This window comes from Gossypium hirsutum, chromosome D04 (genome assembly GCF_007990345.1).
Source record: "Gossypium hirsutum isolate 1008001.06 chromosome D04, Gossypium_hirsutum_v2.1, whole genome shotgun sequence".
In the NCBI taxonomy this organism is placed as follows: Eukaryota; Viridiplantae; Streptophyta; class Magnoliopsida; order Malvales; family Malvaceae; genus Gossypium; species Gossypium hirsutum.
The window spans coordinates 56210804-56282892 of record NC_053440.1 but is presented as its reverse complement, the minus strand read 5'-3'; the positions used below and the strand labels follow the sequence as shown (position 1 = coordinate 56282892).

Here is a 72089-nt window from a genome sequence, read left to right as displayed (position 1 = left end):
TAGAGGGGCGATTGATTCAGTATGGTGTGTTTAAGTTATTTTTTGTTTCATACTACAATATTATTATAGTATTTAATTTTACCACCACTATTTTTACACTAATCGAAACATTGAGCGTGGAAAAGCATAACCACTATGCAGTACTGATAGGTGGCTTAAAGGGAAATAACGGTAACCATACGCACCGTTTCACTAATATCTTACCCTGGCCTACCCATCGTTTTGGTTTACAACGAAAATTAACAGAAACTAAAATTTGGTTTGACCCCAGCGTTGACTTCAAGCTCGTTTCATAACAATTGTTCCCTCTTACAATTCATCCTTGTCCTCAAGGATGAAAGGATGGAAATTTTTGCTGGAGCTCTTGCAGGTTCTCCCATGTCGCATCTTCTGGAAAGGTGTTTGCCCACTCAACTAATACCTCAATAGCAGCACAATTCCCTTTTCGAACCATCCTTCGATCCAGGACTCCCACTGGTTCTTTGCTGCAGGCGCCATCGGAACCAACCAAGGGTAGGTTAGGTGAAACAGGAGCTCGACCAATGTGTTTTTTGAGGTGTGATACGTGGAAAGTGTGATGGATTCAAGACCCTGTCGGCAGAACTAGCTTGTAGGCAATAACATCAATTTTTGCTTCCACTGGAAAGGGCCCAACATATTTTGGGGAGAGCTTTTGATTTCGTAGCTTCCTCATAGTATGCTGTCTGTAAGGCTGCAATTTAAGGTAAACCAAGTCCCCAACTGTAAACTCCCTCTCAAACCTTCTTCGATCCGCCATTTGCTTCACCCTCTCTTGAAATCTTTTGAGATGAAACTGCAGGAGCTTCCTAGCAGCTTCCCTGTTTCGAAGGCTTCGATCAACAACCACTGAAGAGGCCCCTGCTAGGTAAGGTAGATGGAGTGGGGGGCTTTGACCATAGAGCTCCTCATAAGGAGTAGTCTGAATGGATGAGTGGTGGGTAGTGTTGTACCACCACTCGGCCAAAGGTAACCACAGGAACCATGGCAGTTGCTTCACTAGTCCCTTAGTCCTTTTAACCGTATCAAGTCCTTATCATTTAAACAATTGTTATGTTGTAAAATTCAACCTTCGCAAAAAAAATGAACACTTTTAGGGACGGCTCACCTTTGCATACCACAGACTTAAAATATTCCTTGTTGCTTGCACATACAATTGGATCATCAATCATCTCCCTAAGTTGCATACACATCCTTTGCCCACCAGTCAGCCAGAAAACCATGGCAGCTCACTCCAAAATGATTTTCTCAAAGTTACTCACAGTTACTGACATCAACAAAAGGTTAGCAGTCCCGTCAGCAATCCTTCCCACCTTTCACTGGAGGCCATACCATCACATTTCGGTTTTTATACGGTACAAGACCCTGGCAAATTCGCTACACAATCCGAAGGAAGGGGTACAAGAAACCCCGGCCGTATTCTCAGGTAAACTATGGAGAAACTTTGTTATTTATAAAAACTTAAATGTTCGGGATAGATTCACTTTATACTTAGTGCAAGGCGAAGATGGTTGTTCCTACTATAGGGTAAAAGTGGGGAGAGAAGTCCATTTCTTTGGAATTCCCGATGATGGTGCAAATGCAATGGACTATGGCAATGGCACTGGTGATCATGAACATGCAGCTGCAGAAGCATATCCCCAGATTATTACTCGTAATCATCAAGGCCTTCTGCGACCCACTACTCCATATGGTGCTGAGTTAGCTTTGACGTTGGCCCCAACCAATGTTGAGCGAAACACCATGATAAGATCCATGGCCAGACTTTGAGTTTCGTGGACTCGTCAGGAATCAGGATGTTTCGCTTGTATATGTGTTCCTGCTTTTGTCTTGTTTTTTTTTATTTCTAAGTTCGCTTTGCTTGTTGTGGTACTGTTCTTTGCTTTGTTTTGTTTTGTTTTGTTAGTGGTTACAATGACTGGTTGGTATTTTAAGTTGACATAGACGAGAAAAGGGTGAGCCTTAGATATTTTTTTTTTGTCATTCTCAGGCTAAATGTCTTTAGTCCACACTCCACGGTACTTTGCTTTATCTTTAAGCTCAGCCATCATCTTCATCTCTTACTATCTCGTACATAATCAGATCCAACTCCAATACCCAGTTCCTCCCCCGGTGAAGCTTCAACCTTTTCAATAAGACAGCTAAGTATATCTGTCTGCTATATATAAATGTTTTTTTTAGAACTGTGATGTTTTCATGGAGAAATACATAGGTAATCAAGTTTCATAGTTGCTTGCTTCAAATATATTTGGGTTTTTATAGTCTCCTTTCTCCAGATCCTCAAGCACCCACCTATGTTACAAGTTATTTCAGGTTTTCCTGTTTACTTATCCCCTCATCTCTTTAATGATAAAAATCTTTTTATCTTTTTTTTTTTAATTTGGCCATATTCATTATTTTGTTTCTTATTTCACTAAGATCATCTACTATAATTTTAATTTTCGTTAAGAACTTGTAGTCATTGATCGCTCGAAAAGAAAAAGGTGGAGCATAGGTCAAGCTAAAACAAACGGTAGCATTGACTTATATATAATAAGATATATATTTGAAATTAAAATTATATTTTTGTTCATTATAAGAAATTTATAAATTCTTATAGTTTTTCTTTAATTTTAATTTTTTTATGAAAATGGTTTTATAAATTTTTGAGATATAATAAAAATTTAAAGTCGATAAATAAATAAAAAATTGTTGTGTATGGAAACATTTAAAATAGCATGATGCTTGTCGATTGAGTTTTAACTTGATTGACATGGAGGAGGACGTGAGATTGAGTGTGCTGAAGCGCATTATTCTCCTATTAAAAGATCGAGAAAAGGCTATAGGTAATTTTAGTCATTATCCTTATATTATCATCACTTTTGGCTATTTGGATATTTCATGATGAATGTTTTAAAAAATATAAAATATTAAATCATGTGTATGTATACAAGCCCTTTAGCTAGTGAGGCTATATATCCTCAAGTATTTTTAAAATCATATATTTATATATTTAAAATCAGTTTTAGAATCTTGGCAGTTAAGGCATCTTAATAGACCGGTAGACTTGAACATTGTTTTTATATGACCTGATCAATTCAATTAGGTACTCATTATCTATTTTCATTGTTCAACTCTTTGATAACACGAAAAATTCATTATTCAACTCTTTGACAATATGAAAAAAGTCAAAAGTTCTGCCCTCCCTCTCAATCTATCCATGGGATTAAAGGGCGGAGGCTTTTGGTGTCCCCTTCAAACAAGAATTGGGACTTCATAATCATTAGCCAATATACTTTTTCTTTTCTCACACTTTTTTCTTTGTTCATGGTTCGATATGTGTTTTTACAAATAAATTGTTAGAAAATTTGAAGTATTTCAAAAGAACTAAACCTCACATTCTTAACAAAAAAATTTCGAGACACTAATTTATAAATTGTTATACTTCATTGAAGTAATAAAAGAGAAGAGAGGGAGGTTGATTTAATGTACATTTTACCCTTTTGTTTTTGGACTTCTTTTTAAACCAAATTAAAAACAATTTAGTCCATTAAATCTATATTTAGCTGAGTCCATATTGTAACACCCCTTACCCGTATTCAACACCGGAATAGGGTACGAGATATTACTAGAATACATACATTTGTAAACGTATTTAACCGAGTTATAAAACTTCATCTAAATTAAAACTTTCAAATTATTAACATGCTTTTATAATTCTTTATAATATATCTTCAAAATATTATATTCATAATAAATAGGACCTACGAGACCCAATACATATTCATGCAATTCACAAGTCTTAATAATTCAATGTTTCATTTCCATTTCATTCAATTCACAAATTTCTCATGTTCACAATTCAAATCATTAAGTTCAATACTAATAAATATTTATCATTTAACTCAACGTTTATCGATTATACCATTCATTAACACATTTATGAAATTCTCAATTTTGCAATGAAAATATCAATTTATCTTAAATAACAACATCAATTCAACTCATCATCCTAGTATAAATTCAGTACCACTAATCCATTTACTATAATTCTTTTGGGCTCATTTGTCACTTACCATCCTTAGTCAAAGTAGGGAACGGTTACGGAAAATTGAGTATTTCACTTCCACTTTGTCATAGTATAACTATGGTCTTGCGTATGATCACATAGCACTTTCCGAAGCCATAGCCTTGCCATGGTCTTGCACGGATCACATTTATCACTTCTCACTGATCAGATAAGTGTAGCTAAAGCTACCACTTATCACTTGTCACTTGTCACTGATCAGATAAGTGTAGCATAAATGTAACACCCCTAACCCGTATCCGTCGTCGAATTAGGGTTACGAGGGATTACCGAATAAATACAACCATTTTTAAAACCAACTGATCACAAACATGAAAATTAAATCATTCTCGCATAGCTATTTATAATTTACAATCAACATCTAACCAACATCGTACTCAAACCTATACATGCCATAATATCAAGTTCAAATATTTAACAAAATACCAAAAGGGGTCGAAAGTGTGATAGACTATGCTGATGATCCTCGAGCTCGTAACGCGTCTCCAAAATCTATAAAAACAAATGAACAAAAACAATCAAAGTAAGCTTTTATAGCTTAGTAAGTCTATAGCATATCTAAAATACATATAAAAGAATCATATAATTCTTAAAATAAATTTATTGAAATCACAATTATCAATTATAATTACTAATCGAACATTGCTATATTAAGTCATCTTGTTTAAATCTAAAAGGATGTGTATTTATCTAATACACATGAACGGACAAATGTATATACATTATATGCATATAATCAATTTACTAACATAATCATTAACTGCATATACTGATTTCTATAGTACTTACTGTTCGCACTTCATCGGATCTATTTAAATATAATTGTTCAAATACATATACCAAAAGCATAATAATTTTATACTTGATCAACTATAAGTGCCGAATGCACATATACACCTATACCCACCTATGCCGAATGCATACATACACACACACACATATATATATATCCAACAATTTCATGACAACCGATATATATATACATACTCACTATTCACAAGGACTCGAACGATTATATACTCATCAACCACCTTGAAACAATGTTCATAAACTTATCCATTTCATATAAACAAAATCATATATATTTATACCCAATGCATAGAATCAGATTCACTGGCACTTCACCTGATAGGCTTATAGTTTAATTCAGTTCACCGGCACTTAGCCTGCTAGGCTTGTAGCCTGATTCAGTTCACCGGCACTTAGCATGCTAGACGTATAGTCCGATTCAATTCACCGGCACTTAGCCTGCTAGACGTATAGTCTGAATAATTTCACTGGCAATAAATCCGATAGTCGTTTCTCCGTTGGAATTGAATTATATTCAATTCTGCGTAACAAACACGCACTTAAAACATACTTGCATAATTCACAACAATAATTTCAGTTCAAAGAAGCTGTAATTCATATTCGAACTATATATGTATATAAATCCATACATAAAAATTCAGCTCAAAATTTATAACCTATATCTTTGAACCACATAGGTACATGAAATTCAAACACCAAAATCCAGCTCAATAACTTCATGATTCAACCTAACAAATTTATGTATATAACTTTATATCTAATTTCAATACAATAACTTATACATGTACGTATATACATATTCGAATCTAACATATACATATATAATTTCATACTTAAATATATTCAAGACTTATTCATGAGTATACATATATATTACAACTCACGTGTACATATATATACACATTCATACCTTTAACCAAGTCCAAGGCTTTATACATGTATATGCTTATATATATATTCGGACCTTATGTTTACATATATATTATATATATAAATACCTTTGATTAAAAACAAGTATTTATACATATATATATTTTCGAACATGATACATATATATATTTATATCATTCATACTTAAACAAAATTCAATCCATATACTTTCAATTTCAGCTCACTAAATTTACTATAGATATACATGCATATATACTGATTTAATAACCTCAAATTGCTAATAGACTTACCTCGGATATCAGCGGACACGATCGACTATTCGATTACTTTCGTTTTTCCCCGATCCAAATTCGTTTTCTTTGTTTCTTGATCTAAACATAATAAAATTTAACCTTTTTATTCAGCAAAACATTCAATTAAGTTCAAAAATACATAAATGGGAAAATTACCATTTTGGCCCTAACATTTTGCACTTTTTGCAATTTAGTCCTTTTTGCACAAAACACAAAATACACAAAATTTGCCCATACCACACAAGGGCCGAATATTCATGGTTCTCATACAAGTCCACACATTGCATTTATTTCACACTTTAGTCCCTCAAAAATTTATTTTCACAATTTAACCCTTAATACTCAAATTCATCAAAAATCCCAAGACAAAACATGTTAATCTAAGACATATCTTTCATTATTCATCATCAAACATCACAAAACACAAATATTCATCAATGGCATAACTCAAAATATTCATCAAAATCAGAAATTTAAGCATGGGTCGGGTAGTATTCAAAGCAACGATATCAAAAACGTAAAAATCATCAAAAACCGAAGCAAAAACATACCTTAATTAGACCTAGAGATAGCCGAACCTTGTTGTTCTCTTTTCTTTTCTTTTTCTTTTCTATATTCGGCCAAGATGAAGAACATGGCATTTTAAATTTGTTATATTAAACATATATTAGCCTTATTTTTAATTTACTATATTAACCTTTACATATATATATATATAACATATATAATAAGGTTACATTAGTCCTTTGCCACCCACTAACTTACATAGTGGACTAATTGCATAATAAAACCTCTAAATTATAAAGACAACAACAATTAGGTGCTTTTATAATTAACCCCTAAATTTTCATTTTACGCGATTAAGCCCTTTTATTAAATCGGATACTTAAACGACGAAATTAAAACACGAAAATTTCACACAATCAAATGCACACAAAATAAACACACAAAATAATATTAATAATATTTTTCTAATTTGGATTTGTGGTCCCGAAACCACTATTCCGATTAGGGTCAAAAACCGGGTTGTTACAATAAAGCTACCACTTATCACTTGTCACCTGTCATTGATTAGATAAGTGTAGCCTAAAGCTACCACTTATTACTTGTCATTGATCAGAAATACTCAAATCCGACGTTCCGCTCAATTTAATCATTTATTCGGTTTTCGCATTGTCATTTTATTCTCAATTCATCAACAATGTATCTCATCATACATTATATAATTCATGAAATTAACATTTAATCATTAAATTTCGGCCATATGAACTTACTATTTTATTACCTTTCCACACTCGTTTCCTAAGCACATCACACATGATATAAACATATCATTCAACCAAAGTCGCAAGCTAGTGTATTTAAACATAACTCTTTTTGGAACTAACCACATGATAAACCATTTCAATGCATAACTTATAAATTTAACGTGACATAATTCAACCACTACTTGGCCAAAGCCTAAGCATGTATACCAAATATGTTAGCCAAATACACATATAGCATAAGCATTATAAGCATGGATGAGCACAACATTTATTAATGTACCACACTTACCAACATGTGTTAATTCATAAACCATTCATGACATTACTTCATGCCCAATCATATACCAAATATACTATTCACACATACTATGAAACTTTATTTTCACACATGAGCTTAAACCATGTCCAATAATGCACAAATATAAGCATCATTTCTATTTTATCGTTTATCAATTATAATCAAGCATATGACCAATTATACACAAATCATTCATATATTTCCCAATTTTCCTCCTCCTCCTCTCCATTCCACATCCTTAATGTGTATAACACACTTAAACAACATTAACTATAATTTTACTATTTACTCACATGTATATTCAAAACTATTTATCCGAGTCAGAGTCACTAAATTATTTTTATCTGGAGCTACAGAGCTCCAAATTAAGAATCGTTAATTTTCTCTGAAACTAGACACACATATATTCTTACCATAAAATTTTCAAAATTTTTGGTTCAGTTAAATAGTACAGTTTATTCTTTAAAGTTTCCCCTGTTTTGCTGTTTGATAGTTCCGACCACTCTTCACTAAAAATGAATTATCTCATTATAAAGAATCTTGATGATGTTTCCGTTTGTTTCTTTTGAAAATAGACTCATTAAAGATTCTAAGCATATAAATTATAACTTATAGTTATTTTTTTTTACAATTTTTAACAATTTTACAAAGTCAGAATAGGGGATTACGAACTCATTCTGACTCTATTTAACTAAACTTCAAATATCTCAAAATTTACAATTTCATTACTTATATCGTTTCTTCTATGAGAAACTAGACTCAATAAGCTTTAATTTCATATTTTATTCATCCTCTAATTCAATTCCCACAATTTTTTTGATTTTTCAAATTTAAACCACTGCTTCTGTCCAAAACTGTCTTAGTGCAAAATGTTGATTTCCATTTTGCCCCAAATTTCACAGTTCATACAATTCAGTCCTTACTCAATTAACCCCTCAATTAAGATGATTTTTCTCAATTAGTACTTTACCTAGACATTATAAGTTATTTCACAACTATTGAAATTCAAAATTTCCACATAAAACCCTAACTTCAAACTCTTTTACTATTAGGTCCCAAACATTCACTTTCTATTCAATTCTTTCAATAAAATCAGCATATGAACAATTTAAAGCTCTAATTCCATGCTAAATCATCATATACTTCCAGCACATATTCATAGCAACTTTCAACTTCTTTCATAGAATCAAAAACTAATGAATTCAACAAGTGGGCCTAGTTGTAAAAGTCACAAAAATACAAAAATTTCAAGAAATAATCAAGAATTGAACTTACTTGCAGTAAAAATATGAAAAACTAGCTTAAGGAAACCCTTTTGTGGTGTTTTTGCTGATGAGAATGCAGAAAAATAAAGAGAAATCTATATAATTCCACTTTGATCCTAATTTTATCAAGTAAATTTTGCAATATTCCAATTTTGCCATAATTCTCCTTACTTTCTTGCTGATTTCATGCCTTTGCCGTCCAGCCCAAATAGACCTTGGGTCTATTTGCCTTTGAAGCCCTCTTCTTTTTATCATTTAAGCTATTTAATCATTTCCCAAAATTTTGTATTTGTTACAATTTAGTCCTTTTTATTCAATTAATTATCGGATCTTTAAAATTTCTTAACGAAACTTTAATACTAACTTTTTAACACTCCATAAATATTTATAAAACTCAGTTTAAAATCTCCGAGGTCTCGATACCTCGTTTTTTATTCTAATTTTTTTAATATTTATTTCTAGTGCACTATTCACTATTTCAAAATTTTCCTAACTCCACATTTAACTTATACTCACTAAAATTAATAATATTTTCTACTCATTTGTCCAATTTAGTGATCTCGAATCACCGTTCCGACACCTCTGAAAATTCAGGCCATTACATTTTTCCTCATCGGATTTGTGATCTCGAAATCACTGTTCCGACTAGACCCAAAATTGGGCTGTTACACATATTCATAATAAATATTTTGAAATATGTTGACACTCGTCGTCGTCATACTAAGTACTTATCATTTAATTAATAGTTTATACCGTAAAATTCAACCTTGATCGCCAAACCCAAAAATGAAATGATTAGGTAGATGATTTCTGCTCCCTTAGGGGCCTGTTCAACCAGACTTTAAGTTGAGTATAAATATGCCTTGCGGCTTGCACGTACAATTGGATCAACAATCATCTCCCTTAGCGTCTTGCATTGGATCATCAACCTTGCATAAACAGCATCAATCATGGCAGCTCAGTCCAAACATGTTTTCTCAAAGATACTCACAGTTACTGACATTAAAAAGAGGTTAGCAGTCCCGTCAGCAATCCAGCGTTCTTTGCCACCTTTCAATGGAGGTCATATAGTCACATTTCAGTTTTTACACGGCACAAGACCCTGGCCAATTCGCTACACAATCCGCAGGAAGGGGTACAAGAAATCCGTATTCTCAGGTCAACTATGGAAAAGCTTTGTTATTTATAACAGCTTAAATGTTGGGGATGGATTCATTTTATACATAGGGCAAGGCGAAGATGGTTCTTCCTACTATAGGGTTAAAGTGGGGAGAGAAATCCACTTCTTTGGCATCCCCCAGGGGGTGCAAATGCAATGGCCTATGGCAATGGCACTGGTGATCATGAACATGCAGCAGCAGAAGCATATCCCCAGATTATTACTCGTAGTCATCAAGGCCTTCTGCGACAGCCCACTACTCCATATGGTGCTGAGTTAGATTTGACTTTGGCGCTGGCGCCACCCAATGTGGAGGGAAACTCCATGATAGGATCCATGGCCAGACTTTGAGTTCCTGGACCCATCAGGAATCAGGATGTTTCGTTTGTATACGTGTTCCTGTTTTTTGGTTTTGTTTTGTTACAGTGTGATGGGCTTATATTTTAGTTGCAGAATAATATTCTCTTGTCTTAATTTTTTTTGTTTTATTATTATTATTTTCTTTTTCTGAGATGATTGGTTGGTATATTTTTAAGTTGATATAGAAGGGAAAGGGTAAGTCTTAGATTTTTTTGTCTTTCTTAGGCTAAAAGTCTTTAGTCAACGGTACTGGCTTGGTCTTTAAGCTCGCCCTTCTTCTTCATCTCTTACATCTCATACATAATCAGATCCAACTCCAATACCCAGTTCCTCCCCCGGTGAAGCTTCAACCTTTTCAACGATGCAGCTAAGTATCTCTCTCTGCTATATATAAATGTTTCATCTTTAATCCTTGAGCCCTTTACTCTTTTTTTTTCTTTCGAATTTTGGTGTTTTCATGGAGAAAAATACATATGTAATCAAGTTTTTTAGTTGCTTGATTCAAATTAAGTTTAAAAAAACTATATATATATATATTCGAGTTTTTAGTCTCGTTTGTCCACAGATATACTCAAGCACCCACCTATTTTACAAGTTATTTCATGTTTTTAAGTCATGTGTCACTGCGAAAGTTAATGAGTACGTACCATTGTTGCTTCTTGATGCTTATGGATTCAGATACGACATGGGGTTTTGAGATTTCTTTTTCTAAATTTAGGATTAAATTGATTAAGAGGGGCGTTCTTCTACATGGTTGAAGATTCTATTTTTATTCCTTCTGTTTTAGGCAAGTGTTTTGATTTTAGGGTACCTTTTTTTATGATTGATATCTTCTAATTTTGTAACTCTCTTTTGGGTTGTTTTAATCAATAAATTTTAATTGGATTAGGAAAAAACATTTTGATGAAAGATAGTGCCTGAGACTCGAGAGAAAAAAGGAATATTGATTCAATTTTTTACATTATTTTCAAAAATATATGGGTTGAACATGGGCGGAGACAAACTAGAGAGAATGGTGCAAAGGGCAGGGGATGAGGATTGTTGGCATGCCCATCGAAAGCAAGGTGGAGGGAGAGGAGAGAGGAGAGGGCGGTGGAGAGGTAAGAAGGGGCAGTTCAGGTTAAAGAAAAAAAAATGAAAGAAATTTAAGGTTATTTTAAATTAAATGTAGATTTCGATGGGCGGTCGGATATTGTCCGCAGACTGTTTAACTTACTTAAAATCATAAAAAAAAATCTTTACAATTCAAATTAAAGTTAACTAGCTATCTATATCTTATTTTTTTTATACAATGCTTATAATTATTCATAAATTTATCACACAACTTTTAAATAAGAAGAGAAACATGTTTCAGCGTGCTTAAACCAACGTCCTTTTATATTAATAATAATATTGATACCAATTAAACTAAAACTTAATCGACTCGCATATCTCAATTATTGAACTAACAATTAATTGAGACCCTAATTAAAAAATACATCTAATTGTGCACTTTAATCACATATGTGTTGTTATTATGATTAATTTCAAATATTATGTTTCATTGTTTATTATATGTTATTTTTAAATGCATACATATATTCTAAGTATGTGGTTTCCACATATATATACACACACGTGTGTGATAAAATATTTAACAATATATTAAAAATATATACTTATAATTAAAATAATCACCAAATAGGTTTTTTCTCGACATTTAAGTAATTACATTTTTTTTATTTTGAAGGAAATGAGACGGTGTTGTTTGAATTGCATATTTAAAAGGGAGAATATTTGATACATTGTCCATGGATAATAACATGACATCTCATCATTGAATAAAACAACAAAAATAAATGGACTTATAAATAAATATTGATAACTTCATTTAAATATAATTAAACAATAATTAATTATAAATAAATGCTAAGACCCTAAACTCTTAAATCCAATACCCTAAATTTGATAGTTATCAATATTTATTTATAATAGTTACAAGTATTGTTTAATTATGTTTACATAAAGTTATTAGTATTTCTTTACAAGCCCTCCATATTTTTTGTTTAATTCAGTGATGATGTGTAATGTTGTTATTTACTAACGATGCATGAGACTTATACACTAACGGTGCATTAAATATTATTCATTTCTACTAAAAGAAGTCCAATTTATGAGAGTAGTAAAAAGCATTGAGAGTTGAGACAAATATAAAGTTGATTGGTCGATAAATATTGGGTGTAGTAGTGAGGTACACTATTCGACCCACTATTATCGACTAGGGCCGACCCAATCCTCTTCATTTCAGTAGTGATAGTTTGTACATTATGATATTACACCTGATAGGTTTGCATTATCATGCAAGCGAAACCATATTTAGGAGACACATGTTAACCTTAAAATAATGTACGTATTGACATGTATGAAAATCTACTTAATACGTCACATCTAAAAACTGTACAATTTGAATAAAATAATTAATCACAAAAATACTATCACTGTTTTCGAAAAGTAAAATCAAATGAGTATTCTAACTTAAAAAAAAAAAACCATTGAAGAAAAATATTGTAATCATGGAGAGATACTAACTAGGAAAGTTCCTGTTGGCTTTATCTGCTTGCTAAATGCCAGGCATACAAAAGATATAATTAAAGTAATTTTATTAGAATTTATTTCAAAATTTCTTCAATACAATTTTAAAATTATTATTTTATATTATTTTAAATTTAAAAATAAATGAAAATTGAATAAAATATATATGTATTATAAATAATTTTTATTATTTTTATAAATATAACTTTTATATTATATAAATTACATAATATACAATGGCGGAGTGTAGTGGAGACCTGAAGGGTCATGCCCCCTAAAATGTTAAAATTTTTTAATTCAAACTTTTTATAATTTATAAAATTTTAAATTAGTAATGATAAAATTACACTTTGTCCTCCAAAAATGATAAAAAATTGATTTAACTCTTTAAAAATTATAAAGATATAGGTCATTCAAATGATGAAATTTTATTTTTACTATCATAAAAACATACAATTTAATTCCCCTCGAAAAAATAAATCTCAGGTTCCACTATTGATAATATGTAAAGTTAAAAACAATATATTACTATATTAAAAATAATTTGGGCACCAATCTTGAATGTTGAATTCCAAATTTGACTCATATTTTAAATGCATCAAATTTTATTACGAATTTTTCGAGCCTTATTTTTGTTCAAATCTTCTAAAATATTAAATCAAATTTTAGATTTGGAAAAGTAATCTATCATTGAAAAAAAAAAGGTTTTATAATTTTTTTTGAGTTTTCAAATTTTTTTAATTTTAGTATTTTTATAACTTTCATAAGAAAAAAATATTAGATTAAATTCGAAACTACGATGTCTCACCATTGTTGTGTTAAGTATGACCAACTTAATTAAATTTTTTGCTCACACTAACTAGAATTTAATGTATGGAATTAATTAACTGTTCCATTATTTCTTAAAAGTCTCTAAAGGTTGCTTGCTTAATGAGAACAGCTGTTTGATTGATGAGTCTGTGGTGCGACGTGCTACCACGCAATTTCTCAAATCGGGAAACGCTAATAGGAACGTGACTAGTAACAGGGAAACCCTAATCCTATAAACCCAACACGGAATCATACGTGAAACATGCATCTCTTTTGTGTGTGTGTGTGTGTGTGTGTGTGTGTGGGTGTATATATATTTATGTCAGTTGACTTGATACCCACCCAGTAACCATGGAATCTCGATCTAGAATGGTGTTCTCAAAGCCACTCACCGATACTGATATCAAACAGAGGTTGGCGATACCATCAAAAACCCTACCTTATTTACCAAATTTCGATGGAAGCAACGGTGTTAGAATTAACATAATGTACGGGACAAAGATCTGGCCAATTGATTGCACTGTGAGGAGAAAAGGGCATCAGAAAGCTATTTTCTCCGGTAGATTATGGAGAGCCTTTATTATGAGTAATGAACTCAAAGTTGGAGATAGAATCAGCTTGTACAAAGTGCAAGGTGAAGATGGTTGTTCTCACTTTAAGTTTGAAGCGGAGAAGCAGCCAGCATCGGCCAGCAACCAGTACGGAACGACTGTCAGGATTTTTGGTTTTAATATAAGTGATGAAGCCACCGAAATGAAGTTTATGAAAGAGCGAGAAATAGACTTCTTTAAGGGCGGTGCAATTGCAATGTCCGCCTATAGCAGTGGCACTACTACTAGAAGCCATGCTGGTGGAGATACACGTCACAAGATTATGACTGATCATCATCATGGCCTGAGCTTGGACTTGAATCTGAGACCACCCAGTAGGAACTGTCATGCTTGTTGAACTTGTTTTACTTTGTTTTAGTAGTTGCCTTCCATTGTCTTGTTCCTAGAGATAGACTGATACGAAGGGTATGAAATTAGAAATGCTTGGTGTGTTTTCTTTTCATCTCTTTCATGTGCCAAAACTCTTGGTTGACTTGTATTTGTTATACGTTGACTCTTCATCTCCTAAATGGATCCAACTGCGATACCAGTTCGCCGGACTGTAAAGTACGACCTTCTCAATAACATATGTGGAGCTAAGTATCTGTCTCTGCTAGCTATAATGTTTCATATTTAGTCACTGAGCTTTTTACATGTTCTTCAGCTAGCTATACATATTTTGGTATTATCCATGTCATGTCGGTTTTAGAATCTTGGTGTTTCCATAGGGAAAGCACCTGGTTGTCATTATTTGTAATTTTTTTTTCCAATGATTTTATTTTTGAGAAGGTGAACAGTCTATGCATAAGTTATATTTATTGAGTTATGCAGTTGACTATATTTTCTGATAAAAACTTGTTGAAGAGGTGAAATATAATTAAGGTATATCTTTTTAATAAAAGGTTAAATCGACCAGAAGAAGAATTAAACCAAAAATTAGGATACATTTTAGGGAAATAAAACTTCCATAAAAGAGAAGCTAATGAAAGGCTTTCATAAAAATTCTCGTAGAATCGAGAATGAAGTTTTCATTCTGTACATGCCAGCCAGATCATAAATTAGTAACTATATCTAATCTCTAAAAAGAATCTCATTTACAGAATCCCCATAAGTAGGATCAAACCTTATTCCATGGTATTTACATGAGATTCCTCTTTCTTGTTCTTAAGCAAGCCCCCAAGAGGGCTTAGTTGATCCATGATTTATATTTCAGCTTTCGTTTCCTTTTCGTTTGTTTTGAGAAATATATTGATCAATCCCGATTCTTTCTTTTTCTATTGATTCTTTTTTGATCGAGATGTATGGATCCAATAATGTGCTTCAGTGCACTTGAACCCACATTTTCCTGCATTAACAATAATGTCTATGCCAATCGAACTAAGACTCAATTCATGATTGCTCTTCTTAATAATATTGTTTCCTGAATTCTCTCTTCGAGAATAAAATATCTTTACTATTATATCCATTATTGCTTTCTTATTTATTTTTTCTCTTATCATATCCAAAATTTTGAATAATATAGAAAATGAATAAACATTACACTTTTAAAAAGAGAATTCATATTATTATTAAGAAAAAGGTCACAAACCTCGAAAGAATTAATCTCGATGAACTATGAGATAATTATAAAAAATGCTTTAATTCCTCCATTATAAAATTAAAAGAATATTAATATCAGCCTAAAAATAATTTATTGAAATAAGTAGGCAATTAGCTAGGTAAATGTATGTTAGGTTATTTTTTGTTGGCAATTTACTATGATTTTCATACATGCTTCGTGTTAGATTGATTATTTATTTTTTGACTATATTGTAGAGAAAAGAATTAAAAGTTACAATTTTCTCAAAGTTCTTGTACTGTTTGTGTTTTCGGAAGTTAATCTTTATACTTTTATTTCAAGGAATTAGTCCCTCTATTTTACAAAATTAGAAATTTAGGTTCATTTGTTAACATTGTTAAAATATTTTTGTTAATATTTTTGGTGTGACATTTTGAAACATAAAAAAAAACTCACTTGGCATCCATGTAACAAAAAAATAACATTGTAACGGACTTGAATTTAATAAAAAATTTTAACGATGCTAACAATTCTTAAAATTTATCATTATCATTTTAATTAGGATAAAGTACAATTGAAAAAGGATAATATAATTCTTGACCTGAAATAAAGCTCGTTTAAATTTGAAATTTAATCTATTTTAAATTTAATATTCTTATAATCTAAAAAATAACATTGTAATGGACCTGAATATAATAAAGAATTTTAATGATGCTAAAGTTTAGTTTTTTTTTTCATGAAATACCTTTCAATGTCATGAATCTACAAATGAAAATTTAAATAATTTTCTTATTCAATCTCCAATACTAACCACTAGAATGACTTAAAACTAAGGTATGTTCTTCTACTTGTCGATGGACAGATCTACTGTACCGATCATCGAATCGTCACTTGGAGTTTTACCAGCTGAACTTTTTAAAGGAAAAAGGTTAAAAACCCAATAGTTTAAATAAAAATTTTCGAATAATTTAATAATCATTTTGTAATTTTTTAAAGATGAGTACCTGAATATAAATTTATTAATAGTTTAATGACCTTAATAGAATTTAGCCTGAACCACCCATCGTCAAAAGTTTTGATTTGGGGCTTCTGGAAGACGCCTCCTTGGTCTTTCAAAACAAGGGGCGAGATGGATTTAAACAGCCTTTGGAGGATGCAACCCCCCCTTGATTCAAGAAGAGATGGGAGATAGGCTTCACATTAGGCTTCAATGCTAAACATATGCTTAAAGGAAACAATCACAGTTTAAACATGACGCCACCAAACTTTAGAATTCCACACAAATTATGAGTCAAATGGATTAGCTGTACCCCAACAACCATAGGAAATATGGCAGAAGCTCAACTTCATGGCCCCCTCAAGAAAACATCAGATAGACCCACATGATCCTTACAAGATATACAAGTTATTTATAGCAGTCATATCTCTAATTTAATGAATATTCTAATAATACTCTCATTAATTGATATCTACATTTTAAAACTACTTCGAAGAATTTAATGATTGAGAGCCCTCCATAAATATTTTTCTCCACCTCGGGGATGGACATATTCACAAAAACTTCAAAAAGTTAATTTAACTAATTAATTTAACTAATCTTTTGGTTAAACCCCAATTAATATTTATATTTTAGAACTACATCGAAGAATTTAATGATGTTTGCCCTCTATAAATACTTTTCTCCACCTCGGGGATAGACATATTCACAAAAAATTCAAAAAGTTAATTTGACTAATCTTTTGGTTAAACCCCAAATTGATTACAATGTTTGTGTGGACACAAAATTGATGTTACTTTTATTATTTGAACAGCAATAAACGCTTCTCTTTTAGAGTAACTCAATTATATCCCTGTTAGAGAAAGCGGAGGTTTATGTCCACACAGTCATTGAAATGTAATTCCTTGCTACCCACCCACCACCTTCATGCCTCAAGTCACAAACATGTTGAATTATGGACGAAATAAGAAAATATTTTAGAATTAAATTTTTACGATAATAAAAATATAATTTTATCATTTTAATATTTTATATCTTTATAATTTTTAAATGATTATATTATTTTTTTATGTTTTTAGGGGGCAATATGTAAATTTACCTTTATTAATTTAAAATTTTAAAAATTACTAAGGACCTAAATAGAAAAAAATTATTTTAGGGGAGTCGGGGCTCCTGCCAGCCCCCTAATTTTGCCTCTATTATTATATAGGTTATTTTTGAAATTTGATAATTTTTATAATTTTGATTTATGAATTTAGATTTTATTAATGTGTGGCCATAAAATATTTTAAAATTGTACCATATTATCATAAAAAATGTTTATATAAAATTTAAAAAAATATATAAAAAATTTGTAATTTTAAAAATTTTCAAACAATGACCCATCGTATCTTTAGGAAATCTAATTTCAAAAGAAAAAAAAAATCTCCAAGGACTGCTTTCCATTCCGAAATTGATTTGGGAATTAGATGGTTGGGTCCCGATTAGAGATGTTCATCAGCTGGGTTCGGTCAGGTTTAGGTTAGGTCTAAATATTATATTAATATATTTTATATTTGTCCAAGTCTAGTTTGGCGTGAAATTTGGACCTAAAATTTTGCTTAAACTTGTACATATTTGTAAAATATTAACCTAAACCCATTTTAAGCCCACCCACTTATTTTAAATTTTTTAAAAAAAATTTATCTATATTATTTTATTTTAATATTTGATAATTTGATAATTTTTTATTTATTGAAAATTTTTATATAGTCACCTTTAACATTTTTTAATGTTTACATCAGAGTAGAATTATATATTTAATATAAAAATTTTTTAATATGCTCTAAATTACATAATATATAAAAATAATATAATATAAAGTATTATAAATTTAAAACAAGTTGGGTCGGGTTAGGCCGAGCTCGACCTTAAATGTTTAAACCCAAGCCTGATCTATATTTTAAATGGGCCTAATTATTTTTTTTGTCCAAACCTAATTTTCAGGCCTAATATTCCAAACCTTTTCAAATTTCGAGCAGGCCTTCGAGCCTGGATGGGTAACCTGACCTATGAACAAGTCTAGTTCCGACTTTGTAGCTTGTTTAATTTATGTTTTATAAAAAAAATTATTTAAAGTTGGAATTTGAAATTTTTGTCTTCTAATTTTGATAAATAGTTTGATTTATGGTAAAAGATTTTTGTATTTTGTCTTTTTTCACTTAAAAAAAGGTTAAAATAGTCCATATAAATAAAATGTTTGCTCAGACAATAGCGCATGACGTACCACATATGTGTTGAAAAAAAACAAGTTTCAAAAATGCAACAAAAAATAAATTTAGAAAAAAATCAAAGTTTTAAAATTTTCCAAAACAAGAACTTTGTTGTGATGTCTAAAGTAATAAATACTTAATCAAAATTGTATCCTTTCGATCCGTCTAAGATGAACGCTTTGATTGAGTAGTCTTCTTTTCTATCCTCAATTTCATTGTGCATATATAATATAAAAGACAAAAATACAAAAATACAAAAGACATAATAGTAAAATATGAAATTAACTTTATTTATTTATTTATTTATCGTTTAAATAAATAGAAAACAGTTACATGTTTACTACAATATGGACACATTTCCCAGCAATATGCCTCATGCAAACGTGTAGATAGGGCTAACCTTAGGGGTTGTTTGAGATTGTAGCCGTCCAGGGCTCAAGGCTGGAAAGGACCCAAAAAAAATATTTTTTCAGCCTTTAATTTGAGAAAAAAATTTTCAGACTAAAATAAATTAATTAAATGTCTAGAGTTTTCAAATTTTCTTCATAAATGCTTCAACTCATACGGCCCAAATTTTTTTCCAGCTTTTATTGTATTATATTTTATATATCTTTTAAAAGGGGCTCAATTTATTGTTTCGCCTAGGGCTCCAAAATTGTTAAGAGCAGGCTTGCATGTAGAGACTAATTCAATTGGAATAGATGGAATTTTTAATAGACAATAAAATGAAAGAAAGGATTTTTTTTTATGTGAAGGGACTATTTCAAGCAACCAAATAGTGATAGATCATCACTTAACTGTAAAAATGGATGAAATTTTTGACATACTACCGGTTTGGTCTTTGATATAATGTATATAGACTAATTTGTAAAATGAGCAAAGTTCAACCTAACTTCTAATACAAGAATGTCAATAGTATTTCTACCTATTGCTATCTTAAGTTATCTTTTTACTAAAAATAATACTTTCTTTATTACAAACAGTACCAAATACCAATCAGCAACCAGGCATGTTCTTGACATTTTTAAACCCTAAGCGAAATAATAAATTGGGGTCCATTTTAGAAAAATTATAAAATGTAATATTAAAATAAAAAAATTGGAGCCCCTTTTATTTTCTTTTTCTTTTTATTTGTAATGAAATATCAATCAAAATACTTTTTGAGATGTCTCCAATCTTAGACCCTAAATCGCGGCACTCTCGAACAAATTCCAATGCTGCACCTATCAACAACTCTAGCTCATTTTACCTCCAACTTCACACAAATACTAACCTAGGGTGAATTTGGATGGGTGGTGCGTCTACCTGCGGTTAGTGTAAAAACAACAATAGCGGTAAAATTAAATATTGTAACAACACTGTAGAGTGATATAAAAAATAGGTTAAATATACTGCACCGCACTCAATTATATATCTAAACCCACCCCTAGTATGGACGGGGTTTGACAATTTCCATATGAACAGGTTGTCAAAAGTTCATTTTAATGGCCAAACCAATTAGCCCATCTTCTGTCTCCTCCATCAATAATTGTTGAGGAATAAGTTTTTTGTCCCCCCCGTCAATCTTTTTGTCAGTTTTGATTTAATATATACTTTTATTATGATATTTGATTTTGTATAATGTTATACATAAAATATAATTATTGATATAATATTATTTTATGTTTATAAATTATATATACAAATAACTATATTTATCTAATATAAAATTAAATTAATATATTTATTTTTGTTAAATGTGTATGATTGAATCAAAACTAAAATTCACATATACATTTACACCACAATCAAAATTTTATATGTATAATTACACTAAATCAAAATTAATATACCAAATCATTTTTCTTACGGGTGTCTCTCGAAAACTTATTCCACCAGCAATGAGGAGACAAAAAGTAGACTAATTGAATTGGTATTTTTTTTATTAAAGAAGTTTGTTAAGGTTTTTTGAGAAAAAAAAGGATGAGTTGAAAAATTTTAATAGCTTGGAAAAATTTAGGAGAAAGAGTAAAAAACACGTGAATATAAATTTTTTTGTAATTTTTATTTGTATAGATTTTTTTAAAATATTTTTTTCTTAATTTATTATTTTAATAAATTTTCTTAATTATTTTAAATTTTAATTACTTTATTAATATACATATAAGATAAAATGGCTTACTTGTACTTCACTTCTAAATTTTAAATGATTTTTATAGTATATTAATTTTTACATAATTAAATCAAGTATATATTATAAAAAGTAAGAAATTATAATAAAATATATAATTAATATATATGTTACAAATTACCCTAAAATTAAGAAATTATAATTAAAAATATTTTACTAAGTATACTATTACAAAACCCAAGTGAACATTACTAACGATTAATTGCTAAATTCAAGTACTAAAGTAGATAAAAAAAGTATAAATATTAAAGTGGACTTAGTTGCTAAGTTCATGTGACAGGTTATATTGTACTGATTATTTTTGTCTAAACCTTCTTAAATATGGGATAAATATTGATACTTCACGTAAACTTTGTTTTAATTTGCAATGTTATACGTGAACTTTGATTTTGTACAACTTTATATATAAAATTTTACTTTGATTCAATTTTTATAAATCACTAGCAACATGATCGACATAGCACCATTTTATGTTTATAAATTGCACACAAAAATAATTATATTAATCTAATATAAAATATTTATTTAAATGGGTATAATTGAATCAAAATTAAAATTTAATATAGATATTTGAGCCACAATCAAAGTTTCATATACATAATTGCACCAAATCAAAATTTATGTATCGAACTGCACAATTTCATATGTACATATGAACCACAACTAAAATTTATGTATCAAATTGTACATTAAAACAAAATTTATATAAATATAATATTAAACTTTAGATTTGGAAAGGTAAATAAAAGTGGATTTCATCCCAAACTGAGGACAACAGTTGGATTGATCCACGCAAATTCTGAAATATACCAATAGGGAAACCCTAAACTCTAAACCCTAAAACCTAAAAGTTTAGAATACTTATTTTTTTCTTGAATAGAAAATGATGAATATTTAAATTAATTAACAGTTTAATACTAAAATAAAAAAAATTAGGGTAAATTACCAAAATAGTCACTTTTGTTTACCTTAGGTTACATTTTAGTCACTTATGTTTGAAATGTTACATTTTAGTCACTTACGTTATCGTGTTGTAACATTTTAGTCACTGAGTCGTTAATTGTCGACAATGGTGTAACGGTAAGTTGATGTGGCACGTTAAATCATCATTTCAAACGAAAATTTTAGGTTAAATTCTACAATTGATCCCTATATTTTTTCATTTTCAACAATATATAAATATTCTTTTATGTTCTTCTAACTTTTTTTTTCCATCCTCTTATGCTTCTTCCACTATTTTCCTCCATTCTTCATTTATTTTAACATAGTTTTTCTATGCTTTCCATTTGGAACTAGTCCACAAGCTCGCCTCACTCAAAAAAAATTTAATTATTCAAAAAAAAAATAAAACATAGAAAAACTACGTTGAAAAGAAAAACTACGTTGAAAGAAATGGAGAATGGAGAAAAATAAAGGAAGAAGCATAAGAGAATGGAAAAGAAAGAAAGTTAAAAAAACATAAAAGAAAAAAATTAAATTGCTCCGAACGAAAAAATATGGGGACCGATTGTATAAATTAACCTAGAATTTTTGTTTGAAATGATTATTTAACGTGCCACATCAGTTTACTGTTACACAATTAACAGAAACTAACGGCTCAGTGACTAAAATGTTACAACGTGATAACATAAGTGACTAAAACGTAACATTTTAAACATAAGTGACTAAAATGTAACCTGAGCCAAACAAAAATGACTATTTTAGTAGTTTACCCAAAAAATTAATACATTTAAAATTTGGAGTCATTATTATTAGCAAAATTTTATCTAAATATCACCTCTGATCTTAATAAAATTAATATCAAACCTTAAAACGGACAAGGACATGCATATATTAAGTTTAACATTTGAAACTTCTTTTCCAGCCGTAGTTCACATTAACACTGAAACCTGTACAGGAGAGTCCTGCAATCAAGAAAAGAATCTAAGCTGTCTTGCACCAATGGCGCTATCTAATGGCCTGGAGATTAAGAAAGGATTTCCCCGTCACGTTTTTGTTTTTTTAATTTCGTGGTCTTCTAAACCCACCCAACCAATGAGTTTTTACAGTGCTATGTTTTTCCTTTCTACAGTCATGATTGTATGAACAATACATTTACAACTATCAGTTTTTGTACCCTTTACAGGCTTACTCGGATGTCTTTTCAAGTTTCACCGCGTTTACATTGTCTTATCTACGTATAATGACCGTGTTTTTGTTTTTTCCTTTACTCCGGGAACTCATCTTTACTAACACAGCAAAGCAGCCTCATTGTCTATATTTTTCCTGCTCTTTTGCTTAGTTATATATGTGCAGCTGATTACAAGCACATACAAATAATTGGACCATCCCCTCTTTGCATATACAACTTTTTACCCACCTTCCATGGCAACTCTATCCAAATGGTATTCTCAAAGTCACTCACAGGTACTGAAATCAAAAAGAGGTTGTCAATCAAATATCCGGCCTTCTTTGCCAAGTTTCAATAGAAGCCATGCTGTCATAATTAAGCTAATGTACGGGACAGAGATCTGGCCAATTGTCTGCACTATCCGCAAGAAAGGGTACAAGAAGCCTGTTTTCTCCGGTCCATTATGGAGAAATTTTGTTATTAGTAAGAAGCTTAGAATTGGAGATAGAATCCGCATATACAAAGTGCACGATGGTTGTTCTGACTGTAGGCTCGAAGTGGAGAAACCAACAGCAACCAGCAACATGGAGCTTGCCATGGGTGCAAGTGCAAATGAAAGTTTGGTTGAGCATCATGTCATTGCCGCCTGTCTGGCTATTTGGTACTAATCTTAGCGATATGAAGCCGCCGAAATGAAGTGCCATGTGGCAAAAGAAGTTAGAATCTTGTGAATTTGTTTTCATTTCAACAGTAGTTTTTTTGAGTAAACATCACTCAACTTTGATGCCGTTGACAAAACAGTTACTTTAGTTTCAATTCAGTAACTTAACTTTTGAAAAATAACAAATCAATTCTTCTAGCTATTTTTTGTTACAGACGTAACGGAAAAAGAAAAAGAAGAAGCAAAGAAGAAGAAGAAAAAGAGAAACATTCTAGAGGGGTTCAACAGCAACATGAGGTTATGAATCGTGGCGATGGTGGTGGGGCAAGCTTCACAAAGAACAGTTCCGGTGACGAGAACGGTCTAGAGCTTTTCTTTGTTGTATCCAGACAAATGTACCATCTCATCTCTACTTAAAGACTTGTATAGTGTTGGCTTATTCTTTTTGCGTTGAGGAAATGAGAAGAATTGCGAGAAGAGGAGAAAAATAAGAAGAGAAAACAAAGGCGGGAGGCAGAGCAGAGGCAATAGGGGGTGATGTCTATTGCAATGGCAAGGGTTAGCGACCTTAAAAATGTCATAACTTTTGTTTGGCATCTCCATATCTTCTTCTTCTATTTCTTTTACTGTTAACTATCCATGATAGATGCTTTGGAAATAAAATCTGCCATAGTTTAGGGATAAAATGGTATGGTTGTTGCTGTCACAGTCGAGTTCAAGTTCAAACCAATGGTCCCCAAAGTTGGGAGGTTAGGTTGATAATCTAAAAGGGTAGCTTATTGTGACATTTCCACAATCAGTTGAGTTCCAATATTTGTTTCTGGTTTTGACATTGATTGGAAGGTAAAAAAGTTGTGGTTTCCACTATGCTTTGGGTTTGGGTTATGGTTAATTGGGTTTCCACGTTAGTCAATTTGGTTTCCATCATGGCTAGTTAGCTGGTCATATCAAGTAGTTAACTGGCCACGTCAGTTAGTTAACTAGCCATGTCAACTGTCCCATTTAGCTCGTGACGAAAAATGTTAATTGATGATTGATTTGTCACTTTTCGATAACGTTAGTGATTGATTTGTTATTTTTTGAAAGTTAAGTGACTGAATTGAAACCAGAATGACACTTTTGTCAGTTGTATTAAAGTTGAATAACTTTTGGTGTAATTTACCCTAGTTTTTCCCCTAAAACCAAGCAAGTTTTAGGTATGCAATCCCTTGCGTACCTAGAAATATGAGATAGTTTTAATACAAAGTTTTGTGTTATTTTCGATATTACAGCTCAAAATTTAAGAATGTTTGAATAAAATTATTAATTAAAATATGGATTTTGATAAATAGATTTAGGCAAATTTAAAATATGAATTGAGTTCAAATATAAACATTTAAAGTTCGAGTCCGACTTTTTTTTAAGTTTATAATGTTATGTTTTTTTATATAATATAATTATAACACACAAAAATCAAATCTATCATAGTATATAATATTAATATAATTTAAACAGTAAAATTGTTAATAAAATTATATATAATTTTAATAAATAAATATATATAAGTTTACTAATATAAAAAGTCTTCTAAAAATGGCGAGTAACCAGCAAATTAAATGGCGAGTAACCAGCAAATTAAGTAGTTGCACATATAAAGATGTATTCATCTACTCTTTTGAGTCGCAACACTTTTGTATGAATTTAAGGTGGGTTTGAATGTAGGATTGGATGCGATACAGTGCGTTACGTTTAGTTTACTTTTTGTCTATCGTTATAGTATCTAATCTTATCGTTACCGTTATTTTTACACTAATTGCAGGCAATCGCACCGTCAATCCAAACCCACCTTTAGTCTCTCTATTTTTCAGCCTTCAAATTTCAAGTCTAATTGTTAACAGTGAGGTTTTATTCGAAGCCAATTTTCGTAATAAATAAAAATCTAATTACTCAAACAAACATATAATGTTCACTTTTATATATTAAAAATATACAAATTATTATTAAAAAAAGATACACTAGTCAAACCAATCTTAGGATGGATTTGGATGGGTAGTATATCTATATGCAATTAGTGTAAAAAAGTAATAGCTATGAGATTAAATACTATAACGATACTATAGTGTGAAACAGAAAGTAAACTAGACGCATCACACCACCATCTAAACCAATCATCCTTATTACTTTCAACACAAATCTATCGTAATACACAATTCTAATAATTCTACTAAAATAAACATGCACTACCAAACCTATCTTAATAAACATACACTACAAAAAAAAACATACGCTACAAAATTGGCATACACAATTCTAATTTTTCAAAAAAAAAATACAAATATCAAAACTAATACAATTCTAATTATTTTCAAAGTTAACATATTATTACAAAACAAAAAAAAATAAACTTTTGACACAATTCTAAAAATTATAAAATACATACTTTTTTTTTGGGGACCTTTGGTTGTGGGGAGGGAGAGAGGGAGCATATAAGTGTTTGTAATGTAAATATATATATAACTAATTATACTACTAAAGAAAATACAATGTCATTTCTTCTTGATTTTCCCAGGAAACCTTCAGCTAGGTTTGGGGAACAAACCAACCCCTTTTATAATAATGAAAATAATATAATTTTAATATTAATATTTTAAACAATAGATAAAAAACCTTAAATTTTGGGTATTAAAATTCAAACTCATGACGGACGAGTCACATGCCGCTTGACGGCCTGCCACTAATGTGACCCGTCAGTCACAGGTCCGGGTTCCAATACCTAATTATTTAATATTTTTTCAGTTTAATAAAAAAATATATGTTAAAATATTTGAGTGCCATCTGACATGTTGGCTGTACTATTAAATTTTTTTTATGGTTTAACCGTATAAAATATCATGTATTTTTCGAGTATCTAATATTAGTCTTGTCGATTGTCCAGGCTCAAGATATAATCGAACTACTCAAGCTCAATTAAATTCATTTAACAATTTTAGCCTCATGTTCAAACTCAACTTACTAATTAGGCTTAAAGTAATTAATATATAAAGCTAATAACATAATTTAATAATTCGATAAGACTCACAAACTATTTGACTCATATAGTATTAAGTTTAAATTTAGCTTATTCAATAGCTTGAGCTTGATTCGTTAATTATTGAATCAAATTTAAAGTTTTTTTCAAGTCAAACTCGAATAACTCGTACAAGCTTTTTATACGAGGCCTATCTGTGTTCCCTGCTTAGGTTTCCACATTGTCGAATGTTTTTAACGTTTACTCGTTTTAAAATCGAACGCCATTGTTGAATTGAATTTAGAAAAGAAAAAACAATATACTTAGGACCAGCAATGGCATCCAAAGAGAGAAGAGTATGGAAACTATGAACTATACAGCAGGATTTTCACTATTCATACAAGCCTAACAACAACAAATGCTATATTTGGTAACTATTTTGTTAAATCTTAAAATATTGCATTGGAATCATAAAAGTTGAACGGCGGCAATGGCCGGAATTTTCTCTCGCAATTTTTGCGTTACGGCTACTCTAACAGTCATGACCCCTGCTGCAGGACCTGTGATTCTAACTTTCACGATCGGCTCCTCAATGGCAACTAATTCAAGAGATCCACCCGCTGCACCAACCAGATAGGGCCTAATCTCTTCAAGTACCTACATAGTATAAAAAGTTCATAATAAGTTGACATTTATGCCTAATTTCATTTATGCATATGTAAGAGTACCATAGAAACCCCTAAAATAGGAGTTGGATTCAATTTGCCCTTTATACTAAAAAGTATACACATTAGTCCCTATACATTAGATCGAAGAGTAAATTGATCCTCCTGTCAAAAATTTCATTCATTTCTAGTGTTAAAAACTGATTCTTGTATGTTAACATAAGGTACAAGTGGCATGTCATGTGACATTGTTTGATTATTTCATCACTCACATCAGTTTTTAACCGTACAAATGGATAGAAATTTTAAGAGCAACGACCAATTTGCTCTTTGATCTACTATACGGGAACTAATTTACCCATTTTTTAATAGAAGAGGACAAAATACAATTTGACTCCTAATACAGGAGCCTACATAGTACTTTACCGCATCTGCAATGTTTGTGAGAGAGAACAAATTGCCCATAAATAGATGCCAAAAAAGGCCAATCAACCATCAAAACAATGTGATAACTTTGACCAAGGATTTAAGCCAATCTTAAGAAACAATAAGTCGAGAATAGTAAACAAAGAAGGCGAAGAAGTCACATATGTATTATCATGTCCGCATGATATTTCTATTCATTCAATTTCCATATCGTTCTTGCATATCTCCCATCACATCAAAGTAAAGGTGCCAACGCATGCGCCGTGCACCTTAGCATTATACAACAAAAAGTGCCTCAAACTTGTTCAAGCAAGGCCCATTTGATCAGGCACACGCCTGGTGTTTCATTTTTTTTTACTGATAAACCTTTACTAATAAGGAAGGGATAACATCAAACTCTATACTTTCCGATATTTGAGCATTCAACAACAATCCTTGACCATAAGGAAATCATGCATATTGACAAATAAAAAAAGCAGGTTTTGTAGATAAACTAGACCACACTTTACATCTATACATAGAAAGAGAGATATGTACACATGCAAAAACTAACACATTTGAATCTTGCACTTTATTTCACTAAGGTTAGCTCTCTTTTGAGCCTTGCTCGTGAGGCAATACAAGGGTTCTAGCACCTAGAGAGCACGTTGCGCCTATATAATGATTAAATTTGAAATGCTAAAATAATATGCTATGGAGAAAAGGAGAACAGTTACAAGCTAATAAACCAATGAAGTAATTACCTTCTCAATGTTCTCTTCATTCATCTCAAGGCCAGTTTCTTCATCAGTCACTGGTTCTACAGCCACAATTTCAGGTATCTTTTCCATTAGACGTCTCTCAATACCCATCTTCATAGTCATAACCGAACTCGGACATGAGCCACATGCCCCTTGTAGCTTCAACCGCACAACATTACCATCAATCTCGTGTAATGCTACATTTCCCCCATCTGCAATGAGGTACGGTCGAACTTCATCCAAGACGTTCTCAACGTTCTCTGCCGTCAGCGGCAACTCCAGGGCTGAATTTGGAGTGGCCACAGCCCTTACAACTTCAATAGATTCAAAACACTTAATAAAGATTTCAACAATCCAGAATTTTAGTGAATCATTTTTCTATTACTAAAGATTTTGAAAAGTAACAAACTACAAAAGGATTAATTCCATCAGATGTCCTCAAACTGAAACTATAACCCAAACTTTAAATTGGTCCTCAAAATTCAAAACGATCTAATCGAATCCTTAGGTTTTCAGTATCATATCAATTAAACCCTTTCATCAACCTTGCTAATAGCTGTTGGTCAAATTGTCTTGGATCCAACCTATTAAAAAAAATAGTCTCTCCAAATTTTAGATATTATTTGTCTTTTTAACATGTCATGTCCAAACTATTCATACAATACAATAGATACAAACCTGTTTACAATTTCATCCACATGTTCTAATGATACTCCAAGCCATAACCGAACTATCATTTAACATCTAAACTGACTGTTAGACTAACATAAGTACCTGGTTAACATGAAAGAATGAGGGACCAATTTAAAATTTAAACGATAGTTTGGTGACGTTTAACACAATTAACCCTACTTCAAAATTAACCTAAAATTGTAACAAAACAAATCTAAAAAGAAAAAGGAACTTACTCAGCCTGCGCGTAAGAGCAGGAGATCGAACCCGAAGACAACGCCATGTGCAGCGCCTCGACGGATTACGCCCTTTCGCGACCGAGACGCGGGCGCCAAATAAGCTCGATGATGGCTGGGCAAATTCGAAAATCATAATCAGAACCTTGAAAAACCGAATTAAAATATCCAGAAACATAAAAAAAAATCAGAGAGAAAAGAAAAACGAACCTTGGAAGGATTAGGACGAGAAGAGAAGCGTTCTAGGGTTTGATAATGGGTGCTGCAACAATATGTTGGGGTAATAACAACGGATTGCATCTCCAAATCAGTTGATTTGGACGAATTAGAGATTAAAAAAAACAGCCTTTTCTTTATGAACTTGAATCAAGTTCTTTCCTTTTTTTTTTCTCTGGTAGATTTGAAAGTGGAGCTTGAACGTGTGAGTGTGCTAGGCGAATGTGTTTGGCTTTTAATCGAAATTTGTGAGGTGGGGATATTTCATATTTGTTTTATAGTTTAATTTTCCTTTTTTTATATATATTTATTTAAAAAATGATTTCAAATATATAAAAATAAAAAATTAGGATAAAAATTAATAGTTTAAGAGGTTGAATCGGTTGATTTTATTTTAAAAAGTTATGAACTTTTAATTAATTATTTTATTATTATTGATCTGGTAGTTGAATTGATCAAATCAATTGATTCAGATATTGATGTTTAACTGTTTTAATCATTGGTTTAGTTATTAGAGTATTATATCTAACACTTTGAGATTATAGTATATTATTACCTGAAATTTTATATAAAATTTCTAATTTGCAAGTGATAAGGTGACATAATCTCATATTATTATAGGTACGGGTTACTTAAGTCCGAGATTTGAGTTTCTCATGTTGAGTCATTATAGGTTCTAATTATTTTGAATTTTAATCATATCAATTTTAGAATAATTTTGAATTACTTATTTATGTTCATTCGAGTTTAAATTCATTTTAATTTCGGATTCAAATCAATTTGATTTTGGATTGAAAAAAAAGTTTAAATTATTAACTTTTGAACAAATTACATAAAATTCAAATAACGATTGTATAATTTTTTATCATAAATCTAAAATATATTTTTCTAGTAATGTAATAATCCAAGAATTTAGTGGTAAAGAGATAAAAGAGGCTTTCTGTACAGTTGAAATATAGGTACCTCTCAAGTCTCAACCTTTTCCCAAGCTTTCATCAAATGGATTTTAGTTAAATCTCTCTGGATTAAAATCAACAAGTTCCATAATTGAGAACAGAAATCAAGTTCTAACGAAGAAGGAACATCCCCGAATTCCAAAATGAAGAGACCTAAATCCATTTCTTCCTTCAACTTGCTTCTTCTCCTTTCTGTATTAATAACCCATCTCTGTTTCTCTCTTGTTTTCGCCGATTCTCACTTCGAAGGATTCGATTCTGAAGACGACGACACTGTTGAAGAAGAACCCTTTGATCCCCACTCTGTTAAATCACCTCCTTTAACTCAGTCCGAGTCACAGCCTTCTCTTGATCCTGATCTGAACACTGTTCCTACTTCGGATCCTTCGTCTCAATCGGATCTTCAAAAGCCATCGACCACCACATTTGAGTATTGGGATGAGGATGAATTTGAAGGTTTACCCATCGAGCAACCACAACCGGAGCCTTCGAAAGCGACGGAAAACGCTTCTCCAAATGACCCAGATCCTAAAACAGCTTCACGACCTGGGAATGTTTCGGGTTCTAAAAAGTCCTTTACGGTGGAGATTATTTGTGGGGTTTTCTTGATTGCTTTTATGATCAATTATTTCATCGGTAAACGTGAAAACGAAAACATTGCGTTGGCATGGGCAGCGAAATTCGCTACCAAAGGTTCAATCTTTGAGAAAAATTTCAGTCTTTTGGGTATCGGAGAAGGTGAGGGCTCGCCGTTGTTGTTAAAAGAAGGGCAAAACGTGTTCAAATTCTACGCCAGTGGACGAAGGTATTGTCAGGGATTGTTGGCGACGATGGAGTTGAAAAGCAGGCATGATTTGATATCGAGATTGTTTAACTTAGTGGTTCCTTGTAAAGACGAGATTACTTTTGAGGTTTATATGAATGAAGAAGCCATGGATCAAGTGGTTTTTGCATTAGCAAAGAAGAAAGCTGCTAAAGGGATGCAAAAAGAAGTTAGAGATCTACAGAGATTTGCTGGGTTGGTGGCTAATCCTAGTGGAAGGAAATGGGTGGTGGATGAACTATCTGTTATCTCTGAATCTAAGGAAGTTGCTGGGGATTTGATTACAGAGACCGTGCTCGAACAGGTCGGTTTTCGAGTTATTGATTTATGTTATGAACTGGATATCGATTTGATTTAATGGAATGCTTTATTTGCTTTCAATGTGTTTAGGATTGTTGTAGGTGCTAGCGTGTGCATTATATCGTTGAATATCTAGATTTCTCAATTTTGTTGTTCTTAGGATCATGAATCCATTACGTTTACATTTGAATTTATGATTGTTGTTGTCTTTCCGGTAATGGATTGGGTTTAGGCGGATGTACTGCGATTTGATGTTCCTGTAAGTTAGCTAGGCATGTCGGAGTGGTGTAGTCAAAATAAGGAAGCGAGACAATTCAGGCAAATAGTGAAGCCGAGAGTGTAAAAAGTAGGAAAGAAGGTCATATCTGGGTGTTTATACTTGGTTTATTGGTCGCTTGGACATTGGTCGTCCATTTGGCCCTATTGACGTGCTCGTGTGTCTGGCGACCAGCGTGTTGGTCTTGCAACATTGGTCGCTTAGTATCATTTTTGACTAACCAGCTGATTCTAGGTAGTTACTTGTTGTCCCAAGTTGCTGGCTCTTTGGTCAACAACTGCACGAGCTAAGTGCTTGGAGTTTTATGAGCTTGAGTTTTGTTTGGTTTCTGACCTTCTTTGGCATTGGGTTGCTTTGCCTATATGCCAGTATAAGATTATGTTTTCTTAGGATTCATTCATCCATTATGTTCACATTCAAGTTTTCTGAAGATGATATTATGACAACGGTATCTTGTTCATTTTGTGGTTTTCTTGTATGGCTTCCCTTGTTCATACTATATTCTTATATGGGATTCATTGCATTTAACCTTTTTATTGTTCCAAAATTGCCTGGTAGCTCTGTGAATTGCTTTAACATGGGTGAAATCGATTGTGATTCATATATTGTAGGTTTTTGGTGACAAATCTTTTGAGAAATATGGAAAAGATTTCATCTGGATGCATTTTTCGGATCAACATCCCGACAAGCACAAGAAAATGCTTTTGTTTAAGTTTTCCCTTCCTGATGCCAACCACATGGCAGACATGACTCGCTTGGTGGCTCTTGTACCATACTACATCGATTTAATCGGGCGTTACAAGCTCAGCTCTCAGGTGTTTCATCTTGAAATTACTTTATGCATCGAATACTCGATGCATCCATTCGGTAACATTCTTACTTCTTTTTTTGCCTATCGCAGGCTCGATCCAAAACCGAAGCTGCAAGAGTGAAGGCAGCACAAGAGGCATACAAAGAACTTCAAAATGCTAGGCTAGAAGCTTTGCAGAAAAAGAAAGCCGAGAGGAAAAAGATGTTAGAGGAGGCTGAAGCAAAGCTCAGTGCGGAAGCAGTTCGCAAGAAAGAAGCAAAAGAGCGTGCACGGCAGATGAAGAAGGCAATACCGAAAATGAAGATGACTCGTGCTTAGATGTTTTTGGATCATTAATACACACTCTCGACGCCATTAACCGTAGTAGTTCAGGGTTGTTCTTAGCATCTGCAGGTAAATTGGTATCTTTCCTGAGAATTTATACTAGTTTTCAGTTACCTTTAAACAATGCTTTTTGTGGGTTTTGAGTGTACCACAGGAGAATGCATTGCTTGAGAAACTTGATAATTTTTTCTTCAATTGATAGACATTTCAGAGAATTGTTTAGAAAAACCCCTAAGTAATAAATATGATTATGTTCTGATTATTTCCTTAAAGAACAGAGCCAGCAACCATATTGAATGTACTTGCCTAGTTTATGTTTTTAATGCTTTAATTTATTACAATAATCTTAGTACCCTTTGGATGGGCGGTAACTATGGTATGGTGAAATCTTTTACCTCATAGTTACACTAACTAATTTCACTGTCACCGTAATTTTTAACTATACCGAAAGTAAACGTACCGTCAATTCTCCTCTTGTTATGACTTTTTTCTTTAAATCTTGGCATAGTAAAGAAAATGCTTTATGATGATCAGTTCAATATTTCAATGTGCATATGTATATATATTATATTTGCCAATTCGATTTTCTTTTTACTTTATTTTTACAAATTAAAAAATTGTAGTGAATTGAATTTTGTTAAATTTATAATTAATTTTAATTTTTATGATGTAAAAATAAATATTTTTTTATTTAAATAGTGAAAATAACTTCAAAAATATTATCTAACAAATTTAATTTTCTAAAAATACTATATAAGTGATATTGATTATTTTATTTATTTGAAAAAAAAATTCTTTCTAGAAATATTATGAATAAAATTTACAATTTTATCAAATAATATCCAAAAGCAATAAAAAGAGAGCAGATTTTATCAAAATAAAATCCAAAAACAAAAACCCAAAATTAATATGAAAAATTCAAAAACAAAACCAAACATATTTATCATGAAGAATTTGTAAAAACTCTAAAAATCTAATCAAACCGAACTCTGTTTTTTTAGTCGAAAATGGAATTAAATTAATAAAATAAAAACTAGAGTACAACTGGATTCAAACTATTAGGGGGAGTACCATAAATATTAAGTAAATTTGGAAATTTTAAAAACATCCAAGAAAGAAGGGAGTTGAAAATTACTCCTTAATTGATCTTACTCATCCACACATTTATTTTGTGAAACATTTATTATTTTCACGAAAGACATGCTTCAAAGAATTGTCAGTCATGGAACATCCTACCCTCTTCAATAAGATTAAAATTATTATCATTGGACAAAAGCTGAATAATAGTGCATCAACTTCAAAATCAAAGTTAACAAAGTTAAGATCTTTGGCAAGCTGATTGTTCAGCCTAAACGTTAGTGGCATTAGGAATGTGCTGGAACAGTCCAATGATCACGTATCATGGCTCCCACTCTTGCCTTGGATTTCCCAAGGGATACCCATCGACATTAAATATTAAATTTAGTTGAAAAGGAGAGAGAGATACTTAGCTTATCTCCATAGATAGTGGAAAAGTTCCAACTTTAAGAAACACGACAACTTTAAAAAACAACTATTAGAAGCATGTTCAAATTAAAATGTGCAAGGTCCATGAAAAGTTCAAACAACCCATCTGGCCAAGACCCTCACTTATCTATCCTACCATGGCTTTCGAGTGAGCAAATAATGGTGTTACCTCATCTACACTCCCTCCATATTGGGCGGTGCCAAAGTCAAGTCCAAGCTGAGCCTTAGATCAGTAATAATGTTGCAACAACATGCTTCTCCACTATAGGCCATTACATTTGCACCACCCTCGGTGATGCCAAATAAGTTGGTTTCTCTTTCTCCTTTGGCCATATAGGGCGAAAGGAGTGGTGGTTCACCCATGTCGGTATCTTTGGCATCGCCCAAGCACTTCATTTCATCAGTCGTATTAGTACCAAATATCCTGACGGGTGGTTTGGCAATAACATGATCAACGAAGGTGTCATTTGCAACATTAGGAAGCTCCATGATAGGGATAACTCCCTCCTGTTTGATCGGTGCATCAGACTCCTTATGTATTTGAAGATCCCCGTATTGGTTACTGTCAGCTAGCTTCTCCACTTCAGCCCTATAGAGGCAAGAACCATCTTGATATTGCACTTTGAACATGGTGATTCTATCACCAACATTGAAGCTATTACAAATAACAAAGTTTCTCCATCCACCGGAGAAAACAGGTTTCTTGTACCCTTGTTTGCGAACAGTGCAAACAATTGGCCAGATCCTTGTGCCATACATAAGTTGAATTCGAACTGCATGGCTTCCATTGAAACCTGGCAAAGAAGGCAGGATCTTTACCGGGATAGCCAACCTCTTCTTGATGTCGGTTTCAGTGAGTAACTTTGACAACGTCTTTGTGGCTACCATGGTTGCTGGTTGTGGGTAAAGATTGCCTGCAAAGAGGATGATCCAATTGTATGTGCAATGGAAAATATACTTTGATATCAGCTCGTAATATACACGCCCCCCCCCCCCAAAAAAAAAAAAAAACAAAAGGGCATGTTCTCCTCTAGATGTGGCTTTTAGCTTTTGGAGCTTCTTCCGGAGTGATTTAGAATAAAATTTGGATGAGGGCGGTTTGGACATGTTTTACTAGGGAATAAATTGAGAACAAGTCTACTCGTCTTGTATTCAACCAGTCTACTCTTGTATAGCAACCATCAATCCTCACGTCAAAGCATTCCTATTAGATGCAACATATTGTCAATGCGACAAATGTATTTTACATTTTGAGTCATTTATTATGATTCAAGTTTGTACACAATGCTAAAAATAAAAATTAAACCATTAGTAATTAAATTATAGATAAATTTTCGTTTTAGTCACTTAATTAAAATAAAATATAATTTGATCACTGAATTATTCAAATGTTTTTATTTAAGTCAGTGACGATAAAAATCAACACTATCTTGCTTTCTCTGTTCGTATTGCTTTCACCAATCGAAAGCTCTCTTTTCCCTTCTGTTTTACAGTTCAACTTTTTTCCATGAAACAACTTTGGACGTCAGAGATCTTCAAACCAAAATTCAAAACTTTTTTCTTCAATCTCCGACACTGACTGTTAAGTCGACTTGGATCTAAGGTATGTTCTTCTACTCATTGATGGATATTGATCCACTGTACTGATAGTCGAATAGTCGTTTTGAGCTCACTGGTGGAACTAAGGTACTGAGCAATTTAACACATAACTGAATAGTTGTTTGGATATTGATCTAAGGTATGTTCTTCCCTTGACAAAACACATAAAAATATTTAGGTAAAAATATATCTTTGGTTGTTCTCAATTTTCATATTGAACAATTTAATCCCTATCAATTTCGAAAGTAAGCAATTAAGGATAATTAATTGTAACGTTAATATTTTTCGTTAATTGTGCATAATTTTAATTAATATAATAATAAATTTAACCCCGATATATTTTATATAAATGTTAATAAAATATATAAATATTGTAAAGTAATTTTATTAAATGAAGATGGAACTCAAAGATTATAAGAAGCTATATTATTATGCCCAATAAAAATGATCTATAATTGCCATCATTGTGGGCCTTAATTTACGGTTGTGAATGTGAATTTTGTGAAAAATATGACAAATTTGTAAATTATAATTAATTTATGATTTTCATGTTGGTGAAATATTTAAACACTAATGGGTTGACTTTTATCCACAGCTTAGCCGACCTAATTGTTGGAAGTTTTGGGGGCAAAATTTATACATTTACATTCAAGTACTCGTCACTTTCTCACACAAGTCCCCCGAGACTCTATCAATTTTTTGAAAATAATTGAATCGATTTGTCAAATGGATTAAATTAAAAATTATGAATAATCAAATTAAAATAATACTTTTAATTATTCTTGTATTGACGGTTAAATCAGTTCAATTATTTTTTTATCTCGATTCGTATCAATTTATGAAGAAATCGATTTAATCTCTCGCTCTTCAAATATAATTTCTGATTCAACTGACTACTCTAGTTCTGAAAACAATATCGTTATTCAGTGGCGGAGCTTAATAACCCTATATTAGTAATAGTAAAATTACACATTGACCGTCTAAAATAATAAAAAATTAATTTAACACTTTAAAAATTATAAAGATATAAACTATTAAAATCATAAAATTATATTTTTACTATCATAAAAATATATACAATTTAAAACGTTGCAGGTTACCATCTCTAATTTGGTCATTAGTGAACGGCTACATGGCTAGTCGCGAGTTGCATGTGTATTGACGAGCTCCATCGCGCGATTAAGGCACGCATATAATTTTAATTAAGTAAAGGTTGCCTTTGTTTTGGGAGTGGTCCCAATATCCTGACTTGCCACATTACATTCTCCTTTATTAAAGAATGGCTGTATGTAGGTTGAATATAATTCCATAAATTTCTATAAAAATTTTCCGACTATTATTATCTAAATTTGAATTTGAAACATTTGAATTCGTAAAATAAATTGATTTCAAATTTTCAATTATTTCTTGAATATTCAAATTCGCAAAGTCTGAATTTAAAAATTCTTTTTATTCATATATAAAAGTTAAATTATAAGATGAATTTAAATATTTGAATTTGACTCTGCATTTGTCTATTTGCAAAATTTAAATTCGCAAAAGGTAGTTACCTATTAATAAAATATGTATTTTATATTTTAGACTAAAAGTTAACAAAGTAATGATAGTTTAAAACAATAAAAAATGAATAGTAAAAATTATGGATATATCAAGATGTTTTTTTTATTTAAATTTCACTAATACAAGATAATATAAGTACAAGACAAGGTGTAATTTGTAAGCACAAGTACAAATATATGTCCAACAAATTTTAATGGTATAATATTGAATTTATCAATACAATCCATAGATGGAAAATGAGAGAAACCCTACGCAAAGCATACGTACATAGTGGTAGAAAGACCCACATATCCAAATAAAACTTTTTAAAATTTACATTGAATCAAGTTGCAGTTTATTAGTCAGATATGCACTAAGGGTCACGCTATGACAATTGATGGTTGTGATTCCAAATGCATTAAACCCAAGAAAACAACAATTTTGGTGGTCTCAATTCATTATCCCACCGACTTGTATCATAAAAAAAGCATCCCATAATCCTTCTCGTCACATTCGACAATGAAATGTTGATCCAATCCACTTGGAGCTTAATTACATTTTTATCCCTATTAATATCAACCAATAAGTTGTTTATTCTCATGGTAATAAAGGGAAACAAATATCTTTGGAAAAGTGTTCGTCGACCAAAATATCCATGTCTAAAGGGTTTACTAAATGAATTCCTTCTAGAAAAAGTGCCCCCTTTTGAGATTTAAGTCATTATTATTTTTAAATACATTGATTAAAGACCATATATGTGGTTAAGATTCAATGATGACGTATATGTGTTATATTTTTTTTAATAATAGAATGGAGCTTACCCATACACAACACGACACCTTATAAATGAAACATGTGTTATGTCCTATTATTGCAGAAAGCTCACCATGGCAGTTCAAGCCACAATGATGTTCTCTAAAAAACTTACATATACCGACATCAACAAGAGGTTGGCGATCCCGACAAAGATCTTGCCTTCATTGCCTGGTTTCAATCGAAGCCATGCAGTCAAGATTCAGTTAATGTATGGGACAAAGATCTGGCCAATTGACTGCACTGTCCGTAAACAAGGGTACACGAAACCTGTTTTCTCCCGTGGATGGAGAAAATTTGTTGTTCATAACAAACTCAAAATTGGTGATAGAGTCACTATATACAAAGTGCAACATCAAGATGGTTCTTCACACTATAGGGTTGAAGTGGAGAAGCCAGCTGCCGGCACCCATGAAGTCGATGAAACCACCGTCACACGGCACCGGCGAGAGCAACTGCCTAATGCACCGATGATCAGCATGCTTGCCAGTGTTCCAATTAACACATTGGTTGATGATCATGTTATTATTACCAAACCACCTGTCTGCAGGATATTTGGTACTAATATAAGTGGTGAAGCATGTTGCAAGATAAGTACTGGTGAAAGGCTTAGCCTGGATTTGGTTCTTAGTCAACCCACTATTTGCTAATTCAAAAGCTAGCTTGGCGAGCTTGGAGTTGGCCAGGATGGGGTTGTTTTGCCTATGGTGTTTTTTTTTTTTCTTTTTTGGGTTTGTTTTACCTATGATGATGCAGATAGTGTTTTTGTTTTGTCGGCATCTTTCATGTTTGTTTTACTACACATATTCTGGTTGTTTTGGTTTGTTTTTCCCTATGATGATGCTGATAATAGTTTTTTCTAATCGGCATTTTTCATATTTGTTTTATTATCTATATTTGAGTTGCTTTGGTTTGTTTTTTTAGGATGCCATTGATAATGTTTTTCTTTTATCGGCATCTTTCATGTCAGTTTTATTGTTCATGTTCAAATGGTTTTAGTTTGTTTTAGCTATGATGTTGAGTAAATTTCTTTTATCGACATCTTTCATGTTTGGTTTATTATCAATAGTTGGATTGTTTTGGTTTGTTTTATCTACGATGTTGACATTTTTTTTCGGCTTCTCAAATATTTATTAGAATTAGTAATTAATCATTCTGTAGATCCAGTAAAGGTCATACCGGGATTGTTATAAAATATTATGATAATAATTATATTAGAAGTTTCCTTTTTTACTTAAATACGAAAAAAATATTGTTAAAATAATTAAAAAAGTTTACCAAAAAAATAATTAAGTTCTTAATTCAAAACTTTAATCTAAAATTTGCAACCAATTCAACCTTTAATTTTTATAATATTTATTTATAAATAATTTATGTATTTGTAATTTTATTTTTAAATTATTTCTAATAATTTGTAAAAACTTTTTAATAAAAATTTATACTTAAATGCTCTACATCAAATTATAGTCTATCCTTATCAATTTCCCTCGTATCAGTTCTCCTCAATTAAAATCATTACTCATCGCTTATCACTAAGCATTAAACTCATTGTTACTCAAATTCCTCACTCAACAATCACCATCCTATATATATAAGTCCGTTCGCCATCACTCTTCATAAAATATTTAGCTAAGCCTTTGATGATCAGTAATAATCTTGCAGCATGCTTCTCCAACAGCATCACTATAGGCGGTTGCATTTGCATCACCCTCAACGATATAAGGTGAAAGGAGTGGTGGTTTACCCTCCCTATTCGTAATGCCTAAGCACTTCATTTCAATGGCTTCATCACTTATATTAGTACCAAATATCCTGACGGGTGGTTTGACAATAACATGATCATCATCAACCAAGATGCAGTTCCACTTGCACCATTGAATAGTCCAGAATATCACACCAGATGGCTACGACAACAAAGCCATCACAGTCACAATGCCCTAACAAACTAGCAAACACTCCCAAGAGATGAGTTTAATGTACTAACTAGGGCTAATGAAAGTATTAGACATGGACTTTTTTTAATCTTATCATCCCACATTCATTTGAAGAACGTGTGATATTTTTTATGCTGAAATGCATTTGAAGAAAGTTTTATGATACTCAATCAAGGCATTTGAAGAAGGTTATATGATATTTTTTATGGTGACAACGTGGGACCAATCACCGGCCCATGAGATCATCCTCGTATTGTCTTATTTGTGACGGCACCGCGCGTAATGATGAACCACAGTTTACAATCTGATTTGTTTATACTGTTAACTTAAAACCTTTTTATTTTATTTTTTTACACCATACTTAAAATTTTCTATAGCCACTCTTCTATCCATAAATATAAAGATAATACATTTTAACGCTTTCAAACTTACATCCTCTTATATTGACAATAATACCCATATCAATTGAGAATTTGTTTTAAAATTAGCTTGTTTGGTTTAGCTTAGTAGTAGTATATCAGCGGGCATTTTTTAAAATACTATTTCAATTGCACTTTAACAATAATGTTCCTCTACAAACTGATAAATACTATCGTGTTGAAACTAGGTGTAAGCTATCAATTAAGCACACTAACCTAATCTTCCTGTACACGATGTAAACAATTAAGGCGATGGTTGATTGGTCCACTAATCACTAAGTGAATAAATATAATTTGATTATACTGTTTGTTATTCCTATAATTAAGAATTTCCTCTTGATCTCATCTTAAGCTAGAAATTACCACCTAATGTCTCCTCTCGGTCTCACTACTTGGCCCAATCGTATCAAAATTCTACATGATAAACTCTTATCTCAGTCTTATTTATCTAGATATTTCACTAGAGGCGTCAATTCTAGTATATTAAACATTTTGATACAATTAAGGTCTTAGGCATGTGTCTTTTTACATTTATTGGATTCAAATCTAAAAGTTTCCAGAAAACAACCCTTCCTCTATGACCAAACTATCAACCTAGTCATAATGTTACTTTTTAAGGTAAACTAGTCTAAAACACTTAAAAATTCATAAAAAGAATTCCCTAAAATTTAAAATTCAATAAATACATTATTGGGTTCATACATCACTTGCCTTAAATGATTTAAAAGCTTATACAAACTCAAAAACACGTCATTATTGACGCAAGCAAATGTAGAAAATACAATTTTCATTAAAATAGTTATAATTTAAACTCCAAAAGTTGAAATAAGATGATTCAAAATGCATTTCGAAAATAAGAGATAACTCTTTTAATAAAAACATCTCAATTTAAAAATATTTGAATCCATAAAAAAATGTATTGTAAATCTATTGATCTTCCAGACTTACAAAAAATGACAGCTTTAATAAACTTATTTGAATAAGTTTCAACTCATATGTACATACATTACTCATCAAAATTTTGACAAAAAACAAAACTAAAACTACTTGTCTTTTGTTGAAAAACTAATCAAGAATTTATTGATGAATGAAAACTAACAATACATTCAGTGAGTAAAACTACCAGTCTATCTTTACTCAAAAACTCATTAGTTTTTATAGATTATCTGCTAACTAACTAACAGACTAACTTATGCATACTAAGCTTAACTACCCAGCTAATTGTTTGCTTTCTTCTCAACACCCCCTCAAGTTAAGGTTGGTACAAATCTTTAACCCCTAATTTGGACACCAAATATTCATGCTGCTTGATTCCAAGAGTTTTAGTCATCAAATCTACAAGCTATTTAGTCGTCCCAATATGTTGCATTTAAATCAAGCATTCTCTAATTTTATCTTGTACAAAATGACAATCAATTTCTATATGTTTAGTGCGTTCATGAAAAACAGGGTTTGCTACAATCTGTAGTGCTGCTCGGCTATCTGAAAAAAGTATAGACTTGTCAAGCTGACTAAGAAAGACCTCTTTTAACAAGCCATCCAGCCAAATAACCTCTGCTACTACTGCTGCCATGCTTCTATATTCAGCCTTTGCTAACGATCGAGAAACAACAGTTTATTTATTTTTATTTCCATGAAATGAGAGAATCTCCAAGTTTAACACAAAAACTAGTGACGGATCGTTTGGACATGGGACATGAAGCTCAATTAGAATCACAAAAGGCAATAAGTTGTGGTTTACTAGATGCAGCCAACAGGATACCCTGACCAGGATTTTTTTTATGTATCGAACCACACGAAAAATAGCCTCCAAATGAGATTTTTTGGGTTTGTGCATGAACTGGCTTAAGTGTTGAACTGCAAACATTATGTCTGGTCGTGTATTGGTCAAGTATAGTAACCTTCCCAAAAGTCATTGATATACTGCAACATCAGTTATCAATTCATCCCCATCAGCTCTTATTTGTACATATTCATCATACTCAATCGAAGTGAGTTTCTGATTTTATTCAAGAGGCGTACTCGTTGGTTTTGCTTCTTCTAACCCCACATCAACTATCAAATCCAACGTTTACTTCCATTGATTCAACACAATCCTTTCACTTGATCTCATAACCTCTATTCCAAGAAAATACTTCCATGCACCTAAGTTTTTCATCTTGAAGTTTTGGTGTAAGACCTTTTTTAGCTCATTTATCATACCAATGTCACTTCCTGTGATTAGCAGATCATCAACATAGATAAGTAGGATGACTATGTTTCCCCTTCGTCTTTTGAAAAACAAAGAATAGTCATATTTGCTTTGTGTGTAACCTTATTGCAGCAATGCCTCAGTAAGTTTTAAATTCCATTGTCAATAAGCTTGTTTCAAACTGTACAATGATTTGAGTAGACGACACACCTTGTGCTCCCCCTGTGTGCGAAAACCATCCAGAATGTCCATTTGGAAAAGGGGCCATTCATGCATGGCAGCCAAACTAACAACAGTCTGAACAGTGACATGCTTAACCACAAGGGAAAAAGTCTCCTGAAAATCAATACCAGCCTGCTATTATATCCTTTCCCTACCACTCGAGCTTTAAACCGTTCAACGGAGCCATCAGAGTTATACTTGATCTTACAAACCCATTTTCACCTGATAGGAACCGCACTAGTAGGTAAAGAAACAACCTCCCACGTACCATTAGCTTCCAAAGAAAAAAATTTCTTGTTGCATAGCATTGACCCATCTTGGATCTGAGATGGCCTCAGCATATGTTTGAGGTTCAGTTAAAGAAGAAATAGTAGCTGCAAATAGCTGAGTGTGAACAGTTAAATGCAACGAGGAATAACATGAGAAATAGGATATGAACCTGCAGCAAGGGAAATGAAAGATTGGTTGGAACAAACGTAATCTCTCATCCAGGTAGGTGGCTTGACAGACCATGTGGTGCGTCGTAAGGGGGAAGAGAAATTGGTTCAGTAGCAGTTGGTAATGTTTGAGAAGAAGAAGGTGCTGGCAAAATAAGTGATGGGGAATGGATAGGAGTAAAAGACAAAGGCTCTAGATGAAGAAAAGTAGAGTTATCAGTTGTAGGAAAAATAAAAAAATGTTTTGTAAGAAAGGAAAAATGAAACACGGTCTCATGAAATAAAACATCACGATTAACAAAAAAAATTTTGGTTTTAAGCTTCAATAACAAGTAACCTTTCTGAATATAAGAATATCCCATAAACATAGAAGGAATAGCCTTAGGAGAAAATTTATCATGATAATTAGGTGTGGTAGTATAACAAAGACATCCAAACACTTTTAAACTGGAAAGATCTGGAGGTTTACGATATAAAAGTTCAAAAGGACTCTTCTAATGTAAAAGAGAAGTAGGTATTCGATTTATCAAAAACATGCAGTTAACATACACTCAACCCAAAATTTACTAGGCATATGAGACTGAAATTTAAGTGACCTAGCAACGTTAAGCAAATGTCTATATTTTCGTTTAGCAACTCTATTTTACTAAAGAGTATGAACACACAAGCTTTGATGTACAATGCCTAACAAAGTAAAAAATTCGTTGCACTCAATCTTAAAAAATCCATACCCATTATCACTACGAACAACTTTGATGCTAGTGGAAAATTGATTCTTAACCAAGGCAAAAAATTGTTTGAGATATACAAGAGCATCACTTTTATATCATAACATATGCACCTATGTCATCCTAGAGTAATCATCAACAATGGTTAAAAAAAATACCTATGGCCACTATGAGTAGAAACTCGATAGGGCCCTCACAAATCTATATGAAAAAGGGAAAAACCAATATCAACACGAGACGTACTTATGGGAAATGAAAGTCTAGTTTGTTTAGCAAGAGGACACATAGGACATTGTTGTATGCTATCACTATTCAAAACTGTGCAGGGAAGATTAAGCATCTTATTCAATCTTGAAATAGAAGTATGGCCAAGTCTAGTGTGCCAAAAAAAGATGGTCCAACGAATGTAACAGATGCAACAGACGGAGTCAAAGCCACACTAGTCTGTCAAGACGGTTCAAGGATATAAAAACCACCTTGCTCCCTACCAATCTCCCTCATCTTTCCACTTGAGAGATCCTGTATAAGGCAAAAATGAGGGAAAACGAAACAACACAATTGAGATCATTAGTAAGTTTAGAAATAGAAAAAATGTTATAATAGAAATTTGGAACATAGAGAACTTTGGTAAGCTGAAGACCAAGTTGAATAGTATAGATGCCAACATGAGTAATTGAAACAGAAGAGCCATTTGGGAGTTGAATACAGGGTGAATGCAATACACATGCAATAGGAGATTCTAAGAATTGGAAATTAGAAAGCATGTGGCCAGTAGCTCCAGTATCCATAATCCAATTTTGACCAACATCAACCATACCTGTTAGGCTTGTAGTAGGTTCAATTGTAGGCTCCTTGTTCAACAAACTCAAGATTTGTTGATACTGTGCCTAAGTAAATATAGGTGTTTGTGGACTAGATATACCAACATCACCAGTCATTTCATTGCCACTTGCAGGATCATTAATAGAAACATTGTTCACTACAGATCTAGAAACATTGTTTGCCTTCTTATTAGTGAACTTAAAATCTGCAGGGTAACCAATTATCCTATAATAATTTTCCCTTTTATACCCTTTAATCTTGCAATGATCACAGGTTCTAGTAAAACGTTTCTTTTGCACCATGTGTGTTGAGTGAAAAGAGACAGGATCAGACCCAACAGTACTGGAGCTATGTTACCTTTATGACTCCTCTTGCACAAGCATAAAGTATACGTGATTGACAGATGGTAATGGGTTCATTAACAAAATTTGACTACTCACTGCATTATATGTTTCATTCAATCCCATTAGAAACTGGAATAGACGCTGCTGTAAAATATGCTCAATATTCTGTCTTGATTGAACACATCTACATGAAGGAAAAGGCATAAGAGCATCGTATTCATCCCAGAACAGTTGCAACTTAGTAAAATACACAGAGATGGAAGCAGTACCTTGAAGATGCGAGGTGATTTCACGATGCAAAAAAAATAGATTCTAGAACGGTTCCACATCGCTACTGCGCTGGATGCAAAAATGATCATCGCTGAGAGCTCCCTGCTAACTGTATTCAAAATCCAAGATAAGATAATGGCATTACACCGCTCTCATTGATAGCCCATCTCATCTGGTAACGAATCCTTAGAACAAGTACCATCTACAAACCCCAATTTGTTTTTGGCCAACATCACGATTTTTATGGTCTGGCTCCAAACATTATAATTCTCAACTCCAAGCAACTGGTGAGACACCAACAGGGTACCTGAAGTATTAGAAGGATGCAGGTAAAGGGGATGATTAAAATCAATAATTGATTCAGAGCGAGTCACCATGATTCAAAACCTCCGATGGTGAAAATAGAAAACGACGAGCAAGAACAAGAAGAAACACCACAGATAAAGAGTGCCCTAGATTAAAAACCGTATTTGGGCCAGTAGAAACCAACAAAAATGGGCTTTGTCAACCAACTTGTAGAACCCAAAACAAACCAAGACCAACTAGCAATATGGAGTAAACTGGAATGACCAGAAGCAGTACCGAATAACCATGAATGACTGAAAAGACGACAATCGTGAACAATCGGAAAAACAATGATCACCGGAGCTTTGATACCATGTTGAAAAAATTGATCAAGAATTTATTGATGAATGAAGACTAACAGTATATTAAGTGAGTAAAACTACTAGTCTATCTTTACTCATAAACTCATTAGTTTTTATAGATTATCTATTAACTAACTAACAGACTAACTTATGCATATTAAGTCTAACTACCCAGCTAACTGTTTACTTTCTTCTCAACATCTTTACACCCCACTTGTTTGCATCTTGTCTATTGCATCATATCTATGTTTCTATATATAAGTATATTTATATATATTCCTTTAAAAAAGTATATTTATATATATTTAATCACTAGTGTATATATGTCATTCGAATGGAAGTATATATGTCATATTATGTACTTTTAAAAAAAAATTTCATAGGAATAATTACAAATTTAAAATATAAAGGAGTTTTTAAAAATAACATTTAATAAATAATAAATCGTATCATTTAAAATTAATTAATAATATATGAAAAAATTCAGCATGTGTTATATTTTTTTAATAATAGAATGGAGCTTACCCATACACAACACGACACCTTATAAATGAAACATGTGTTCTGTCCTATCATTGCAGAAAGCTCACCATGGCAGTTCAAGCCACAATCATGTTCTCTAAAAAACTTACATATACCGACATCAACAAGAGGTTGGCGATCCCGAAAAAGATCTTGCCTTCATTGCCTCGTTTCAATCGAAGCCATGCGGTCAAGATTCAGCTAATGTATGGGACAAAGATCTGGTCAATTGACTGTACTGTCCGTAAACAATGGTACACAAAACCTGTTTTCTCCCGTGGATGGAGAAAATTTGTTGTTCATAACGAACTCAAAATTGGTGATAAAGTCACTATATACAGAGTGCAACATCAAGATGGTTCTTCACACTATAGGGTTGAAGTGGAGAAGCCAGCTGCCGGCAACCATGAAGCCGATGAAACCACCGTCACACGGCACCGGCGAGAGCAACTGCCTAATGCACCGATGATCAACATGCTCGCCAATGTTGCAGTTACCACATTGGTTGATGATCATGTTATTGCGAAACCTCTTGCCAAGTTTTTTGGTACTAATAACTGATGAAGCATGTGTTGTTCTAATAGGGTCGGAAGCGTGTAAATTATTGTACTAAAAATTACACAAAGTCCAATTCCCAGGGAAGAGAGGTGGATCACAAGGATCTCTTAAATACCAAGTCTTTCCTTAGTCAGAATATTCTTTCTAACGTAATTTAATAGCACAATTAAATACTACTATTATACCCTCAAATATTGAAAGAAAAATAGGACAAAAAGAACACAAGAGTTTTAACGAGGTTCGGTAAATTATACCTACGTCCTCGGGCTACTAAAACCAGATGATAACTTTACTATCTCCAAAATATTACAAACAAATAGAATTCCTTAAGAATTCTCTAATGGGAGAAGAGAGAAAACTAAGAGAGAAAGATTGGTTGGGATGAATTGAAATGAGAAATGAGAAGGCCTATTTATAGTTGAGGTTCAAGGACCAAACAATAAATAGCCCATTATCTCAAGGACCAAAAAAAAAATTATCCCATGCCACTTTTCCAAAGTTGGTGGTTGTCATTATTGATTGTCTCCCATTAATGTTAATGGCAACCATTATTAATTGTCTTCCATTAATGTTAACAATCTCCACATTGAAGATTTGATTAGGATAATCACATCTTCACACACTTCCTTCAACTCCCCAAATTCGATAAAGCTATCTTTTGTAGTGCCTACAAATGCGCTCTCGAGCGCCATACACCTGAAGGTACTCAAATTCTCATGATGTTAATCAAGTTCAAACAATGATTAAACTTGATTGTTGTTACCACCTTGGTCATCATATCTGCGGGATTATCTACTGTCGGAATCTTCTGAAGTAGAATTTTTCCTTTTTCAAAGACTTCCCGCACAAAGTGATATCTTACGTCGATATGCTTGGTTCTTGAATGATAGACTTGATTTTTCGCTAAATGAATAGCGCTCTGACTGTCACAATATAAACTTATGTGACTTTGAACAACTCCTAAGTCTTTCAACAATCCATTAAGCTAAATAGCCTCCTTAACAGCTTCTGTAACTGCCATATATTCTGCCTCTATAGTAGACACAGCTACTGTAGACTGTAAGGTAGACTTCCAACTCACTGGGGCTTTCACAAGAGTAAACAAATACCCCGTAGTTGAAAGACGTTTATCTAAATCACCAGCAAAGTCGGAATCAACATATCCAACTACAAACTGACCAAGTGCTTCATCCTGTTCAAAAATTAAACCAACATCTACGGTTTTTCGAAGATACCGTAGAATCCATTTCACAGCTTGCCAATGTCCTTTTCCAGGATCATGCATATACCTGCTCACAACTCCAACAACTTGTGAAATGTCAGGCCGCGTACACACCATCGCATACATCAAACTCCCAACTGCATTAGCATATGGGACTTTTGCCATATATTCTCTTTCTTCTTCAGTTTTCGGAGATAATTGAGCACTAAGTTTCAAATGAGAAGCAAGTGGGGTACTTACATGTTTTATGTTTTCATTTACACCAAAACATTGTAATACCTTTTTCAGATATTGCTTCTGATTCAAACAAAGCTTGCCTCTCTGTCTATCTCTACTTATCTCCATGCCGAGAATCTTCTTGGCCTCACCTAGATCTTTCATCTCGAATTCTTGATTCAACTGAGCCTTCAGCTTATCTATCTCTTTTTGGCTCTTCGAAACGATTAACATATCATCAACATACAAGAGTAGATAAATGAAAGATCCGTCATGCAGCTTCTGCAAATACACACAATTGTCATATTTGCTTCTTGTGTACTTCTGCCTTCTCATAAAGCTATCAAATCGCTTGTACCACTGCCTCGGGGATTGCTTCAATCCATATAGCGATTTGTTCAGCTTACAAACCCAATTTCTACCACCAGCATCTGTGTATCCTTCAGGCTGAGTCATATAGATCTCCTCTTCTAACTCACCATGCAAGAAAGCTGTCTTAACATCAAGTTGAGCTAGCTCCAAATTCAACTGTGCTACCAAGGCCAACAAAATTCTAATGGAGGAATGCTTCACAACAGGGGAAAATACATCATTGTAGTCAATTCCCTCCTTCTGAGCGTAGCCTTTAGCTACCAATCTTGCCTTGTAGCTAATATCCTTCTTGCTAGGAGATCCATCTTTCTTTGCGAATACCCACTTGCATCTGATTGCCCTTTTACCTTTCGGTAATTGCGCCAACTCCCAAGTATTGTTCTTCCGGAGAGACTGCATTTCTTCATCCATGGCGCTTTTCCATTTATCACTTTCTAAGCTTTGCATTGCTTCTTGATAAGTGATAGGAATATCATCAACAACGGGAAGGGCGTAGGCCATCATATCAGTAAATCGAGCAGGTTTACGAATTTCTCTCCGTGGCCTTGCAACTGCAACTGGTTCTGGTGTACTTAGTGGTTCTTGGGTCAGAACCTCTTCAACCTCTAATTCCTCCATTGTGGCTGGAGAATTAGACTTATTAACTGGGCAAATCCCCATCTGCTCAAACTCCACCTGTTTTGGAGTACACTCCACCTGCTGTGGAGTATTGCTCGTCTGAATATCTTTATCTGCTACCTTTTTCAATGTGGCAGATTCATCAAAGGTAACATCTCTGCTACAGATTATTTTCTTTGTGCTTAAGCACCAAAGACGAAAGCCCTTCACTCCAGAAGTGATTCCCATAAAGAGAGCTTTCATTGCCCTCGGATCTAACTTTGACTCCTTCACATGGTAATATGCAGTGGTTCCAAACACATGTAAAGAATCATAATCTGTAGCCAGTTTTCCAGACCATACCTCCATAGGAGTTTTTCTTTCTAATGCAGATGATGGCAAACGATTAACAAGATGGCCAGCGTATGTCACAGCCTCAGCCCAAAATTGCTTGCCCAACCCAACATTGGACAACATACATCGAACTTTCTCCAGCAATGTTCGATTCATACGCTATGCCAATCCATTCTGCTGTGGTGTATCCCTAACTGTGAAGTGTCGAACAATACCATACTCTTGGCACACATCGAAGAACGGATCACTTTTATATTCCCCTCCATTGTTCGTCCTAAGCCGCTTGATTTTCTTGCCAGTCTGGTTTTCGATCATAGTTTTCCATTTAAGAAAAACTCTAAGCACTTCATCCTTAGTTCTCATGGTATACACCCAAACTCTTCTGGAAAAGTCATCAACAAAAGTAACAAAGTAGTGTTTTCCTCCCAATGAAGGTGTCTTGGAAGGCCCCCATACATCTGAGTAAACATATTCCAAAATACCTTTTGTATTATGGATAGCAGTACCAAATTTCACTCTCTTTTGCTTTCCCAGAATACAATGCTCGCAAGATTTTAATTTGTAAGCCTTTGCACCTTTCAACAATCCTTGCTTTGCCAGAATTTGCAAGGATTTTTCGCTGGCATGTCCCAACTTCATATGTCCGTCCTAAGCCGCTTGATTTTCTTGCCAGTCTGGTTTTCGATCATAGTTTTCCATTTAAGAAAAACTCTAAGCACTTCATCCTTAGTTCTCATGGTATACACCCAAACTCTTCTGGAAAAGTCATCAACAAAAGTAACAAAGTAGTGTTTTCCTCCCAATGAAGGTGTCTTGGAAGGCCCCCACACATCTGAGTGAACATATTCCAAAGTACCTTTTGTATTATGGATAGCAGTACCGAATTTCACTCTCTTTTGCTTTCCCAGAACACAATGCTCGCAAAATTTTAATTTGTAAGCCTTTGCACCTTTCAACAATCCTTGCTTTGCCAGAATTTGCAAAGATTTTTCGCTGGCATGTCCCAACTTCATATGTCCGTCCTAAGCCGCTTGATTTTCTTGCCAGTCTGGTTTTCGATCATAGTTTTCCATTTAAGAAAAACTCTAAGCACTTCATCCTTAGTTCTCATGGTATACACCCAAACTCTTCTGGAAAAGTCATCAACAAAAGTAACAAAGTAGTGTTTTCCTCCCAATGAAGGTGTCTTGGAAGGCCCCCACACATCTGAGTGAACATATTCCAAAATACCTTTTGTATTATGGATAGCAGTACCGAATTTCACTCTCTTTTGCTTTCCCAGAACACAATGCTCACAAAATTTTAATTTGTAAGCCTTTGCACCTTTCAACAATCCTTGCTTTTCCAGAATTTGCAAGGATTTTTCGCTGGCATGTCCCAACTTCATATGCCACAACTGCATTGAGTCCAATTCTTTGTTACCGGAAGCTGTAGCGACTGCTCCAATAACTGTACTACCTTGGTAGTAATACAAGTTATTTTTCCTAATGCCCTTCAATATCACAAGTACGCCAGATGTCACTTTCAAAATCTCATCTCTCATAGTAACAACTGAACCATTGGATTCCAAGGCTCCCAATGAGATGAGATTTTTCTTCAAACTGGGCACGTACCGAACATCAGTCAGAACTCTGGTTGATCCATCTTGATTCTTTAATTGGATTGAACCTATCCCAACAGTTTTACAGGCATTGTCATTGCCCATATAAACAACTCCTCCATTTAGTTCTACTAAATTAGAGAACCACTCCCGGTTAGGGGACATATGATAGGTACAACCCGAATCCAATATCCACTCATCTGAATGGAACGACGATGATGATGCAACCAGTGATAGTTCAGAGTCACTAGTATCATGCTTAGCAACACAAGCATCTACAGCAGCTTTTCCCTTATTCTTCAGCTTTGGACAATTTTTCTTCCAGTGGCCTTTCTCATGACAAAAAGCACATTCATTTTTCCCGAGTCTGGACTTTGACTTTGATCTCCCTTTTTGAGTTTTCTTCCGAGTGTATGAATGACCTCGGACTACTAAAGCTTCTGTATCTCTGATTGAGTTTTTCTGTTTGTCCTTCTTTCTCTGTTCATAACTGTATAAGGCCGCACAGACTTCGCTCAGAGATATATCACTCCTGCCATGAAGTAGAGTAGTTTCTAGGAACTCAAACTCCTCAGGAAGTGACCCCAACAGCATCAAAGCCAAATCTTCATCTTTGAATGTCTCATCCATATTCAGCAAATCAGTGACTAGTTGATTAAATTTGGTGATGTGATCATTCATTGTGGTACTTGGACGTATGTGAAGCGAAACAGTCTTTTCTTCAAGTGGAGCTTATTTTGACTGTTTTTCTTTAAAAAATTTTCTTCAAGTGCCACCCACAACTTATTTGCAGAAGTCTCCTTTGAAAAAGCATACCTCTGCTCTCGAGAAAGGCATGATCGAATTGTGCCACATGCCAACCGATTGATCGCCTTCCAATCTTTCTCCTGTACATCATCTGGTTTCTCTTCATCAATGGCAATGTCTAGACCCTGCTGAAAAAGGGCATCTAGAACCTCACTTTGCCACATACCAAAATGGCCCGTGCCATCAAAGATCTCCACGGCCAATCTTGCATTTGCAATTGTCGGTCTTGTCCACATGGACGATGTTGAAGCTCCTACACCGACCGTTTTCTCCATAATCTTTCAATATACCTAAGGAAATCTTTTCTGATGTGGAAGATCAGTTTAAACTGCAACCACAGAGCATACTACGATTAACCTTCGGCTCTTGATACCACTTGTTGTTCTAATAGGGTCGGAAGCGTGTAAATTATTGTACTAAAAAATCACACAAAGTTCAATTCCCAGGGAAGAGAGGTGGATCACAAGGATCTCTTAAATACCAAGTCTTTCCTTAGTCAGAATATTCCTTCTAACGTAATTTAATAGCACAATTAAATACTACTATTATACCCTCAAATATTGAAAGAAAAATAGGACAAAAAGAACACAAGAGTTTTAACGAGGTTCGGTAAATTATACCTACGTCCTCGGGCTACTAAAACCAGATGATAACTTTACTATCTCCAAAATATTACAAACAAATAGAATTCCTTAAGAATTCTCAAATGGGAGAAGAGAGAAAACTAAGAGAGAAAGATTGGTTGGGATGAATTGAAATGAGAAATGAGAAGGCCTATTTATAGTTGAGGTTCAAGGACCAAACAATAAATAGCTCATTATCTCAAGGACCAAAAAAAAAAATTATCCCATGCCACTTTTCCAAAGTTGGTGGTTGTCATTATTGATTGTCTCCCATTAATGTTAATGGCAACCATTATTAATTGTCTTCCATTAATGTTAACAGCATGTTGCAAGATAATTGCTAATCAAAGGCATAGCCTGGATTTGGTTCTAAGACAATCCACTATTTGCTAAGTCAAAAGCTAGCATGGTTGGTTGAACTTTTGATAACCCTTGGACGTTTTTGGACGTGCTTCTTAAAGTTGTTTGTCTGTTTTCTTTTTGGCTGTGGTGTTCCTTTTTTGGGTTTGTTTTACCTATGATGCTGCTCATAGTGTTTTACCCACTATTAGGAACTGTTGAGTATATATCCAGATGGGTTAATTTATGTATTTATATGATATGATTATTTATAGATGTGATATATTAGGTAGGTTATCATGTACGTTGCCATGTACTCTATTCTAAGGTTACCACGTGTTTATACAATGTGGGTTCTCCTATATGGTGCGAGCCCAGACACGAAGTGCGAACCGTTTTATACAATGCGAGTTCGCCTATATGATGGTGTGAACTCACATCATGCTTATAGAAAATACCGTAATAAAGAGTATGGATCAGGATCCAATCGAGTAATAGATAGATAATAATGAGTATCGTAACAGGAATACATAAAATGTTAACATATACATTATTAATAAAAAATATGGTATGAGCTAAAACACATTTCCCCGTTCAACAGTATGAGCTGAAACATATATATTTACAAACATTTCCATCAACATCATCAGACGTCAAAAAATGGGATTTAGTGACATGTTTTTAAACACCACCAAAGGTAAGCAACATAATCATGCTAGATAAAAAATATTAGTATTAAAAAGAAATGGTGGAGCAAACAAGGGAGACATTTATACCCAAAGGCTCGAAACGTTGAATTGGAGTACGTTGTTGGACTTGGATTTCACGACCAAGCTTCGGGACATCTTTTTCTTCTGGTCTGAGTATTCTTAGAACTTTTCTACCTTACCTTCTTTGCGCATATCTTGTTTGAGCGCAGACCACCTAAAGGGTATACGACCACCGCTTCAGATTCTCCAACACTAATGGTTCATCGTCGTTTAGGTCTAAAAAAATTTTGGATTTACCCCTGGAAAACTGTAATAACATGACAAATTAGATTTTAAAAAAAATCTATTAGAACTATCTCAAATTTCTGGGTACCGAAAGGATTGCATACTTAGAAAAAATTAATTAGGTGATGAGACATATAATTTGAACCATCTATGTATGCCTAGCAAGCAGATAAGCAACTAAAACTTGATTAGCTATGTATTTCTCCATGAAAACACCAATATTCTAAAATCAATTGAGGAGTATGTATATAGCAAAATATACTTACAGCTAGCAGAGGGAAAAAGAAATTGTGAAGAAATATTATATATAGCAGACACATGATAAACATAGCTACATATACCTGCCGAGGAACTGGTATTGGAGTTGGATCCGATTATGTATGTATGGATGTAGGAGATGAAGAAGGTACCGCATAGAAACAAAGTCAACGAAACGGAAGGCTTTGGCGTGAGAAAAATAAAATAAAAACCAAGCTTTTCTAATTCCATACCCTTCTTATCAAATCATAATAAGGAGAATAAATTAAAAGCAACAATCCCAGCCCAATATATAAATATATATATGTATACATATGCCCCTAGCTTGAGCGTCTTATTTATATATGACTTGAAGAGTCATAAAACACGAGAGGGTGAAAAAGACGGTACGACAGCATCCTAGATAAAACAAATCAAAGAAACACGAACTGCAAAAGCAGACAGATACATGTTCAAAACGTTTGAGGACCATCAAAAGTTGGAACAATCGGTCACCGACAAGGTCAAGCACACAACTTGAACGGATTTTTTGTTGCAAACCATCAATTAGGGGTCCTACAATGGATTGGGTTGTCGCAGAACCAAGTCCAAGCTAACTTCACTTTGATGATGAGTAATAATGTTACAACATGCTTCTCCACCATCATCACTAGTGCCACTGCCATAGGCCATTGCCATTGCAATTGCACCACCCTCGTCGATACCAAAGAAGTTGATCTCTTCTTTGGCCATAAACCACTTCATTTCAGTCACTTCATCACTTAGATTAGTACCAAACATCTTGACGGATGCTTTGTTGATAACATGATCATCATCAACTAAAGTGTCAGTTGCACCATTGGAAAGCTCCATAATACGGATAACTCCCTTCTGTTTGATCGGTGCATCATCAGGAGCCTTAGCTAGATGTTCTACCTCGTTTCCAGAGTTGGGTAGAGCGTTTCCATCGGCATCATGATTGAAAGAGAGAGCAGGAGAAGGAAGAGCCCCGTATTGGTTGCTGGCAGCTGACTTCTCCAGTTCAACCAGATAGTGGGAAGAGCCATCTTCATATTGCACTTTGCACATGGTGATCTTGTCACCAACATTGACGTTGTTAGAAACAACGAAATTTCTCCATAATCCACCGGAGAACACAGGCTTCTTGTACCCTTTTCTGCGGATAGTGCAGAGAATTGGCCAAGTGCTTGTGCCGCACAAAAGGTGAATTATGACTGCATGGCTTCCATTGAAAGGTGGCAATGATGGCAGGCTTTTTGCCGGGATCGCCAATCTCTTCTTGATGTCAGTATCCGTGAGTAACTTTGAGAACATCTTTGAGGTTTTAGAGACCATGGTGACAAAAGAAGGATTGAAAGATTTAGGCATACTAAAATGGGATGATCCAATTGTGCTAGAGAATTATATTAGAAACCAAGTGATATATACAGACAAAACAAAAGAGGTCCATGTTTCATGTATAACGTGTTGTATCCTATGTAACATTTATTAAGAGAGAATCATAAAACTGCATTTACAAAGTAAGACAATATTGTGCAGCTCGACAATAGTCCAGAACAACTAAAACAATTAAGCCATCACATCACAATGCCCCACGAAATCACCAGAATACTAAACCAGCAAGCTTCCAAGAAATGAGATGAGTTTAGTATGGGTGCTGAATGCACCAAAAATAATATTTCTATGTCTAAATGCTATGTAAATAGTAATATAAAGAATAGGATCGATCTCATAAGAATTGGAATGATTAAAATTCACGTTCTAATTAACCAAGTTTGTGACGGGAAATTATTGTGCCCACAATGATAATTTGTGCAAAAATTGTGATTAAAATAAAAATGATAAAAATAAACAAAATATAAAATAAGATTGAATAAATTGATATGATCAGAGTCTAATTTTAGGCTTAATTTTGTATCTAAATGTAATATATATTATAATTAGTAACAAATAAAACCTAAAATTAAGAGAAGGATGACTGTGCGCCCCTTCTTCTATTTAACACCTAAATATAATAATAATAATAATAACCTAAATTAGTAAAAAATAAAATAAAGAGATAAGCTTATAAATACAAACAAAATTAAAAGAAATAATAGTAAAAAATAATTCTAAAATTTTTGTTTTGTGCGTCAATTTAAATTCTCGTGTCAAATCTTTCGTGCTCTTTTCCCGACATATTAGATAATAATTATATCTACACAAAAATTAATTAATTAAATGCCAAATTAGGTAAAATTCATTTTCAAAAATAATTAAAATAAATAATAAAAATATGTGGATTAAGCGCATTATTAGTTTAACGTACTAAGTACTAACTAGGGTTAATAGGGATAAGACATGAATTAATTATTTGAGTTAATGCATTATTTTGGAGTTTAAACTTCACAATTATTCTCACATTGAGGCTTGAATCTTTTTTAATTCAAGTTATAGTCCTCGAGCTTGGTAATTGCTCTCACGCTAGGGTTTGAACTAGACAATTGTTCTTCTATTAAAACTTAAAAACTGTTTTTTTAGAACAATTACTAAATTTAGGAATTAAGCTGTAATATTAAAACAATTGCGAAATTAGATCCCAAATATTAACCCCAATTTTTTTTTTATCTTAGCATGTAGGCCCTACAATGAAAGAAAGTATCGTCTTTTCTTTTGACTGAAGTGGTGAATATTGAACTACACAAATAAGTTGGGAGTTTGGAATTTGGAGGTGTAAACTCACCAAACTTTTTGCCGGCCACTTCTTCTTTCTTCTTCACAAATTGTGTATTTTTTTTTGTCCTTTTGGGAATTAATAAATTGTTGACCAAAACCATCCGATGTGATAGCGTACGTAATTAATCAGTTTGTACATGTTATCAAACATATGGACATACGTGAGCCCTCTATGTGCCTTCTCTCGCTACTCTATGCCCCCAACCAATGCATCTACTTCGACGGGCATTAACTTATGGTAAATAGTGTAACTAGATGAGTTTGGTGGAGCGTCCAACAATGGCTTGCATAGTTTTCCAACTTTTAGTTCCTAAATTCGGCAATTACATCCACTTTGATACTTGAATTTTTATTTTGATTTCTGAAAATTATAAATATAAAAGTTGAATTATGTGGTACTCTGACATTGTGTTTTGTCATAATCTAAAAATAAAATATAAGTTTAAGGACCAAAACGAATTTAGTTGTCAAATTCAAATACTAAAGTAGACCAAATAAAAAATAAAAAAAAGCAAAGTAAATCTAATTGCCCGAGATTAAAAATTATATTAGCCCTTTCAAATGTGGCTGTTGGCCAGTAGGCTACTCATGAGTTTTATGTGTCGGATTAATATAATTTTTGACTCTTGAATTTAGTAATTAGGTTCACTTTGGTACATTTATTTTTTTTATCTACTTTGGTATCTTAACTTGACAACTAGTTTCGTTTTGGTGCCTGAACTTGAAAATTATAAAAGTTTGATGAAATTGTACTTCGAGATTGTGCCACATCTTCACATGAAAATTAAAAAATATATATATAAATTTTCAAGTGAGGATGTAGTACAATCTTATAGTGTCATATACAATACTATAATAAATGAACCAGTGGTAAAAACAATTAGACCATTGATTCTTGATTCAATCGGTTTAACTACGAGACCAACAATAACTAAATAATTAATTAATTAAAAATTCATAAAAAAGTTAAAAAATATTAACCCGGCTCAACCTATTCAATTACTGGTTTTTGTCCTAGTTATCGATTTTCACTAGTTTCAAGTAGTTTCTAATTCAATCGGTTCAACCCTTTCATTTGGACCAGTATACCATCAGTTCCCAGTCTAATAGATCCGACTGATCAATCTAGTCAAGTTCTAAGAACACCGATCTTATCATCAAATCTTGACAGAATCGAAGTCTAGAAACCAAAATGAATCTAGTTGTTAAGTTCAGGTACCAATATAAACAAAAAAAAAAGTTCAAGTACCAAAGTGGACTTATTTTCCAAACTCATGGACCAATAATTATATTATCCTTTAGTTAAATAAAGTTTTGCCTTGCAAACCAGTGATGTATTTTTATCCCCATATTGCCTAGCCTGCCCACCAACAATTTTTTGCATATTATTCTTTTAGGATGATATTGATATTCTTTTTTATTTCATAATCAAAATTAGGAGATGGTTTCTTAATTTATTTTTAGGGGATAAATTTCAAAACTATACATGAATTATGGTTTAATGTACAATTGTACATACGAATTTTGATTTGATCCAATTCTTGTAAATTATTAAATCAATTATTGATTTTCGATTAAAAAATTAGTTTAATAAATTTTTTAGTCGATTCAATTGGACTATATCAATTTTCGATCTAACCAGTTCAAAGCTATTTTTTGGATTGATATCTTGATCAATTTTTGGTCCAACTGATTAATCCTATTCGATCTGGTTCAAACAACATTGACTATCACGGAATTATCAAGGGTGAGTCAATTGACCAAGGGCAAAGTGAGGGAGCAAGCAAGGGTTTTGGCTCTCCCTTGGAATGAAAAAAAAAATCTATTTTAGACCCCAAAACTTATAAAGTTATAATTTAATGCACGGTAAAACAATAATTTGATCCTAAAGAAAAATGAAATTTTGATCTCTTCCTTCTAAAGGCTGTAAAAATATAAGCCAATATAATAGTAAAATTCGATTTTAGCCCAGCTGAAGAATAATAATAGAAGGAAGGAATAATAGTATATAAGGAATTGAAAGAAACGAAATTGAATTATGGAAGAAGAATGGAATTGGGTTTAGCCAAGTTGAAGATTGAATCTTTTGGAATCTAGGTTTTGATCGGAATTGGGGAAAAATCTTAAATAAAACGAGTTCAAGTCTGAATTAAAGTGACAATGATAGGGGCCCTAAGGATAAGGGATGAAATTTCTAAATTTCACTAAAGGTATTGGAACTTGTCGTATGTTATACTTGTTTGTTTTTTAATTTTACCATAATAATAAGTTTAATTTTTAATGTTTATGTTTTTTAATTTAACCCTTATTTTTTTAGTTAAATACGTTTAAAAAAAGTCAAATAATTTTTTTAACAGAAATGTCGTCTAAATATTTCTTTTAACGATGTTATTGTGGCGATCCGCATGACAATTCACGTGTAAATTCATGCTGACGTGTCACTATTTATCTTATATACTACACTAATAAATAATTTGAAAATTATAAAAACAATGAAAAAGATTAAAATTTAAAAAATTAATATGGAGTATACGTTGTTTGCTATGTGAGTTGCTATATTTAAAATTTTAATGTTCTAGTTAGTATTTTTCAACTCGTTTATGGAATTAAAAAATTATACTGCATGTGTATTAAATAATTACCTTAAAACTAATGATGATGGAGTGGTTTATATTGAATATATATATGTATCCATTTTTTTTTACTAAATGATCCAACCGAATTTTACACACAATAACTATTATATATATCCATCGCGTTGGGATTGTTTTTATATTGAATATATGCAGGAGATGAAGGCACCACATAGAAACAAAGGCAACGACGTTAACTCTCGAGCATGATAACTATTATATAAGTAATATTAGAGGCAACAATCCCAACGCAATAGACAGAGAAATTTATATATACACACACAAATCCGTTATTTGTATACGACTTGGAAGTCCTAAAACACTAGAGGATCCAAAAGACGGTACGACAGCATTATAGTCCATAGATAAAAACATATCAAAAGAGACACGAAGTACAAAAACAGACAGAAGTATGTACAAAATGTCTACAAGGGTCAACCCCATAACTTGAACAGATTGCTGTTCCGAACCCTCACCTAGCGGTCCTCCTACCATGGTTTTAGCCTGAGTGAGCAAATAGTGGTGTATCCTTAACTATAGTCCCTCCATATTGGGCTGCGCCAAAGTCAATTCTAACTTCACTTCTCCTGCATATGGAGCAGTGGGTTGTCGAAGAACCAAGTCCAAGCTAAGCCTTTGATGACAGTGATAATCTTGCAACATGCTTCTCTACGAGCATCACTAGAGGCCGTTGCATTTGCATCACCCGCAACGATATAAGGTGAAAGGAGTGGCGGTTTACCCTCCTATTCTAATGCCTAAGCACTTCATTTCAATGGCTTCATCACTTATATTAGTACCAAATATCCTGACGGGTGGTTTGACAATAACATGATCATCATCAACCAAGATGCAGTTGTACTTGCACCATTGGCAAGACAGTTTGTGACGGCACCGTAATGATGAACCACAGTTTACAATCTGATTTTATTAAAAAATCATGCTGTTAACTTAAAAGCATTCGCATTTTCTTTTAAATTTAGCCTATTAGTAGTATATCAGCTGGCGTTTTTTAAAACCAAATCCAACTTTGTTGTCGCTAAAGGGCTTTTACCATCGTATGCTAGCGTATGAATCATTAGCGGCGTTGTTGGGATAAATCGAAGTCTATCTCAGTGAAATAAATCCATTATATTTGAACTTAATATAACTGAGTAGTCTTATTTCTATCACTCCCCAGTATAGAATTCTCACTATTGTACCTATAGATTCCAATTGCACTTTAATAATAATGTTGATTTATGAACTCATAAGTGCTATCATGTTGAAACTAAGTCTCAGCTATCAATTAAGCACACTAACCTAATCTTCCTTCTTTTTGCCTTCGACGATGTAAACAATTAAGGTGATGGTTGATTGGTACACTAATCACTAACTAAGCTAATAAATCTATTTTGATTATAATGTTTGTTATTTCTAACTAAGAATCTCCTCTCAGTCTTATCTTAAACTAAAAATTACCACTTAAGGTCTCCTCTCAATCTCTCCTAGGTACGTATTAGATCTTTTCTCAGTCTCACTACTACAGAGGCAAATCTAGAGGGGGGCGGCATGGGCTCTGGCCCCCTAAAATGGAAAATTACTATTTTGGCCCTCTAAATTTTTTAAAAATTTAAATTAGTAAAGGTAAAATTGCACTTTGACCTCCCTTAAAATTATAAAAATTCGATTTAATCTTTTAAAAATTATAAATATATAGACTATAAAAATTTAAAATTTCATTCACCCCCAAAACAATTGTTCTGGCTTGCCTCTGCACTACTACATGATAAACTCTCATTTTAGTCTCATTTATCTGGATCTTCCACTAGATGTGTCAATTCTAGTGTATTAAGCATTTTAATACAATTAAGGTCCTAAGCATGTGTCTTTTTACATTTATTGGATTCAAATCTAAAAATTTCTAGAAAACAACCCTTCCTCTATGTCCCAACTATTAACCTAGTCATAATCTTACTCTTTAGGGTAAACTAGTCTAAAATACTTAAAAATTCATAAATACGTGTAGAATTCCCCAACTCGTCATTCTTTAGGGTAAGAATTCCCAAAATTTAAAAGTCAATAAATACATTATGGGGTTCATACATCACTTGCATTAATGATTTAAAAGCTTATCCAAACTCAACAACGACATAAGTACGTGTAGAAAACACAATCTTTATTAAAATAGTCATAATTTAAACTCCAAAAGTTGAATTAGATGATTCAAAATGCATTTAGAAGATAAGAGACAACTCTTTCAACAAAAATATCTCAATCTAGAAATATCTGAATCTCATAAAAAAATGTATCGTAAATTGAACTATCTTTTAGACTTAAAAAAATGACAGCTTTAATAAACTTAATTTAAGTTTCAACTCATATATGCATACATTACTCATCAAAATTTTGACGAAAAGAAAAACTAAGAGTGGGTTTGGATGGGTGATTGGGTGCGGTGCGGTGCGTTTAGCCTACTTTTTGTCTCACGCTACAGTGTTGGTACAGCATCTAATCTCACCGCCACTGCTGTTTTTACACTAACTGCAGGTAAACGCACCGCCCATCCAAACTCACCCTAAAATTACTTACTATCAATTTAAGACTTAAACAATACATAACAATCAATATAACAATTATCCTTTTTTAATGATCTTTTTTATGGTTATGCCGGCAATGATAGGTGGATCTGGTAATTGGTATATTCCGATTCAGATAGGTGCAACTGACATGGCATTTCCGCGATTAAATAATATTTAACTCTGGTTGTTGCCACCAAGTCTCTTGCTCCTATTAAGCTCAGCCTTAGTAGAAGTGGGTAGCGGCACTGGGTGGACGGTCTATCCGCCCTTAAGTGGTATTACCAGCCATTCTGGAGGAGCAGTTGATTCAGCAATTTCTAGTCTTCATCTATCTGGTGTTTCGTCCATTTTAGGTTCATATAACACCAAATACTTTATTTACAAGCAATGCGAACGATGTTGGAAGCCCGTAATCGATGGCTTTTTTCATGTTCACTTCATATACCAAGTACCTTTCGTTAACAAGAATATTAGAAAGAAGCGCTAGTCACCGTAAAAAGGTAGGAGAAAAATGGCGCTACCACTGACTTTACACCCCACTTGTCTGCATTTGTCCATTACATCATGGCTATGTTTCTATATATAAGTATATCTATATATTTTCCTTAAAAAAAAGTATATATATATGTGTGTCATGTACGGGTTTTTTACAAAATTATTATAAAAAAATAAAAAATAACTAAAATATTATAATTTTTTTTTATTTACCAAAATATTATAATTTTTTTTATTTACCAAAATATACCGAAAAAAAAACAGAAAAAAAACCTGACAACAGCCTGATCAGGCCAATCACATTGGCGGCACTCAAGGTGCCAAAGAGTTTGCGGCACCAATGGTGCCAATGTGATTGGCGGCACCAATGGTGCCAAAAGACTAAAATGTAAATATCTGTAGTTTTAAGGACCTGAAATGCAGATTTACCATTTTAAATTTTGAAAGTGAAATGATGTTGCTGTGCGTCTGGGCGCACTAAAATTAAAATGTGGCTAATTGCCTTCTAAGCCCTCCTTATATATTATTTTCTTTTTATTCCCCTTTAACTCACTTTTTTATTTAATAAACAAGCCCTCAACTTATTTTTGTAGTTAAATAAGCTCTTAATCTATGATTTTTACTCATAAAAGCCCTTTATTTTATTATTAAAGTAAATATATTTTACCTAAAATAAAGCTATTTAAAAAAGTATAAACTAATTCGCATTTTATGTATTATTTTGATAATTTGATGAGAATAGTTTATTTAAAAAATTTACTAAATAGAGTTATTAAGAGTATATAATATAATTATAATTTATTTTTTCTATTTGGGTTACATTTATGGGTGATCAGTTTTATTATTACTTCTGGTTTTTCAATAAGGCATGCCTGGTATTTCTATTAATTTTTTTAATTAAATCTAATATTAATTAAGTGATAATTAAGATACTTATAATTCTAATTAAGTAATAACTCTATTTTAATTTAATAAACTATTCTCATTTAATAACTCTATTTTAATTTAATAAACTATTCTCATTTAATAACTCTATTTTCATTTAAAATATAAAATTTACTGAAATATAAAATTTGTAGCTTCATAATATCTTAAGAGACTATTTTAATTAAAATAGTCTAACATGTTTATGTTATAAGTCTATTAAGAATATATTAAATTTATAAATAGATAAAATAGTTTATGTTTCCATTATTTTTTTCCTTTTGATTTAATATTAGTTAAGGGAATATATTAAATTTATAAAATTAAAATAGTTTAATTTAATTTTTTAAAATTAAAATAGAGTTATTAAATTAAACTATTTTAATTTTATAAATTTAATATATTCCCTTAACTAATATTAAATCAAAAGGAAAAAAATAATGGAAACATAAACTATTTTATCTATAAACATAAACTATTAAATTTAATAAATTAAAATAGAGTTATTAAATAAAAAGTGAGTTGAAGGGGAATAAAAAGAAAATAATAAATAAGGAGGGCTTAGAAGGTAATTAGCCATATTTCAATTTTAGTGCGTACAGCAGCAGGAATTAACTTTCAAAATTTAAAATGGTAAATTTGCATGTCAGGTCCTTGAAACTACAGATAGTTACATTTTAATCCTTTGGCACCATTGGTGCCGCCAATCACATTGGCACCTTTGGTGCCGCCAATGTGATTGGCCTGATCAGGCTATTATCAGGTTTTTTTTCCTTTTCTGTTTTTTTGTTTTTTTTTTATATATTTTGGTAAATAAAAAATTTTATAATATTTTGGTAAATAAAAAAAAGTTATAATATTTTGGTTATTTTTTATTTTTTATAATAATTTTGTAAAAAACTCGTCATGTACTTTTAGAAATTTTATCATAGGTATAATTACATATTTAAAATATAAAAGAGTTTTAAAAATAACATATAATAAATAATAAAACGTATAATATAAAATTAATTAATAATAATATAGGAAATATGTACTATATTAAAATAAAAAATTAATTCTTTTGAGTAAAATGAAATTTGAACATTAAAATACATCACATTAAGACTACTAAATGTACTGCAACTATTTATCATAGTATTATCATTAATCTTGAATTGATGTCGAGTTAACTTGTGACATTAACTCAATCAACAACATTATTAATATATATATCTATATATATATATAAATTGATGGAGGTTATAAAGTATGCATAATAAAATTAAAATGTTTAAAATAAATTAAAATGAAATTTTAGTTAAGTGGTAAAATAAAAGTTTTATCAATGCAAATAACCTGGGTTTATATCGCACTCTATACAATTTTTTATTGATTTTTTTAAAACAAATTAAAGCTCCTTCAAATAAGATATATATATTTTTTGGATGAATGATGAAATTCATTAATCCAAGAATACAATTAAACTGCTACAAAAGAACATAAAATATTGTACAATAACTTTAAGTTATACAAACCAATTACCCAATGATACCCCAAGAAGCACAAAGTGAGCATTAACAGGATCAATTCTATTGATTGGTCTTCCTCCTAAGCGAGCCCGCACAAACTCTTTAATCTGCACCAAGACATCATCTTCAGTTAAGAAAAATGCACCAAAATGCCTCTTGTTCCTCTATCTCCATATCACATACAAATATGCACTCCAAGCAAACTTGAGTATAGCAACAAGGAAGAACTTTCCTTTTAAGTTTCAACAACGCTCAAGCTAACTCTTGCCTCCAAGTTCCCACAACCCTATGAATGGAGCAAAGGCGTAAAACTGACTGTCACACATTCCTTGAAAAACTACACTCAAATAATAAATATATTTTAAAATAAGAAAAGATGGTATTATAAATTTCTTAACCGAATTAATACTAGTAATACTAACTTAATCATAGGTGTCTATGTATACAACTAGGGGCGAAGTCAGAAATTTTTTTGGAGCAGAATTAAATTGTATATTTTTACGATAGTAAAAATACAATTTTATCATTTTAATAGCCTATAATTTTATAGTTCTTAAAGGATTAAATTAATTTTTTATCACTTTGAGGAGGTTAAAATATAATTTTACCACTACCAGTTTAAAATTTTATAAACTATAAAAGCATTTAAATGAAAAATTGTCTAGTTTACGGGTGTGCATGTCAGTCCCTATGTCTGCCACTTATACAATAATAATTATATATATAAGAAAGAAAAAGAAACTAGAGTCATCATTGTATACAACAATAATTAAATATAAGAAAGAAAAAGAAATCAAGCACATGAATCTACATCTAATTTGATACAAAAAGATATTAACAAGTTATGCATTAAAAAATGGCGGTTTATCGCTTGTTTGGGAAGTGAAAAATTGAGAAGAAAAGTTGAACTTTTAACAAATGTACCATTTTCATCAAATATATATTCTTCACTTGGTTTTGTTTTTTTAATAATTAATCTTTCACAAATTATAAAGGTGTGATTATACCAATGGCTTTTCATCATATGCTATCTTTCTTCTCCCTCCATATGACCGTCATCAGTGTATGCATGCTTTGCTACTTCAAAATCCGAAATTTGAAGAAGACGATAAACCTCACGACATACATGCTGATAATTGAGCGATCGTGCTAATCGCGCGACATTAAAATGAAACAGTGAATCCAATTGTTTATATCAAGCCATTTTCATTGTTTCTCTGTGTAACACGAAAGCCCTTTAACCTCTTCAACTCACTCTGGCTTGAACAATGGCAATAGAAAAAGAGCTATTCAAAAAAAGACTAACCAAAACGGATGTTGAGAAGAGGTTGTCTATTCCATCTAGGAACAAAAAATGTTTCTTGAATTTCCTTGGCAAGCATATGGCGGAGTTTAAGGTGAAGGACAAGCATGGCAAAGAGTGGAAGTTTAATTGTTCTACAAGGAAGAAAGACTATCCGAAGCCTGTTCTCACTAGTGGATGGCTTCTATTCGTGCAGTGGTGGAATCTAGCAGTCGGTGATGAAGTTAAAGTTTATGGGAAAATGGATCAAGCTGGTGAGGAGCATTATCGAATTGAAGTGGCTGTTGCCACCGACAGCACCGCCGATGGAACCGTAAACGATGACCAGACTGAAACGCATTTCTTTGAATTCATTAGCCTGAAGCCTGATCTAAATGTTGGCAAATCCAAACTCATCAACTGATATGAGTTGGCCTTACTTATGTAGCACATAGTCACTATATATTTTGAAGTTTATGTCTCGTAGGTCGTGCATATGGCTTTTCGCTTTATCAGTATTGTATGACCTTTGATATTGTTTGGAAATGTACTTTCTTGAATCTTTGTGTTACCTTTAATGGTGTTCTTAAACGTACTTCTTGTGTTATCTTAAGTTGAATATTTAGGATATGACGAAACTTAGTGAAATAAATTTGTGATGGTGTTGATCTTGCTCCTTGTGTGAGCATATGAATTCTTGATATGCGATTTGCACGATTGAGATGCTTAATGAAATCTTTATACATGTTTTAATTGCTTAAATAGACGCATAAAGTAAATTTGGAATACATTTGGGTATAGTTGATATGTCATATGATATTGAGCTCTTCAATTTTATATATTTTGTCTGGTTGGTTTGATGCACCTGAAAATTGGTGCGTTTGAAGGGTATCTTGATAGAACATTATGTTAATATTGGTGAGTGTGGAGAGTATATTATTGTGCTTTACACATTCGACCTGTTTTTTGTTGGAAATTTTGTTATACTCACATGAAGTTTTGTTATTTTATATAGTGTATTTAGGGTTTATCTATGTATCCGCAGAAAATGTCCATGTTTGATTAATAGGGGCTATGATCTAATGATGCTTAATGGTATAAATGGTTCATATTAAACATGTCAAGTGAATTTTGTTGTTGATAATAATTTTTCCATTTTATGTTATGAGTGAGCTTAAGATTTATTGACGATGAAGCCACCTTTGTTATTCTGATGTGATTGTTAAATTGAATTTTAATATGCTTTTAATTTATTTGACATATTATGTATTTTCAATAACTTTAAAGTACTATCGAATTTAATGAAGAGCTTGGCATGACAGATATTTGCTCCATGCATAGATTACAGATGACTTCGATTTGTATTGAGTTTTGATTCACTATAGCTATAATATCTCTTTTACATTTGACAAGAGTTTGGCATGCACTTAGGATCACCTATTATCTCTTGAATATTTGTTTGTTGAAGATTTGATGTTATGTTGGTCACTTGGAGTTATAGATTTTCGGTTTTGTATGGTTTTAGAAATTCCAAATCTTTTTCAATTTTGGGTTTAGCTTATATTTAGGCTTTATTTATTTTTCTCAATGTAAGAATAATGATTTATACTAGGTAATCAAAAGAATAGTTGTACAGCCCAATTTCGTCCAAGAACCCAAAACAATTAACCCCAAACCCAATCAGCCCAATAAGGAATAACCTACCCAGGCCCAATTACCATTAACCTCAGCTACCTAACCCAATTAACAAAATAACCAACCCACTAACCCAAACAAACCCAAGCCCAACTACCCTAAACCCTAACATTTTCAGAAGCCAAAAACAGTAAACCTAACCCTAGGTGCGCCGCACCTAGGGTCGGCCACTTGACCTGCCGCCACCGCCGCATGTCCCATCGCCTTTGACATCTCCGACCTGCAAACACGCAACCAAGGATAGAAGCAGACCACAAACGGGGAAGGGGTTCATTTTCTTTTTTTTTCTTCTTTTTTTCGGCTATAAAGCCTATCATTGTAAAAACGAAAAGGGGGGAGAACAAATGTAAATAACAAAAAAAAATATTGAGAAATCAATACAAGAATCGCAAAAATTTAAAAAAAAATGTGTTCTTCTTTTCCTTTTTATTCCTGTTTTTGGGTTCGTTTTTTTCTTTCGTTTTTTTTCAATAATATATATAATAGTTTATATTTACGGAAAATACAAAAAAAAAGTGAATTTTTACCTTTTTAAATTTTTTGCGGTGGCCGGAGCGACGGCGTCAACGGAGGAGCCTCACCGGACCCTTGGCCGGATTTTTGGAGAGGGGAAGGGATTTTGAGAGAAAAATCAGCTTTTTTAAGAGAAAGGGCAGAAAATGAAGTTTAAAATTTTTTTTTGATTTATAAAGGCATTAGAAACAGCGCCTTTTAGCTATTAGGGTCAAGTGCCAAAACAACACCGTTTTGGCCCTGACCCGCGCGGTGACCCGACCCTGGGGGGAGGATCCGCGTGTTTTCTAAAAAGGGATATTTATGCGCGGAGTCCCCCCGTTTTTGCAACACGTTGCAATTTGACCCTTTTTTCTTCCTTTTCTTCTATTTTCAATTTAGCCTTATAATTTTATTTTTGCTTCAATTTAGTCCACTGCAGCGCTGCGTTTTAGGGGCTTTGGTTTATTTGCAGTTTTGGTCCCCCTCTTTCGGCGCGCGTCAAAAGAGAGTCAAGCCATGAGTTGATTATTTCTTTTCTTTTTGTTGAAAGTTGAAAATTTTATTTAAATATACGATCCTCTCATTGCATTTCATTTGTTTTGAGTTATAGTTTTCATCATGTTTTGTATTTTAAATTTTTATATCTCTGCACATTGCATTGCATGACCGTTGGTCACACCTTTTAAGTAGGAGTGAGAAGCTACTACTTCGTGAGGTTTTCACCTCCGTGCAGGATAGTGGATCGCTTTCGGGATACATCCGTACCTATGTCTTCGTGAGATTTTCATCTCCGTGCAGCCATAGGGAAATGTATTCCCCTGAACCGAACTCGATCTATATGAGCCTATAATGGGTGAAGATCGAGGAATCTGCTGGTTCGGGTACCCTTACTTCAGAGCCAAACCTCATGTAGTGAACCTTAGGAGCCCACCCTAGGTAGAACCACTTCAAACCCCTAGTGGTCACCAGAATAGGTGTTCTATTTATTCTTGTTTGCTTTTGATTTGTACTAACCTGCTTTCTTTTTGTTATGATTGCATTGCATTTTCATCATAAAAAAGAGCTATTGATTCACGTTCGGTTATTAAATAGAGAGCTTGTCATAAGGAAATGGGTCTTTTGATAAAGTGGAAAATAATACAGTTGCCCGAATATGTTTCAAGAAAACACAACAAGAGAAAGATAATAGTTTAATAGAGGACAACACAACTATTACTCTGTTGCTCAAGGATTCAAGGTGACAAAGATTATTTGAGAGCCGCTGAACTTTCTTAAAGAGAAGCCAATGAGCATCACAAGGATGAGCAAGCAACGAGTCGAGGCTCAGATCAAGCAAAAAGGAGATAAAAGAGATGTCCCTTTTGAAGAGTTCGTGAGATTCATCTTAACGCGCGAATGAAGTAAAGGATCGTTGTCTTGGAATATAAGGGCAAGACCGTATATATATCCGCTTTATGTAAAGAGATTTGTTTTCTAGTAAAGTTGTTCTAATAGAATTGAACCAAGAATCAACGTCTCTTTTTGCATTCATGCATTTGCATTACATTGCATCATATGCATTAGATTTTCACAAAGTGACCCTAATTAGGTAAAATTATTTCAGTTAACCTGAAAAATCGACACCCTTACGGAACTCGAGTGAAATTAAAAAACATGGATCAAAGATTAGAAAAGCTTGAACAGCTCTAAAAAGAGATGCAAGATAAGATGCAAGAGCGGCTGGAAAGAATTCAGCAAGAGATGACAGAAAAGATGCGGGAGTCCTAGAATGACATGATGGCACGGTTAACACAGCTGTTGAAAGGAGGAAATGACAAGGGAAAAGACCCTGTAGTTAATGTTGAATAGGGAAATAATGAGAAACCCCTTTACCTTCCAAACTTGCTCCTCCGCACGCGCATACTCAAGCTGAGCTGTACCCACACAAATCCTCTGTTACAATCAGACCCCAGCAGTTTCAAACAGGTCATTCAATGCCAATGAACTTTCAAATCGGAGTAGGTCCTAATCCTGGAGAGAATCCTACTAATCCCATGGTTCCTAATCTCAATGACGTAGCAGAAACGGAGAAAGTAAAAGTGGATCTGCCAAAACAATTAGAAGACCGGTGTAAATGGCTAGAGGAGAAATTCAAAGCCTTGGAAAACGCTGATTACCATCAAGGAATGGACACTAAAGATTTGAGCTTGGTACCCGATTTGGTCCTCCCTCCCAAATTTAAAATGCCGGAGTTTGAGAAGTATAACGGGACAAGTTGTCTCGAAG

General features: G+C 32.8%; 2 protein-coding genes and 1 long non-coding RNA gene across 5 annotated transcripts; 1 reads left to right on the top strand and 2 right to left on the bottom strand.

Moving 5' to 3' along the window:
• Positions 1 to 27469: 27469 nt before the first annotated feature.
• Positions 27470 to 30368, bottom strand: LOC107898687 (nifU-like protein 2, chloroplastic). Its single transcript, XM_016824207.2, has 4 exons — positions 30083 to 30368; positions 29873 to 29987; positions 28968 to 29278; positions 27470 to 27790 (listed from the first exon to the last, which is right to left on the bottom strand). The coding sequence occupies exons 1-4, from the start codon at positions 30170 to 30172 to the stop codon at positions 27602 to 27604; spliced, it is 705 nt and encodes a 234-aa protein (XP_016679696.1). The 5' UTR covers positions 30173 to 30368; the 3' UTR covers positions 27470 to 27601.
• Positions 30369 to 30994: 626 nt separating this feature from the next.
• On the top strand, positions 30995 to 33851 carry LOC107898688 (uncharacterized protein At5g49945). Its single transcript, XM_016824208.2, has 3 exons — positions 30995 to 32171; positions 33056 to 33259; positions 33346 to 33851. The coding sequence occupies exons 1-3, from the start codon at positions 31188 to 31190 to the stop codon at positions 33571 to 33573; spliced, it is 1416 nt and encodes a 471-aa protein (XP_016679697.2). The 5' UTR covers positions 30995 to 31187; the 3' UTR covers positions 33574 to 33851.
• A 9141-nt stretch (positions 33852 to 42992) lies between these two features.
• LOC107898689 (uncharacterized) lies at positions 42993 to 47113 on the bottom strand. Of its 3 annotated transcripts, none has more exons than XR_005911959.1 (2): positions 46230 to 47113; positions 42993 to 45486 (listed from the first exon to the last, which is right to left on the bottom strand). It is a non-coding gene; the product is annotated as an uncharacterized lncRNA (long non-coding RNA). The 3 variants fall into 3 exon arrangements; XR_005911958.1 differs by having other exon boundaries at positions 42993 to 46317; positions 46403 to 47113; XR_001684467.2 differs by having other exon boundaries at positions 46403 to 47113.
• Positions 47114 to 72089: the final 24976 nt, after the last annotated feature.

Coding starts and splice junctions, on each gene's coding strand:
- LOC107898687 (XM_016824207.2), bottom strand. CDS start 30,172: ATGCAATCCGTTGTTATTACCCCAACATATTGTTGCAGCACCCATTAT. Junction 29,988..30,082: donor CTCGTCCTAATCCTTCCAAG/GTTCGTTTTTCT, acceptor GAATTTGCCCAG/CCATCATCGAGCTTATTTGG. Junction 29,279..29,872: donor TGCTCTTACGCGCAGGCTGA/GTAAGTTCCTTT, acceptor AATCTATTGAAG/TTGTAAGGGCTGTGGCCACT.
- LOC107898688 (XM_016824208.2), top strand. CDS start 31,188: ATGAAGAGACCTAAATCCATTTCTTCCTTCAACTTGCTTCTTCTCCTT. Junction 32,172..33,055: donor CAGAGACCGTGCTCGAACAG/GTCGGTTTTCGA, acceptor CATATATTGTAG/GTTTTTGGTGACAAATCTTT. Junction 33,260..33,345: donor GTTACAAGCTCAGCTCTCAG/GTGTTTCATCTT, acceptor TGCCTATCGCAG/GCTCGATCCAAAACCGAAGC.